Below are 72089 nucleotides of genomic sequence, written 5' to 3'. Positions count from 1 at the left end.
ACACTTCCACCAAGAGAAAAGTTGATTCCCCCACCAATCCCTTGCGGATCTTGTTACACTTGGGTGTTTGAGCATCCTAGACGGTTGAGGTCACCTCGAAGCCACATTCCATTGTGGTGAAGCTTCGTGGTCTTGTTGGGAGCCTCTAAGCTTTGTGTGGAGTTTGCCCCAACCTTGTTTGTAAAGGATCGGTCGCCGCCTTCAAGGGCACCTATAGTGGAATCACGGTACCTTGCATCGTGCGAGGGCGTGAGGAGAATACGGTGGCCTTAGTGGCTTATTGGGGAGCATTGTGCCTCCACACCGCTCCAACGGAGACGTACTTCCTGTCAAAGGGAAGGAACTTCGGTAACACATCCTCGTCTCCATCGGTTCCACTTCTGGTTATCTCTAACCTTTACTTTGTGTATGCTTATGTTGTCGTCTATCTCTTACTTGTCTTAGTAGCTCTCGTTATTAGCTTCATTAGGGTTCACCCCATTGTTGTAATATTTGTGAACCCATATGTTGTTTGCCTTAACTTGCTAAGATTAATTAAAAAGTGGTCGTTGCCTATTCACCCCCCCCCTCTAGTCAACCATACCGATCCTTTCAATTGGTATCAGAGCCACGTTTCTTTATTAAGGGTTTAACCTCCCGAAGAGTATGGAAGGCGAAGAGGGAATTAACCATGGGCAACCCGAGGCCATGGATTTGACTTCGGTCACAAGGGACGACTTGAATACGGCTATGGCCGCCCTCAAGACGTCCTTGACGAACGAAGTCAAGACCATGCTTAAAGAGTTAACTGAGGGATTTAAAAGTCCACCCGAACCGGCTATAGTGGTTAAACCCACCGTCATCGATTCGGAGGCCAACTCCTCTAAGGAAGCGGCTAAAGGTATGCGACCTTCCGCATCTCACGAAAAGGATGGGACTGGAACATATGCCTCAGTTCCACTCCCCATGGTCTATGGAGGATCCGTTCCCGCACCGCGTATTAATCATGTTGGTCCTCCTCCTAAGCTTGTAAAAGGTGACTTTACTAACTGGGTATTTTCTATTAAGTCTCATTCGAATCACAGCTCACCAAACTTGTGGAGAATCATCGAGCAAGGATATTATCTCCATGATCCAAGCAACCTCACTCCAAGAGAAGATGCAGACAATCAATACAATCACTCCGCTTTGTTTATTCTCCAGTCCGCAGTGCCACCTGAAGATCTTCCTCACTTGCGCCCCTTCACTTTGGCCAAGGATTGTTGGGAGCATATTATGGTGTTGTCCAAGGGAAGCTCAAGCATTCAACGATCCAACTGTGAAGTGATACTTGATAAGGCTGATGAGTTTGTGATGAAGGAAGACGAGGACCCTCGTGATCTCTATCGGAGGGTGACTGCTATTGCTGTGGCACTCAAGGATCATGGGAGCAAGTATGTGGATGATACATGGGTCAAGCACAAGTTTCTCAAAGCCATCATGCCTTTCAACAAAGCCATGTCATCTGTCATTCGTCAGCGGCCAGACTTCCACTCCTTGTCTTCCAATGAGGTGTTGGATGAATTCATTGCAATGTCAATCATGAACGAAACAGCCGACAATGCACTTGCTCCTGTTCGCTCAAAGACAACTTCACCCAACCTTGCGTTGAAAGCAAAAGCAATGCTTGAAGAAGAAGAAGAGGATGAGGAAGAGGAGAGTTTCCTGAAGACACAAAGTATGCCTATCATGAGCACATGGCTCTTGCATCAAGGCAATTCTGGGGCAACAAGAGGAACTCAAGACCCACCTTCACCAAGAACAACTCGAGTGGATTCAAACCCAAACAACGAGTAAGGACATGTTATAACTGTGGTAACGTGAGTCACTTCGTGGCCGAATGTCCCTATGAGAAAAGGGAAGACAACGGGGCAAGCTCATTCGCAAAGACAAACACAAATCATTTCCAATCAAGAACAACTTTGTGAAGAAACCCCACCCAAAAGGGATGGTGGCCCTTGAAGAGCACCCTTCCGATGATGATGATGATGATGATACAGTGGCAACGGCAACTGTTGCTATTGCCATTACCTCTCCCCAGAAGGTGTCTCTCCTCAACTCCCCCAACGAGAACCACATCATCAAGTGCCTCATGGCAAAAGGTATCAATCAGGTAACTCCCATCATTAAGACCAACATCGCTACTGCTCCTTCATTGTTAAATTGTGTTGATGATAGTGATGTTGGGGAACTTAATGAGCATGATCTTGACAAGTTTCTATGCACTATTAAGAGAGAACCCAAGAAGCACTTTGTTGCTCTCTTGGAACAACTGGGTGAGGCCACTGACCTCATTGAGTCTCATGAGGAGACCATCTCCGAGCTTCAGGGACACAGTCGTGACTATGCCAATGAAATTGCTGAATTATCTACTGCTCTAGAAAAGGAGCGCACTCTTCGTTTGGCTCTTGAGGAGTCATATAATGATGACTGCGCTAAAATGCAAAAGAAACTAGATCATGATGTTGTTCTTACTCGTATGCTTAAGTCTGAAAAGTATGCTCTTGGGGTTGGCCATGAAAGACTCAAAGAGGAGTTTGACACACTTGACAAGGCCCACAAGGTCTTGAAAGGTGTTCATTTCTCTCTGAAAGAGTCTCATGATCAACTCCAAGCAAAGCTTACCAAGGAGATCTCTACTTGTCCTCCCTTTGTGTTAATTGATAATACTTGTGCAACTAATCCCTGTTGTGAGCATGTACATCTTGTGGAGGAAAATGCCAAGTTAAAGGAGAAACTTGAGAAGGGCCTTGTGGCATGCATACAAGGTGAGAAGAGCCTGAACGACCTCTTGAGCACTCAAAAAGGTGTTGTAGGAAAGGAGGGACTTGGACTTACCTCCAAGTCAAAAGGTAATAGGAGGAACAGGAACAAACGATCTCCTACCCTCATGGACATCTTTGTCAAAGAGGGTGAGGGGACTCAGAAGGTGAACAGGAACAAGGTGGACTATGGAAACCTCAAGAAGGGCAAAACCATTCCTACTAACACAGCCGACAAACTCAATTCTTCTTATGTCTTATGTTGTGCTAGTCATGGGCATGTTTATGCCAGATTTGTTGGTTCCTACGATGAGTATATTGAATGGGCTATCTGGGTTCCTAAGACCCTTGTCTCTAACATGAAAGGACCCATTAAAAAATGGGTACCTAAAACCAAGCATTGATCTATTGCAGGAGTTTGCTTCCAGTGGGGTGTCATGGTTGCTCGATAGTGGAGCAACAAATCATATGACCGGAAGCAAGGACTTAGTGGTGGATGTGCATCCTTCTCCATCTATGCCCACCCATGTCCAATTCGCTGATGCATCCTCGTCAAAGGTATTGGGATTTGGTAAGGTGGTCGTCTCTCAAGAGTTATCTATTGAGAAGGTCATGCTTGTTGAGTCACTTGCCTACAATTTACTTTCGGTTCGTCAACTCGCAATTATGGGTTTTTCCACATTCTTTAATCTTGATACTGTGGTCCTCCTGAGGAGCAAGACTCTTAAAGTAGCCTATGTTGGATATGTCGAAAATGGTCTTTATGTGGTGAACTTCTCAAAGCGACCCACTAAGACTGCGACATGTTTAATGGCTAAAGTTGATGTGGGCTGGCTTTGGCATTGCCGTTTAGCTCATGTCAATATGAGATCTTTGCAAAGCCTTCTAACAGGGGACCATATTCGTGGACTAACAAATGTGAGTTTTGCTAAAGACCGTGTTTGCAGTGCCTGCATTGAAGGAAAGATTCATGAAACTACTCATCGTCCAACGACTCTTATCTACACTAAGAGGCCATTGGAGCTTCTCCATATGGATCTGTTTGGCCCTCCATCATTTGATAGTCTTGGAGGCAGAAAGTATTGCTTGGTGATTGTTGACGACTACTCAAGATATACCTGGGTATATTTCTTCAAAAAGAAGAGTGAAACTCAACAAACTGTCATCAACTTTGCTAATGAAGCCCAACGTCAACATGAAGCAAAGATCTTGATGATTAGAAGTGACAACGGCACCGAGTTCAAGAACTACACCTTGGATGAGTTTCTAGGTGATGAGGGAATAAAACACCAATATTCTGCACCATATACCCCTCAAAAAACGGCGTGGCAGAAAGGAAGAACCGAACCTTGATAGACGCTGCAAGGAAAATGATGGCAGAATTCAAATCTCCATATAACTTCTGGGCAGAGGCCATCAACACAGCATGTCATGCGTCCAATTGGCTCTATATTCGCAAAGGCTTGAACAAGACTCCGTATGAGATTCTAACTGGAAACAAACCCAATCTCAAGTACTTCCGGGTATTCGGTTGTAGGTGTTTCATTCTCAAGAAAGGTGCACGTTTAGCCAAATTTGATTCTAGAGCACATGAGGGCATGTTTGTTGGTTATGTTACAAAATCTCATGCTTACCGTGTCCTCAACAAGTCCACCGGACTCATTGAGGAGACGTGTAACGTGGAGTTTGATGAAAATAATGGCTCCCAAGTGGAGCAAAGTGGTCTTTGTGATGTAGGTGATGAAATTCCTCCCCAAGCCATAAGAAGAATGGGGATTGGTCAAATACTCCCCATTGAGGAACCCCTTGTGGACGAAGGAGAAGGACAATGCTCTACTCAAGTGGAGCCATCACCTCCAAAAGCCCCACACGCTTCCGATGAACAAAGAGAAGACTCTCAAATAATTGAACAAGCTCAAGGTCAATATAAATTGTGCAACAATGATGATGTGTCTCATGATATTCAAGCACTCTCCCAAGACTCCGAACCTACTCATGATCTAGATCAAGTGCAACCACGAGATCTAGACCAAGTAGAGGCACAAGATCAAGATCAAGAGCAACCACAAATACAAGATCAAACTAGTGAACCTCCTCAAGTCGAAGGACAAGATGATCAGGATACTGTCTCACAATTCCCTTCTGAAGCACCAACAGTCGGTGCCAAGGGAGGCTCAAGACGCAAGGGCAAGAAAATAAACAAGTCGATGCTCCCCCGTTATCCAATGAAGAACTCTTGGAGCGTCGAGCAGCCAAGATTGCGAACAAGCTGAGAGTCAAGTCACATCTTATGAAGAATGTATTTGGCAGTTTGAAAAGGGGAGTATCCACCCGTCAACAGATTTGGAATTATTGTGAGCATCACGCGTTTGTTTCGTATTGTGAACCTCAACAGGTACAGGAAGCGCTCGATGATGAGGATTGGCTTATGGCCATGCATGAAGAACTTAACAACTTCGAGCGCAACCAAGTCTGGGATTTACTGCCTAGGCCAACGGAGGAACATAATGTCATCGGGACCAAATGGATATTCAAGAACAAGCAAGATGCCAATGTGATTGTGATTCGAAACAAGGCAAGATTGGTGGCTCAAGGCTACTCCCAAGTCGAGGGTATCGACTACGGTGAAACCTTTGCCCCTGTTGCTCGTCTAGAATCTATTCGCATGTTGCTTGCATTTGCTTCTCATCATAACTTCAAATTACAACTAATGGATGTAAGAAGTGCCTTTCTTAATGATCCTTTAAATGAGTTGGTCTATGTCAAACAACCCCCAGGATTCGAACATCCCAAGCTCCCCAATCATGTGTACAAACTTAATAAGGCACTCTATGGCCTTAAACAAGCTCCACGTGCGTGGTATGAGTATCTTACTGAGTTGTTACAAGATCGTGGGTTTGAAATTGGGAAGATAGATCCCACTCTTTTTACTAAGAGGGTTAAAGGGGATTTGTTCATATGCCAACTATATGTTGATGATATTATCTTTGGCTCTCCTAACATTTCCTTCAATGAAGAATTTGCTGCACTAATGACTGAGAAATTTGAGATGTCCATGATGGGAGAGTTGAAGTTCTTCCTCGGGTTCGAGATTAAACAAGGCCTAGAAGGGACCTTCATCAAACAAGCCAAGTACACTCAAGACATGGTCAAACGGTTCGAGCTCGAAGATGTCAAACCGGTCAAGTTCCCCATGCCAACAAGATGCAAGCTTGACAGTGATCCCAATGGTAAAGCAGTGGATCAAAAGGTATATCGCTCCATGATTGGATCCCTCCTTTACCTTTGTGCATCTAGACCGGATATTATGTTGAGTGTAGGGATATGTGCACGGTTTCAATCCGCACCAAAAGAAAGTCATTATATGGCTGTTAAGCGAATCTTTGGATATTTGGCTCATACCCAAAACTTTGGTCTTTGGTATCCCAAAGGAGCAAACTTCAATCTAGTTGGCTATTCTGACTCAGATTGGGCAGGAGATTGTGTGGAGAGGAAGTCAACTTCTGGAGGATGCCAATTCCTTGGTCGCTCATTGGTAAGTTGGTCTTCAAAGAAGTAGAATTGCGTCTCTCTATCATCCACCGAAGCTGAGTATGTGGCAGCTCCAAGTTGTTGTGCATAATTGCTATGGATGAGGCAAACTTTAAAGGATTACGGTGTCACTTGTGACAAAGTGCCTCTTCTATGTGACAATCAAAGTGCTATCAAGATTTCCCTCAACCCAGTGCAACATAGCAAAACCAAGCATATTGATATTCGTCATCACTTCATTCGTGAACATATCAAGCTAGGTGATATTGAGGTTCACTTCATCCACACTAAAGAGCAACTTGCAGATATTTTCACTAAGCCTCTAAATGAAGCAAGGTTCCGGGAGTTAAGGCATGAGCTAAATATCATTGATTCAAGTAATGTGGATCGAAGCTAGGCATGTTACACCTCACTATGCATTCTATCTTGGTCTAGATGTAGGCATGGACATAGGGGGAGTGTTGTTCTCTCAATGAACTTTTCCTCCCCCCATTATGCATAAATCGATCTAGTCTTTCACTTTAGCCATTGTCAAATGACACTTGTGCTTCAAAGACGAGCATTGGTCATGAACCCAAGGATAATTCATTGCGGTGTCATACCTTTGTCTCAAACATAGGTGGCCTCGCCCCCCCCCCACCTTTCTCTCATATCGGAGAAAGGATATAAAATGACAAGTCAATATATATTTCTGGTGCTATCTTCTTTTTCCACTTACTTGTCATTTGCCCACATTCTTCTCTTCTCCTAGGTCCCGTTGTGACATTTGCAGCGGTACTACCGCCAGGGGTAGCGGTACTACCTCCAGGACCCCAGCGGTACAACCACCAGGGGTAGCGGTACTACCGCCAGGATCCCAATCTACCACGACCTAACTAGGAATTTTTTAGGGCTGTCTCAAGGGGAGCGGTACTAACGCTAGGGGGAGCGGTACTACCGCCAGGACCCCAGCGGTACTACCGCCAGGTAGCGGTACTACCGCTGGCCCGTACCCCCTGGGCTATATAAAGGAGGGGAGCCCGTTTTTCCCTGCCTCTTTCTTCTTCCTCGCGGCTCCTCCCTCCCCAACACCGAAATCCCCCTATTTTGATCTCTATTCGTGGAGCCCCTTCTCTCCGTTGAATTGGAGGGTTTGCTCCACTTCTCCTTCCTCCTCCAAGTGCCATGGACCCCGGTAAAGCTCCTCCCCTTCTTCTCTTGGTTGATGTTCTTGTTCTAGGGTTAGGAGCATTGGTGGTTTGGATCCATGTCTTTGATATTGTGCCTTGTTCTTGGATGGGATGAAGGAGATATTTGAGGGGAGTGTAGGTCCTATGAATTTTTGCTGTTTATTTTGCCATGCCCTAGGATTTACATGTTTTAGATCAAGCACTTGAACTATGTTTGGATTAGATCTAAAACTTTCTCTCTCTTGACTAGGCATGTGCTTATTTAGATGGTACTTGTGATCCTCATGTGATTAGGGCTGTGGTGGAGTTCTTAGTGTTCATACACAGCCCATGCCCCTCATAAAATTCGTGTAGCCATATCTATGGGGTCTATTTTTATTACAGATCTGAAAATCAAACCCCAGCGGTACTACCGCCAGGGGTAGCGGTACTACCGCCAGGACCCCAGCGGTACTACCGCCAGGGGTAGCGGTACTACCGCCAGGAGGATTTTCTGTGTATTCTTTTCATGTGCTTGGCAATGAGTGTTTACTTTTCTGCCTTTTCTTGTTCATTGCCTTGACTCTTTTTGTCGCTCTTTTTCGGTGTGTGTTTTGTGTCATAGGTGGTGCTCGCCGCTCAAACCCCCCACGGGACACACAGTCCAAGCATTTTCGCAATCCAGAGGCTCCAGAGGGTTCCGCCACTTCAGGTCCGCAACCCAAAAGGCAGGCCTTCAAGAAGACCGCTCACAAGGATAAGGGGATCAACGTCCGCACCATGCCCCGTAAGGACTTTCTGCGGTTCCGCACTCAAAACCACTATCTCCAAGAGCGGGCTGTGATCAAGAATGTCGAGCATGTTTGGGCAAGGGATCACTGCAGGATCTATCATGATATTGTCAACAATTTCAAGAAGAACTTTGTCCTCGTTCAGTGGATTGACCTGGCTCACCTTCAGCAGAACATGGACTATTTTGTTGATGCTCTTTCTCTGATTGACAAACTAGGCATCAAGGATATCATATCTTTCAAGACAGACTTTGACCCCAATGTTGTTGCCCAGTTCTATGTCACGGTTCACTTCTCGCCTGATGACGAGCGCTCCATGGTGTGGATGACTGGGACTCAGAAGATGTCCGGTACCTGGCGTGAATTAATGGCATTCCTCAAGGTTGATTTCCAGGGCGCTGACACTCCACTTGGGTCGCGTCCTCATGCCGCAGCTCCCACTGATAGGGCTTCCGTCAAGGACAGATTGCAGCAACTCTATGTGAAGAAAGGTGTGCTCCCCAGGCATCTGGACATTATGCATCGGATCTTCCGCAACACCCTCTTTCCTCGCATTGGCAACTTCGACGAGGTACATGGCTCTCTGGCTGAGATGCTACTGCTCTGTGAGGAGGCTATGACTAAGGAGTCTGCCCCTCTTGATATTTCTGATGTGATGTTCACTGAGCTCTGGAACTGCATCATGATGCGCAAGGTTCCCATCTATGGGCCCTATCTATTTGCTTATATCCGTCAGAAGTGGCAAGACACCTATCCGCAGGAGGAGTTATACATTCAGGCTGACTACATTGTGCACGATCCTGTCAAGCTTCGCATCAAGGATAAATGGGCCAACCCATCGACTTCCTCTCAGCACATGGACACTGACACATAGACTCCTGCTGACAAAGGAACCGCCTCTCAGTCCCGCTCTTCTGCCATGCCATCTTGGGCCATTAAACTGCAGGATAAGATGAAGACTCTCTTCTGTATGAAGGCTAAGGGCCAGTATCAGACACACATGGCTCAGAAGGACAACCGTCAGAGGCACAAGCGTGTCCTAAGGACTCTTGATGTTGCCATCTCCAGCGGATTAGAGGACGACATCACTCCAGAGGCCGCTTGGATGCGGGCTCAAGGTTACCAGTGGTCTGGCGCTGAGGAGGAAGAGGAGGAGCAGGACGATCCGGAGGGTACGGACGAGTCTGGCGATGCTGAGGATCAGGAGTAACCACCTGTGGCGTTAGGTGTGCCCCTTTTTGGTGTCTTGTGCCAAAGGGGGAGAGAGTCTAGGAGCTGGATTTGCTTTGAGAGTCGAACTTTGCTTTGCTTTGCTTATCTTTCGTGTTTTGCTTCGAACTTGGTTTGCTTCTATTTTGCTATCTTTTGTGAGACATGAACTTGTGTGAGATTTATTTCCATCATATGTTGTGAGTCATATGCTCCTTATTGTCATATATCTCTATCTTTTTGTTCTCATATTATTCTCTGTGCAAATCCGGTATTGTCATCAATCCACCAAAAAGGGGAAGATTGTTGGGGCATAGTTTATGCCTAAGTAATTTTGGTGATTGATGACAGTACCGCAAAGGACTAACCGTGTGTGTTAAGATTTCAGATAACACACGTCAACGGCACAAGACGTCTTGCCCCCTCGTTCGTGGAACAGAAGCACGGCGTTCTCTACGATTCTCTTTAATTGAGTCATAGGAAAGCCGTACTATTAAGAGGGGAACCGTAGTGGAAAGGTTTGGGTGAAATCAATCTTTGCACGCGCACACTTCACATATTTTCCCCTTGCTGGCAACTTTGGAGTGGCTCCCGCCTTTGTGTTTCCTTCGTCTTTGCAAATGGTCCCCCAGCGGAAGTACCGCTGGCCCCAGCGGTAGTACCGCTGGAGTGCTAGCGGTAGTACCGCTGCAGCCAGTGGTAGCACCGATAGCTAGCGGTAGTACCGCCCCTGGTCAGCGGTAGTACCGCTCCAGGAGCTTAGTACCGCCTGCCTAGCGGTTGTACGTGGACGGACCTTTTTGCGAAGACTTTCTTGGCGGTGGTAGTGCTTATGCACTACCAGGGGCCCAGCGGTAGTACCGCTGCAGCCAGCGGTAGTACCGCTGGAGTGCGAGCGGTAGTACCGCTCCATCCAGCGGTAGTACCGCTAGACTCGGGGTGTGAGTGGGAAAACGGTTGGATTTCCCCCCCCCCACTATATAAAGGGTTCTTCTAGTTGTGGAACCTTATCTCTTACCCTCCCAAGCTCCATTGTTGCTCCCTAAGCTCAAAAGTGCCCGATCTCTCTCCCTAGCCAATCAAACTTGTTGATTCTTTAGGGATTGGTTGAGAAGGCCTAGATCCACACTTCCACCAAGAGAAAAGTTGATTCCCCCACCAATCCCTTGCGGATCTTGTTACACTTGGGTGTTTGAGCATCCTAGACGGTTGAGGTCACCTCGAAGCCACATTCCATTGTGGTGAAGCTTCGTGGTCTTGTTGGGAGCCTCCAAGCTTTGTGTGGAGTTTGCCCCAACCTTGTTTGTAAAGGATCGGTCGCCGCCCTCAAGGGCACCTATAGTGGAATCACGGTACCTTGCATCGTGCGAGGGCGTGAGGAGAATACGGTGGACTTAGTGGCTTATTGGGGAGCATTGTGCCTCCACACCGCTCCAACGGAGACGTACTTCCTGTCAAAGGGAAGGAACTTCGGTAACACATCCTCGTCTCCATCGGTTCCACTTGTGGTTATCTCTAACCTTTACTTTGTGTATGCTTATGTTGTCGACTATCTCTTACTTGTCTTAGTAGCTCTCGTTATTAGCTTCATTAGGGTTCACCCTATTGTTGTAATATTTGTGAACCCATATGTTGTTTTCCTTAACTTGCTAAGATTAATTAAAAAGTGGTCGTTGCCTATTCACCCCCCCCCTCTAGTCAACCATATCGATCCTTTCAAGAGACAAGAAAGAACCGCCAAAATTCGTGCTAGACATGAATGGCTTAAACAAGCGTGTTCTCGTGATGAGAATCACGAAGATCTTAAAGTTCTTGGTGTGACTCCCATTGAATCTTTGTTTTCTTGTGTCAAACCTAATGATTATTGGGCTGGATACGAATCCACTTTGGTTGAAAAGTGCCCCAACGATTCGAAGTCCATCTATCTTGATGCTAAAAGCATTAAAAGTGGAGTAGAAGATGTTAAAACTTTGAGTAGTAATGAAATTACTACCGTGGATTTCAAGGAATTCAATTATGATAGTTGCTCCTTGATTGAATGCATTTCTTTGATGCAATCCATGTTAAACTCCACACACGCTTATAGCCAAAACAAGGCCTTTACCGATCATATCGTCGAAGTTATGATAAAATCTCTTGAAGAGAAACTTGAATTGGAAGTCTCTATCCCTAGAAAGCTTCATGATGAGTGGGAACCTACCATCAAAATCAAAATCAAGAACTATGAGTGCAATGCTTTGTGTGATTTGGGTGCTAGTGTTTTTGCGATTCCAAAGTCTTTATGTGATGTTCTGGGTTTTAATGAGATTGAAGAGTGTCCTCTTAATTTGCATCTTGCTGATTCTACTGTCAAGAAACCCATGGGAAGGATCAATGATGTTATTATTATTGCAAATAGGAACTATGTACCTGTGGATTTCATTGTGCTTGACATTGATTGCAATCCTACATGCCCTATTATTCTTGGTAGACCTTTCCTAAGGACTATCAGTGCTATCATCGATATGAAGGAAGGGAATATTATATTTCAATTTCCTTTAAGGAAGGGCATGGAACACTTTCCTAGAAAGAAAATAATATTAACTTATGAATCCATGATGAGGGCCACTTATGGTTTGAGTACCAAAGACGATGATACGTGATTCTATCGCTTTTATTCCTAGCTAAGGGCGTTAAACAATAGCGCTTGTTGGGAGGCAACCCAATGAATTTATCTTTTCTTTTTGCTTTGTTGCGTACACACCATCACAATTCTGTTGTGATTGTGTTTTTTGTGTTTCCTTTTGCGTTTGAGCCAAGCAAAACCTTTATGACTAGTCTTGATGATGGTTGTTTGATCGTGCTGGAAAAAGACAGAAACTTTTCGCTCACGAGATGATTTTTAGTTTTTATTCAGAAAGAGCTTTTGAGTTGATTCTTTTTTGCTTCTGGTTGATATGCTTTTTACCCAGGCCGTCGTAATGATTCAGATTTTTTGAGGTACCATAAGTATATGAAGTATACAGATTGCTACAGACTGGTCTGTTTTTGACAGATTCTATTTTTGTGGAGTTGGTTGCTTGTTTTGATGAAACTATGGTTAGTATCGGGGGGTACTAGCAATGGAAAAGTGAGAATACAGTAGCCCAACACCAATATAGATGGAATTCAAGTTTGCTACAGTAGCAAAAGAAGTGGTAGTTTGTTTTCTTGTGCTAATGTTATCATGAGTTTCTGTTTAAGTTTTGTGTTGTGAAGTTTTCAAGTTTTGGGTGATGTTCTCATGGACGATGAGATAAGGAGTGGAAAGAGCTCAAGCTTGGGGATTCTCAAGGCATCCCAAGCCAAATTCAAGGACACCAAAAAGCCTAAGCTTGGGGATGCCCCGGGAAGGCATCCCCTCTTTCGTCTTCAATCCATCGGTAACATTACTTGGAGCTATATTTTTATTCACCATATGATATGTGTTTTCCTTGGAGCGTCTTGTATCGTAGGAGTATTTTCTTTTTGTTGTGTCACAATAATCCTTGCTGCACACCTTTTTGAGAGGTAGAGACATGCACTCATCGTGATTTTGCTAGAATGCTCATAGTGCTTCACTTATATCTTTTGAGCTAGACACTTTTTCTCTATGTGCTTCACTTATATCTTTTAGAGCACGGCGGTGCGTGACTTCGTAGTTGGTTTATGCTACGAAAGTAGTACCAAACGTGATAGGTACCCAAAGAGGATGCAAAAACCTCCATCTTCATGTGCATTGAGTAGAAAGAGAAGTTTTGATTCCTCTCAATTAGTTTTGAGACGTGGATTTGGTAATATTAAGAGTTATGTTAGTAGGTTGTTGTGAATCTAGAAATACTTATGTTAAAGTTAGTGATTCCCGTAGCATGTACTAATGGTGAACCGCCATGTTAGGAAGTCGGAGCATAATTGATCTATTGATTGTCATCCTTTGTGTTGAGGTCGGGATCGCGCGATGGTTAACACCTACCAACCCTTCCCCTCGGAGTATGCGTTTAGCACTTTGTTTCGATTGCTGTGAGTTCTTATGACTAATGTGAGTCCATGGTATAGATGCACTTTCACCTTCCACCATTGCTAGCTTCTCTAGTGCCGCGCAATTCTCGCCGGTGCACAAACCCACCAAATTTCTTCCTCAAAACAGCCACCACACCTACCTACTATGGCATTTTCATAGCCATGCCAAGATATATTGCCTTGCAATTCCCACCGTTCCGTCTCATGACTTGTGATGTCACTCTCATATTGCCATTGCACGATCGTAAGATAGCTAGCGAGATGTTTCAACGTCATACGCCATGCTAGATCGTTGCACATCCCGGTACACTTCGGGAGGCATTTCCTATGGAGTCATCATCATTGTGATCTTTGAGCTGTGAGTAAATAAAAGTGTGATGATCATCATTAATAGAGAATTGTCTCATGTGAGGAAATAAAAAATAAAGAGGCCAAAGAGCCCAAAAAAAAAACAGGGGGGAAAAGAGGGCTTAGAGCCCAAATGAAAAAGGGAGAAATGAGAGAAAAAGAGAGAAGGGACAATACTACTATCTTTTTCCACACTTGTGCTTCATAATAGCACCATGTTCTTCATGATTGAGAGCTTCTTGCTTTGTCACTACCATATGCTAGTGGGAATCTTCATTATTTAACTTGGCTTGTATATTCCAATGATGGGCTTCCTCAAAATTGCCTTAGGTCTTCGTGAGCAAGCAAGTTGGATGCACACCCACTAGTTTTTCCTTTTGAGCTTTCACATAGTTATAGCTCTAGTGCATCCCTTGTATGGCAATCCCTACTCATTCACATTGATATCTATTAATGGGCATCTCCATAGCCTTTTGATACGCCGAGTCAATGTGACCATCTCCTTCTTTTTGTCTCACAACCACCACAACACTCTATTCCACTTATAGTGCTATATCCATGGCTCACGCTCATGTATTGCGTGATAGTTATAAAAAGTTTGAGAAAGTAAGAGTGTGAAAACAATTACTTGGCCAATACCAGGGTTGTGCATGATTAACATTAGTTGTGTGAAGATGATGGAGCATAGCCAGAATATATGATTTTGTAGGGATAACTTTCCTTGGCCTTGTTATTTTGAAAGTTCATGATTACCATACTAGTTTGCTTGAAGTATTATTGTTTTCATGTCAATAGCAAGCTATTGTTTTGAATCTTACGGATCTGAACATTCATGTCACGTGAAATAAGTTGCAAAGGACAACTATGCTAGGTAGCATTCCACATCAAAAGTTCATTCTTTATCACTTCCCTACTCGAGGACGAGAAGGAGTTAAGCTTGGGGATGCTTGATACGTCTCCAACGTATCTATAATTTTTGATGGTTTCATCCTATTATCTTGTCAAACTTTGGATGTTTTCATGCCTTTTATATATTTTTTGGGACTAACTTATTAACTCAGTCCAAGTGCCAGTTCCTGTTTTTTCCATTTTTTTACCCCTTTCAGAGGAGATTTTGAAACAGAGTCCAAACGGAAGAAAATCCCCGAAAAGATTTTTTCCGTAATGGAAGAAGATCGGAAAGCTTGAGATCCAAGGCAGGGGAGCCTCAGGGGCCCCACAAGCCCCCACCCCGCGGCCAGGGGGGAGGCCGCGGCCCACACGCTTGTGGGCCCCCTGGGCGCCCTCTGACCTAGGGGTTGGGCCTATATATTCCCTAAAAATCCCAAAAAAATGAGGAGATCATCGAAATCACTTTTCCGTCGCCGCAAGCTTCTATCTCCACAAGATCCCATCTGGGGCACGTTCTGGTGCCCTGCCGGAGGGGGGATTCGGACACGGAGGGCTTCTTCATCAACACCATGACATCTCCGATGATGCGTAAGTAGTTCACCATAGACCTACGGGTCCATAGCTAGTAACTAGATGGCTTCTTCTCTCTCTTGGATCTTCAATACAAAGTTCTCCATGATCTTCATGGAGATCTATCCGATGTAATCTTCTTTTGCGGTGTGTTTGTCGAGATCCGATGAATTGTGGATGTATGATCAGATTATCTATGAATCTTATTTGAGTTTCTTCTAGTCTCTCTTATGCATGATTTCATATCCTTGTAATTCTCTTCGAATTGTGGGTTTTGTCTGGCCAACTAGATCTATGATTCTTGCAATGGGAGAAGTGCTTGGTTTTGGGTTCATACCGTGCGGTGACCTCACCCAGGGACAGAAGGGGTAGCGAGGCACGCATCGTGTTGTTGCCATCAAGGGTAAAAAGATGGGGTTTTCATCATTGGTTTGAGATTATCCCTCTACATCATGTCATCTTGCTTAAGGCGTTACTCTGTTCTTCATGAACTCAATACACTAGATGCATGCTGGATAGCGGTCGATGTGTGGAGTAATAGTAGTAGATGCAGAAAGAATCGGTCTACTTGTCTCGGACATGATGCCTATATGTATGATGATTTCCTTAGATATCGTCATGACTTTGTGCGGTTTTATCAATTGCTCGACAGTAATATGTTCACCCATGAGATATTTGCTATTTTGAGAGAAGCCTCTAGTTAACACTATGGCCCTCGGGTCTACTCCACACCATATTTTTAGCCTTATACTTTTTACTTCGTTGCACTTTCCATCTTCAGATCTCACTTTTGCAAACAATCTTGAAGGGATTGACAACCCCTTTGAAGCATTGGGTGCAAGTTTGTTTGTGTTTGCGCAGGTACTCTGGACTTGACGAGACCCTCCTTCTGGATAGATACCTTGGTTCTCAAACTCAAGGAAATACTTACTACTCCTGTGCTGCATCACCCTTTCCTATTCAAGGGAAAAACCAACGCAAGCCCAATCTCCGTCAACGTGTCAATTTCTGGCGCTGTTGTTTGAGAAGTAGCATTCTCCATTCATCAAGTGAGCTAATATCAAATAACCTCTTCTCACCAGCAAGTTTGAAATCAAAGTTGAGCTCTTTGATTGCCCAATAAGCCTTATGCTCTAGCTCAAGAGGTAAATGACATGCTTTACCGTAAACCATTTTATACGGAGACATGCCAATGGGATTCTTATAAGCAGTTCTATAAGCCCACAGTGAGTCATCAAGTTTCTTAGACCAATTCTTTCTAGACCTATTAACAGTCTTTTGCAAAATTAATTTAATTTCTCTATTACTTAACTCTACTTGAACACTAGACTCAGGATGATAAGGAGATGCAATTCTATGGTTGACATCATACTTAGCAAGCATTTTACGAAAAGCATCATGACTAAAATGTGAACCACCATCAGTCATTAAATATCTAGAGACTCCAAATCTAGGAAAAATAACTTCTTTAAGCATCTTAATAGAGGTGTTATGATCAGCACTACTAGTTGGAATAGCTTCTACCCACTTACTAACCTAATCAACAACAACTAGAATATGAGTATACCCGTTGAACTTTGGAAAAGGTCCCATATTATCAAAACCCCAAACATCAAATGGTTCAATAACAAGTGAATAATTCATAGGCATTTCCTGACGTTTACTGATATTACCTATTTTTTGACATTCATCACAAGACAAGACAAACTTATGAGCATCCTTGAAGAGAGTAGGCCAATAAAAACCGAATTGCAATACCTTGTGTGCAGTTCTATCTCCCGCATGGTGTCCTCCATAAGCCTCGGAGTGAAACTTCTGTAGGATCTGTCCCTGTTCATGCTCAGGTACACAACGTCTAATAACACCATCTACTCCTCCTTTATAAATGTGAGGATCATCCCAAAAGTAATGTCTCAAATCATAAAAGAACTTTTTCTTTTGTTGGTATGTGAAACTAGGTGGTATATATTTAGCAACAATATAATTAGCATAATCAACAGACCATGGTGTATTGTGTGAAGCATCGATGACATTCAGTTGTTCATCAAGAAAGCTATCATCAATAGGTTGTGGGTCATCAAGAACATTCTCTAACCTAGACAAGTTATCTGCTACGGGGTTCTCAGCAACCTTCCTATCAACAATATGCAAATCAAATTCTTGTAGGAAGAGAACCCATCTAATAAGTCTGGGTTTAGCATCTTTCTTTTCCATGAGATATTTAATAGCAGCATGATGAGTGTGAATAGTAACTTTGGAATCAACAATATAAGATCTGAACTTATCACATGCAAACACAACTGCTAAAAATTCTTTTTCAGTAGTAGCATAGTTTCTTTGGTCACTGTCTAGAGTTTTACTAGCATAATGAATAACATTTAATTTCTTATCACTCTTTGTCCTAGAACAGCACTAACAACATAATCACTAGCAGCACACATAATTTCAAAAAGGTAGGTTCCAATCAGGTGGTTGAACAATAGGTGCAGTTATCAAGGCTTTGTTAAGTATTTCAAATGCTTCTTCACAATCATCATAAAAAACAAATGGAATATCTTTTTTGCAAGAGATTGGTGAGAGGCCTAGAAATCTTAGAGAAGTCTTTAATAAACCTTCTATAGAAACCAGCATGACCAAGGAAACATCTTATACCTTTAATGTTTGTAGGGCATGGCATTTTCTCGATCGCATCAACTTGAGCCTTATCGACTTCAATACCTCTTTCAGAAATTTTATGTCCCAAGACAATGCCTTCATTAACCATAAAGTGGAACTTCTCCCAATTCAAGACAAGGTTAGTATCTTTACATCTCTGCAAAACTCGATCAAGGTTGCTCAAGCAATCATCAAAAGAAGATCCGTAAACGGAGAAATCATCCATGAAAACCTCAACAATCTTTTCACAAAAGTCAGAGAATATAGCCATCATACATATTTGAAAGGTAGCAGGTGCATTACATAAACCAAAATGCATACTTCTATAAGCAAAGGTACCGAAAGGGCAAGTAAAAGTGGTTTTCTCCTAATCAGATTGTGCAACGGGTATTTGGGAGAAACCAGAGTAACCATCTAGAAAGCAAAAGTGTGTATGTTTAGGCAATCTTTCTAGCATTTGATCAATAAAAGGAAAAGGGTAATGATCTTTCTTAGTAGTTTTATTTAATTTCCTAAAATAAATTACCATCCTATAGCCAGTAACAATTCTTTGTGGGATCAATTCATCTTTATCATTAGGGACAACAGTAATACCTCCCTTCTTAGGGACACAATGCACCGGACTTACCCAATCACTATGAGCAACAGGATAAATAATACCTGCTTCCAGGAGCTTTAGTATTTATTTTCTTACCACCTCTTTCATCTTAGGATTTAATCTTCGTTGGTGATCGGCAACTGGTTTGGAATCAGGATCAATTTTAATTTTATGATGGCATAGAGTGGGACTAATGCCCTAAGATCATCAAGAGTATATCCAATAGCAGCACGGTGCTTCCTTAGAGTTTTCAATAATTTATTTTCTTCATGCTCTGAAAGGTTATTTTCTTCATGCTCTGAAAGGTTAGCACTAATAATAAGAGGATATATCTATTTTTCATCAAGATAAGCATACTTAAGAGTATTAGGTAATTGTTTAAGCTCAAACACGGGATCACCCTTTGGTGGAGGTGGATCTCCAAGTAATTCAACACGCAAATTATTCTTAAGGATAGGACGTTGTTCAAAGATAACTCTATCTATCTCATTCCTTTCATCCATATGCATATCATTTTCATGTTTGAGCAAGTATTGCTTTAAAGGATCAGTAGGAGGCACAACAATAGAAGCAAGAGCAATAATTTCATCCTTACTAGACAATTCTTTTTCATGAGGTTGTCTACCAAACTTAGAAAAAATAAATTCATGTGACACACCTCCAAAGCCAACAGTAACATTTTGTTTCTCGAAATCAATTTGAGCATTAACAGTGTTGAGGACAGGTCTACCAAATATGATGGGACAAAAGCTATCTTGTGTGGTAGCAAGCACAAGAAAATCAGTAGGATACTTAGTTTTACCACACAAGACTTCAACATCTCTAACAATTCCCACAAGGCAGATAATATCTCTATTAGCAAGTTTAATAGTAACATCAGTAAATTCCATCTCGACAGGTGCAATGTCATCTTTAATTTCATTATATAAAGATTGAGGTATTGCACTAACACTAGCACCCATGTCACATAAACCATGATAACAATGATCTCCTATCTTAACACAAACAACAGGCATGCCAACAACAGGTTTATGTTTGTCTCTAGCATAAGGTTTAGCAATTCTAGCAGCAGCTTAACAGAATTGAATAACATGCCCATCAACATTATCGGCCAAGAGATCTTTAATAATAGAAATACTAGGTTCAACTTTAATTTTCTCAGGGCGTGTAGGTGTTCTAATGTAGCCCTTACATATCACAGTTGAAGCTTTAGCATGATCCTTTATTCTAACAAGGAAAGGTGGTTTCTCAATGTAAGCACTAGGAACAATAGAATCATTATAAGCAATAACTTTCTCTTCAACTGGATTGGGGTTTACTACATTAAATTCTATGGGAGGATGATATCTAAACCACTTCTCCTTAGGGAGATTAATATGAGCAGCAAATGATTCACATAAAGAAGCTACTATCTCAAAGTCAAGTCCATGTTTAGCGCTAAAATCACGAAAAGTATTTGTTTCAACGAAGGATTTAACGCAATTGAACTTAAGATTCATACCTGACTCCTTACCTTCATCAAACTCCCAATCTTCAGAGTTGCGTTTAATTCTTTCCAATAAATCCCATTTGAAATCAATATCTCTCTTCATAAAAGAACCGGTACAAGAAGTGTCAAGCATGGTGCGATTGTCATGAGAAAGCCGAGCATAAAAGTTCATAATAATAATTTATCTAGGGAGCTCATGGTTGGGGCATGAATATAACATTGACTTAAGCCTCCCCCAAGCTTGAGCGATACTTTCTCTATCACGAGGCCAAAGATTATAGATATAATCCCGATCACGATGTACCAAATGCATAGGATAAAACTTTTGATGAAATTCCAATTTCAATCGGTTGTAGTTCCATGATCAAGTATCATCACATAGCCTATACCATGTCAATGCTTTATCCCTCAAATATAAGGGAAAGACCTTCTTCTTGACCTCATCCTCGGGCAAACCTGCAAGCTTAAATAAACCACAAACTTCATCTACATAGATTAGATGCAAGTCGGGATGTGATGTTCCATCTCCTGTAAAAGGATTAGCCAACAGTTTCTCTAGCATACCTGAAGGAATTTCATAATAAATATTTTCAGTAGGTGCAGTAGGATGAGGAGCAACTCTTTCTGCTTCCGGTCGAGGTGAAGATACCCCGAACAAGCCCATCAAAGGATTAGTTTCCATAGTGACAAGTGACAATAAATTTCAGCACACTATATAAATGTTTCCATACCAAATTCCACTCACCAAAGGCGCTTCACTCCCCGACAACGGCGCTAGAAAAGAGTCTTGATGGCCCACAAGTATAGGGGATCTGTCATAGTCCTTTAGATAAGTAAGAGTGTCGAACCCAACGAGGAGCAGAAGGAAATGACAAGTGGTTTTCACCAAGGTATTCTCTGCAAGCACTGAAATTATCGATAACAGATAGTTGTGGGATAAGATAATTCGTAACGGGTAACAAGTAACAATAGTAACAAAGGTGCAGTAAGATGGCCCAATCCCTTTTGTAGCAAGGTACAAGCCTGGACGAACTCTTATATAAGGTAAAGCGCTCCCGAGGACACATGGGAATTTTTGTCAAGCTAGTTTTCATCATGTTCATATTATTCGTGTTCGCTACTTTGATAGTTTGATATGTGGGTGGACCGGTGCTTGGGTGCTGTCCTTACTTGGAAAAACATACCACTTATGATTAACACCTCTCGCAAGCATCCACAACTACGAAAGAAGAATTAAGACAAAGTCTAACCATAGCATTAAACTGGTGGATCCAAATCAGCCCCTTGCGTAGCAACGTATAAACTAGGGTTTAAGCTTCTGTCACTCTAGCAACCCATCAGCTACTTATTACTTCCCAATGCCTTCCTCTAGGCCCAAATAATGGTGAAGTGCCATGTACTCGACGTTCGCATAACACCACTAGAGGAAAGACAACATACAACGCATCAAAATATCGAACGAATACCAAATTCACATGACTGCATATAGCAAGACTTATCCCATGTCCTCAGGAACAAACGTAACTACTCACAAAGCATAATTATGTTCATGACCAGAGAGGTATTGAATAGCATTAAGGATCTGAACATATGATCTTCCACCAAGTAATCCAACTAGCATCAACTACAAGGAGTAATTAACACTACTAGCAACCTTACAAGTACCAATCGGAGTCGCGAGACGTAGATTGGGTACAAGAGATGAACTAGGGTTTGGAGATGAGATGGTGCTGATGAAGATGTCGATGGAGATGAGTCCCCTCCGATGAGAGGAGTGTTGGTGAAGACGATGGCAACGATTTCCCCCTCTGGGAGGGAAGTTTCCCCGGCAGGACGGCCCTGCCGGAGCTCTAGATTAGTTGTGCTCAAGTTCCGCCTCGTGGCGGCGGCGTTTCTTCTTGAAAGATCTCCCTTGATTTTTCTGGGACGAAACCCTTCTTATAGCAGAAGATGGGAGCCGGAGGGGTAACAGGGGGCCCACGAGCCCCCCAGGCGCGCCCAGGGGGGTGGGGCGCGCCTGGCAGGCGCATAACCTCCTGGTGGCTCCCCTCCAATATTTCTTCCGTCCAGTATTTTTTATATATTCCAAAATAATTCCACGCTGATTTTCATGGCTTTTGGAGTTGTTCGAAATAGGTATCTCAAACTGGCTTCTTTTCCAGCCCAGAATTCGAGCTGTCGGCATTCTCCCTCTTCATGTAAACCTAATAAAATAAGAGAGAAAAGGCATAAGTATTGTACCATAATGTGTAATAACAACCCATAATGCAATGAATATCAATATAAAAGCATGATGCAAAATGGACGTATCAGGTCCTCGTCCATGTAGGGAGGTTGACTCATCTAGGGTTTAGCTCATACGATCTAGAGGTAGATCAACTTTGTAATCATCATCCACATCAATATAATCAAGCAGGACATAGGGTTTTACCTCCTCAAGAGCTCCCGAACCTAGGTAAATATTGTCTCCCCCTTTCTCCTGCAACCCATCGATCCAAGATCCACACTTCGGGACCCCTGCTACTTCTTGAATTTGCGTTAGTTTTACCTTGAAGAGGAAAGGATGATGCAACAAAGTAGATAAGTATTTCCCTCAGTTTGTTGAGAACCAAGGTATCAATCCAGTAGGAGGAACAAGCAAGGCCCCAATCGTCGCACCTACACAAACAATCAAACACTTGCACCCAACGCTAAAAAAGGGGTTGTCAATCCCTTCACGGTTATCTGCAAGGATGTGATCTAATAGAGATAGATATAAAAGATTTCTAGAACAGAAAGTAAAACAAAAGTAAATAAATGGCAGCAATATATTTTTGGTATTTTTGGTTTATAGATCTGAAAGTATAATATGGAAAATAGACTCGGAGGCCATAGGTTTCACTAGAGGCTTCTCTCATGAAGGAAAATAATACGATGGGTAAACAAATTACTGTCGAGCAATTGATAGAAAAGGAAATAATTATGAAGATATCCAAGGCAATGATTATGCATATAGGCATCATGTCCCTTTCAAGTAGACCAAAACGATTCTGCATCTACTACTATTACTCCACACATCGACCAACTCCTGCGTGCATCTAGAGTATTAAGTTCATGAAGAACAGAGTAACGCATTAGGTAAGATGACATGATGTAGAGGGGAAAACTCAAGAAATATGATGAAAACCCCATCTTTTTATCCTTGATGGCAACAATGCAATACGTGCCTCGCTACCCCTACTTTGTCACTGGGTTCGGACACCGCAAGATTGAACCCAAAACTAAGCACTTCTGCCATTGCAAGAATTACCAATGCAGTTGGCCAAACCAAACTAATAACTCGAAGAGACTTGCTAAGATATGAAATCATGCATATAATAATTCAGAGAAGATTCAAATAATATTCATAGATAATCTGAACATAAACCCACACTTCATCGGATCTCGACAAACACACCGCAAAAGAGTATTACATCGGATAGATCTTCATGAAGGTCATGAAGAACATGGTATTGAAGAACAAAGATAGAGAAGAAGCCATCTAGCTACTAGCTATGGACCCGTAGGTCTGTGGTGAACTACTCACGCACCATCGGATGGGCAATGGAGTTGATGTAGATGCCCTTTGTGATCAATTCCCCCTCCGGCAGATTACCAAAAAAGGCTCCCAGATTGGATCTCAGGGGAACAGAAGCTCCTGTTGGAGGAAAATTATTTTTTGTTTCTCCCTTGTTATTGGGGGATATTTGGGAATTTATAGGATGATGATTAGGGTTAGGAGGCCTGCACGGGGTCCATAAGCCAGGGGCGCGCCCTGTAGGCTTGTCATCTCCCGGGAGGTCTCGTGCCCCCCTCTCCAAGTCTGGTAGGTTTCTTCTGGTCCAAGAAAAATCATTCCGGAGATTTTATTCCGATTGGACTCCGTTTAATATTCCTTATCTGCAATACTCAAAAACAAGGAAAAAATAGAAATTGGCACTAGGCTCTAGATTAATAGGTTAGTTCCAAAAATAATATAAAATAGCATATTAATGCATATAAAACATCCAAAACAGATAATATAATAGCATGGAAGAATCAAAAGTTATAAATACGTTGGAGACGTATCAAGCGTCCCCAAGCTTAATTCCTGCTCCTCCTCGAGTAGGTAAATGATAAAAACAGAATTTTTGATGTGGAATGCTACCTAACATATTTATCCATGTAATATTCTTTATTGTGGCATGAATATTTAGATCCATAAAATTCAAAACAGAAGTCCAATGTTGACATAAAAACGATAATACTTCAAGCATACTAACAAGTCAATTGCGTCCTTTGGAAATAACATGGCCTTAGAAAGTTATGCCTACAAAATCATATGGTCTGGTTATGCTCCATCTTCCCCACACAAAGTATGCAAATCATACACAACCCCGATGAAAGTCAAGCAATTGTTTGAGACTTTTTATGTTCTCAAACCTTTTCAACTCTCACGCAATACATGGGCGTGAGCCATGGATATATCACTATAGGTGGAATAGAATATGGTGGAGGTTGCAAGGAAACAAAATAAAAGATAGTCTCACATCAACTAGGCATATCAACGGGCTATGGAGATGCCCATCAGTATATATCAATGTGAGTGAGTAGGGATTGCCATGCAACAAATGCACTAGAGTTACAAGTGTATGGAAGCTCAAAAAGAAAACTAAGTGGTTGTGCACAAGATGAAAAATTCCACTAGTTATATGAAAGTGACAAAATAGGAGACTCTCTATGAAGTACATGGTGCTACTTTGAAGCACAAGTGTGGAAAAATATATTAGCATTGTCCCTTCACTCTTTATCTCATTTTGTTTGGTGGGCATCTTTGGCCTCTTTTATTTTTTATGGGCTTCGCTGGCCTGTTTTATTTTTGTAAAGTCCGGAGACTCATCCCTACTTGTGAGGGAATCATAGATTCCATCATCCTTTTCTCACATGGCACAATGCTCTAATAATGCAAACCATCACACTTTCATTTACTGACAACTCAAAGATTACAACTCGATATCTAGAACAAAATATGACTATAAGCAATATGGAAGTGATAGTGCATGTCATAAAAAAATAGAACGGTGGTGTTGCATGGCAATATATCTCGGAGTGGCTATGAAAATGTCATAATAGGTAGATATGGTGGCTGTTTTGAGGAAAGTATATGGTGGCTTTTTTGAGGAAGGTGGCTTTAATTTACCGGGGAAAGTTGTGCGGTACTAGAGAGGCTAGCAAAGATGGAAGGGTGAGAGTGTGTATAATCCATGAACTCAACATTAGTCATAAAGAACTCACATACTTATTGCAAATCCTATTAGTTATCGAAGCAACGTATTAGACGCATGCTCCTAGGGAAGGGTTGGTAGGAGTTAACCATCGCGCAACCCCGACCTCCACACAAAGGTTGACAATCATAAAACAAATCATGCTCCGACTTCATCACATACGGTTCACCATACATGTATGCTATGGGAATCACAAACTCTAACACAAGTATTTCTTCCAATTCACAATTACTTACTAGCATGACTCTCATATTACCATCTTCATATCTCAAAACTATATGCAAGGAATCAAACTTCTCCTCATATTCAATGCACTTAATATGATTTTTTTTATTATATCCCTCTTGGATGCCCATTATATTATGACTAAATTCATAACCTAAACCAATTACCATGTTGTTTAAAGACTCTCAAAATAATATAAGAGAGGTACGAGAGTTTAATAATTTCTTTAAAATAAAACACCACCGTGCTCTAAAAGATATCAGTGAAGCACTAGAGCAACATTGCCTAGCTCAAAAGATATAAGTGAAGCACATAGAGTATTCTAATAAATTCGTGATTCAGTGTGTCTCTCTTAAAATATCTGTGCAGCAAGAATGATTGTGGCAAACTAAAAATTAAAGACTCATATCATACAATACGCTCCAAGCAAAACACATATCATGTGGTGAATAAAAATATAGCCTCAAGTAAATTTACCGATGGATTGAAGACAAAAGAGGGGATGCCTTCTGGGGCATACCCAAGCTTAGGCTCTTTGGTATCCTTGAATGTGACTTGGGTGCCTTGGGCATCCCAAATCTTAGGCTCTTGCCACTCCTTATTCCATAGTCCATCAAATCTTTACTCCAAACTTGAAAACTTCACAACACACAACTCAACAGTAAACTCATGAGATCCGTTAGTATAAGAAAAATAAATCACCACTTTAGGTACTTTTTTGAACTCATTCTTTATTTATATATGTTCAATATTTACTGTATTACAACTTCTCCATGGTTCATACCCCCCGATACAACCCATGGATTCATCAAAATAAGCAAACAATAAAAAGAAACAGAATCTGTCAAAAACAGAACAGCGTGCATTAATCTATAAACTTCGAATACTTATGTAACTCTAAAAATTCTGAAAATTAAGGAAAATCCGTAAAATTTGTATATAAATATTTTGTAAAAATTTCAGATGAAAATCACGTTCTAGTGAATTTACAAAATTCCTAGACTGAGAGCGAAAGTTTCTATTTTTCAGCAAAACCAACTTGCAAACACCGTAGACCATCCCAAAGGTCTTACTTGGCTCAAAAACTAATTAAACCAAGAAAAAAAAATTATTACGGAGGTAATAATGTATGCAGCACTCAAAAATAGAAGCAAAAAGAAAGCATAAAAATAAAATTGGGTTGCCTCCCAACAAGCGATATTGTTTAACGCCCCTAGCTAGGTATAATGCAGTAGATCTAGGTATTGTCATATATGGTATGCAATCCATAAGTAGCTCTCATAACAGATTCATAAGGTTATTTTATTTTATTTCTAGGAAAGTGCTCCATGCCTTTCCTTAATGGAAATTGGAACCTAATATTTCCTTCCCTCATATCAATAATTGCACGAATCGTTCTAAGGAAAGGTCTACCAAGAATAATAGGACATGTAGAATTGCAATAGATATCAAGAACAATGAAATCTATGAGCACATAATTCCTATTTGCAACAAAAATAACATCAATAATCCTTCCCATATGTTTCTTAATGGTGGAATCCACTAGAGAAAATTTAAAGAGAAATCATCAAATTCACTCAAACCTAGAACATCACATAAAGTTTTCTGAATCGTGGAAACCCTAGCACCCAAATCACAGAAAGCATGGCACTCATAATCTTTAATTTTAATCTTAATAGTAGGTTCCCACTCATCATAAAGCTTCCTAGGTATAGATACTTCCAACTCATGTTTTTCTTCAAAAGAATTCATCATAGCATCCACAATATGTTTAGTAAACGCTTTATTTTGATTATAAGCATGTAGAGAATTAAACATGGATTGCAACAAGGAAAAGCAATCAATCAAATAACAACTATCATAATTAAAGTCCTTGAAATCCAAAAGAGTGGGTTCATTGCTATTTAAAGTTTTGACATCTTCAACTCCACTTTTAAGAATTTTAGCATTAAGATCTATAAACTCCGAATCATTGGGACGCCTTCTAACTAAAGTTGACTTATCTCCAGTCCATTCTTTTTCAAGATTCATATTAGAAAACAAAGATTCGATAGGAGTCACATCAATCACTTTAAGATCTTCATCATTATTATCACGAGAACACACCTTTTCAAGCCATTCACTCTTAGCACATATTCTAGCAGTTCTTTCCTTACACTCATCAATAGAAATTATCATAGCTTCTAAAGACTCATTAATATCATGCTTGGGTGGACTAGATCCAATTTTCAAAGAATCAAATTCAAGAGAAATTCTATCAACGTTCCTAGCCAAATCATCAATCTTGAGCACCTTTTCTTCAATCATAGCATTGAAACCTTTTTTGCGAGATAATAAATTCTTTAATATTATTCTCACGATCAGAGGGAATTTTATTATAATTTCCATAATTATTAGAGGAATTACTAGGAAACGGCCTAGAATTGAAATTACCACTATACGCGTTATTGTCAAAATTATTCTTACCAATAAAATTCACATCCATAGATTCATTATTATTTCCAATCAAAGAAGGCAAAGGCATATCATTGGGATCAATAGGAGCAATCTTACTAGCAAACAATTTCATCAATTCATCCATCTTTTCACTCCAAGTATTTATTTCTTCAACAGCATGCACTTTTTAATAATAGGAGATCTTTCGGTATGCCATTGAGAGTAATTTGCCATAATATTATCTAGGAGTTTAGTAGCTTCTCTTAATGTGATCTCCATAAAAGTACCACCCGCGGCGGAATCTAAAAGATTTCTAGAAGGAAAATTCATTCCCGCATAAAAGAATTGTATAATCATCCATAAACTCAAACCATGCGCGGGGCAATTCCTAATCATTAGTCTCATCCTCTCCCAAGATTGTGCAACATGCTCATGATCAAGTTGCTTAAAATTGATTATATCGTTTCCAAGGGAGATAATCTTAGAGGACGGAAAGTACTTGGAAATAAAAGCATCTTTACACTTATTCCATGAATCAATACTATTTTTAGGCAAAGATGAAAACCAAGTTTTAGCACGATCTCATAGTGAGAAAGGAAATAGCTTCATTTAACAATTTCATTATCCACATATTTCTTCTTTTTCATATCACACAATTCAACAAAAGTATTTGGATGGGATGCAGCATCTTCACTAGGAAGGCTAGAAAATTGTTCTTTCATAACAAGATTAAGCAAAGCGGCATTAATTTCATAAGATTCCGCACTAGTGTCGGGAACGATCAAAGTACTAATAAAATCATTATTAGTAGTAGCGGAAAATTCACATAACTTGGTATTGTCTTGAGTCATCGAGACAAAGTAAGCAATCTAGCACACAAGCAAGCAAACGAAAAGACGAATGGAAGAAGGGCGAATAAAAAGCCTAATATTTTTGGTATTTTCTGAAATCGTTTTAGAATTGGGGGAGAGGAAAACGGGAGACAAATGGCAAATAAAGTAAATGCAAGAGATGAGTTTGTGATGGGTACTTGCTAGGCTCGATCTTGATATGTATCCTCCCCGGCAACGGCGCCAGAAATCCTTCTTGCTACTTCTTGAGCTTGCGTTGGTTCTCCCTTGAAGAGGAAAGGGTGATGGAGCAAAGTAGATAAGTATTTCCCTTAGTTTGTTGAGAACCAAACAATCAAACACTTGCACCTAACGTTAAAAAGGGGTTGTCAATCCATTCATGGTTATTTGCAAGGATGAGATCTGATAGAAAGATATAAAAGATTGCTAGAACGAAAAGTAAAACAAATGTAAATAAATGGCAGCAATATATTTTTGGTATTTTTGTTATATAGATCTGATAGTATTATATGGAAAATAGACCCGGGGGGCATAGGTTTCACTAGAGGATTCTCTCATGAAGGAAAATAATACGGCGGGTAAAAAAATTACTATCGAGCAATTGATAGAAAAGCGAATAATTATGAACATATCCAAGGCAATGATTATGTGTAGCGACCCGACTCAAAACGAGTCAAGCCTCTATGTATCTGTGCCATCCCTGGATCAGTATGCTGGCACACACAGTACATCAATGTATATATCAAAGTGCGATCACATGTAAATAACGTAAAACTAATATATACCTCAAAATATCAGTCAAAGGGAGTGGAGCCCCAATAAACACCAACGATAGGTTAAGTGCAGACCGTAACCCTGAATCGTACTGAAGAAAGTATCTGCAACATAAGACGTTGCGGCCGTGTAGGTCAGCACATTGAATATGCCGGCAAGTCACAAAAGATAGGGTGAAAATATCATCTATACTATATGCATATATGGCAGGTGGGGTTGTAATTTAAGTTTTGCGTAAAGCAAATTTTTCCTACAACAAGAGAGAGGTAAAAGCAAAATTTACTACATTGCTGGTTGTTAATGAGAAAGGTTCCACCAACCATTTCTCATACCCAAGTTATCAATATTACCGACATCAAATAGATTTAATGGTGTTGATAATTCCTGATAGTTTCAGTTCCTTTGGCTCAAGGACCATGACCATGGACACGGCTAATCGATTAGATTTGATTACTCTGGGGAGTTTTGCACACCTTCCCCACAAGATTTGATCGCCTCCGTTGGAGTCCTCGCACTTCATGGTGTTTGAGAACCGGATGATCAAAACATGGTCTTCCAAAGGGTTCCTCTGAGCCACTGTCGGTGCCCATCCAATCGTACCGTTCTTCTACATCTCATAGCACCGCTCGTCCAGAGTCACCAAAATGCCCAACCAAGCCAGAGCCCATAATGACTTGTGGATGTGCAGGTAAGCCTCGGGTCTTGAAGTATCCATCCATCTCTTCGTGCCTGGGTGAAGCATTTGGCAAGATGTCATGGCACTTCCCCATGCATCCCGGGCCGTCCACTGGTTTCCCCAGGGAGCCCATGAAAATTGTCCTTCACCCAGATGTGTTTTGCATGACGAGGCCTTGAAAAAAAATCTTGAAATATTCCAGTGTTGATTATTAAATTCTCACAACACTCGTGATAAACACTCATCCAAAACCATGTCTACTAAAAGCATAACAAAATAAAATTATCGTCCCGGGCCAAGTAACAAGGGTGATGGGTGCCTACCACATGATACTACATCAAGATCCAAATTTCCAACTACCTACTTTGCATGCAATGTGTGGAGAAGGTTGAACTAATGCAATAAAACCATAGGTAAAACATGATCAACGTGACTTGCCTGGTAAGGTTGTTGAAGATAGATATCGCTCAGAGGAAAAACTGGATAGAACTATTCGTCACTCTTCGATGAAATCTATATAATCAAACATAGTATTTACATAAGCAATCATCCTAGCAATCAATATCACAACATCAAATAGAATTTATCCAATAAATCAAACGAGAATCCAAAAGAAACTTCAAAGAAAACTCTGGAGCCTTCTGCTATAACAATCACTAAATAGTTTTTGTTCTAATTAAACTTAACACAAAATAAAACACTAAAATAGTAAAATAACAGAAAATAAAATTATAAAATAACTAAGATAACAGAAAGTATTTTTCATAAAAAATTTATTAGCAAAAAGAAGTAATTGAAAAGTTTTTGCTAACCTCTAGTTATGATCAAAACAATGTTAACCTTGAATTAAATCAAAACAATTTCTACTTCAATACAAGTTTTTGCTGATCTAATCAAAAGTTAAAAAAGAATGAAACTCATAAAACAAAATAAATAAAGTATTTTCAAATAAGAATTTAAATTTGGCAATGAAATCAATTTGCAAGTTATTACTGAACTAGAATTGTTTCCATGCAAACAAATAAAACTAAATAAACTAAAATTTTGTTGTTGTTGAAAACCTACTGTTTACTAAAAGAAAACTAGATTTAACTACCCATACTCCTAAAAAGTATAAAATACCCCTACTTTGTCACTGGGTGACAACAATGCAATACGTGCCTCGCTACCCCTACTTTGTCACTGGGTGAGGACACCGCAAGATTGAACCCAAAACTAAGCACTTCTCCCATTGCAAGAATTACCAATCTAGTTGGCCAAACCAAACTAATAACTCCAAGAGACTTGCTAAGATATGAAATCATGCATATAAGAATTCAGAGAAGATTCAAATAATACGCATAGATAATCTGAACATAAAGCCACAATTCATCGGATCTCGACAAACACACCGCAAAAGAGTATTACATCGGATAGATCTTCATGAAGTTCATGAAGAACATGTTATTGAAGAACAAAGATAGAGAGGAAGCCATCTAGATAATAGCTATGCACGCGTTGGTGTGTGGTGAACTACTCACGCAGCACCGAAGGGGCAATGGAGTTGATGTAGATGCCCTACGTGATCGATTCCCTCTCCGGCAGATTACCGGAAAAGGATCCCAGATTGGATCTCACGGGAACATAGGCTCCCGGCGGTGGAAAAGTATTTTTTTTCTTTCTCCCTTGGTATTGGGGGAATATTTGGGAATTTATAGGAGGAGGATTAGGGTTAGGAGGCCTCCAGGGGGGCCACAAGCCAGGGGGCGCGCCCTACAGGCTTGTCGTCTCTCGGCAGGTCTCCTGCCCCGTCTCCAAGTCTCGCGGGTTTCTTTTGGTCCAAGAAAATTCATTTCGGAGATTTTATACTGTTTGGACTATGTTTAATATTCCTTATGTGCAATACTCGAAAAGAAGGAAAAAACAGAAACTGGCACTAGGCTCTAGATTAATTGGTTAGTCCCAAAAATAATATAAATAACATATTAATGCATATAAAACATCCAAAACAGATAATATAATAGGATGGAACAATAAAAAATTATAGATACGTTGGAGACGTATAAACCCCCTACCCGAGATCTGCCGGTTTTGACACGGACAAACGAGACATCGGATGCCATGGTCACCGAGCACCCTTGAAAGTAATGCTTGAGTTTTAGTGATGCCATGAATACGGTGCTCACAAACGTAATAAACAGTCCTCTAGACCTGAAACTTGTGATCCTCCATGTCACGTTCAACCACGAGCAGTGCGCTAGCCACCTGATTTGTGTCTGAGATGTATAATATAATCGTATCACATACACCTATGGCCGCCAGGATATGGTTAGTGGTGAGGAGAGTTTTGATGTCTTCCAGCTCCGTTGTGACCTCGTTAGTCCATACTGTTGTCTTTGTTTGCTTTAACAACATGTATAGAGGCAAGGTCTATTCCTCGAATCTTCATATGGGTCTACTTAAAGCCACCACACATCCTACTAGTTTTTGTACATGTTTGAGATCTATTGGTACCTCTAAACAGTTCAAAGCTCGTATCCTTGCTGGACTGGCCTCGATTCTCGGCTGGATACGATAAAGCTGAGGAGCTTTCCTTCTCGGACTCCGAAGACACATTTCTCCAGATTGAGTTTAATATGATACTCCCGTAGGCTGGTCAATGTATCGCGGAGGTTGTTTACCAACTGTGCGACCACTACACCACAATACTGATGTAAGGACAAAAAACTGCTGGGGTAAGGCTTTTTAAAGGGCAAATAAACTAGCGGGATAGTGGTTATCCCAGAAGATAGAACCGCCACGAGAATGGCTGTCGGGGATTACTTGTCCCGGCAGATAAACTTCACCCGACAGTTTTTCTGCCCTGGCCCATGTATTTGCCGGCAGTCTATTTTATCTCGGCACATTGGTAGGCAAAAGTGAAACTACAATTATCGACAGTTAATATGCGAGCACAATCATGTTTACCTGGCAGATATTATGCGAGCAAGTTGGTATCGCTAGCAAAAATTTATATGCATCCATATTGTGTAATATCCATCCCTTTTGTATTTCTAGACAATCATGACATATCACACATACACAATACATGCCATTCAATCAAAGTAACACGTTCAAGAATATCAAAACGACAATATATAAGGAGGTCGTGCCACAAGAATGTTGGAAATATGTCCTAGAGGCAATAATTAAATTGGTTATTATTATATTTCCATGTTCATGATAATCGTTTATTATCCATGCTAGAATTGTATTGATTGGAAACAGAAATACATGTGTGGATACATAGACAACACACTGTCCCTAGTGAGCCTCTCAAGGATTAGCTCGTTGATCAAAGATGGTCAAGGTTTCCTCACCATAGACATGAGATGTTGTTTGATAACGGGATCACATCATTAGGAGATTCATGTGATGGACAAGACGCAAACTATGAACTTAGCATATGATCGCGTCAGTTTATTGCTATTGTTTTCTACATGTCAAAGTATATGTTCCTATGACCATGAGATCATGCAACTCCCGGACACCGGAGGAATACCTTGTGTGTATCAAACGTTGCAACGTAACTGGGTGACTATAAAGATGATCGAGAGGTATCTCCGAAGGTGTCTGTTAGGTTGGCATGAATCAAGACTGGGATTTTTCACTTCGTATGACGGGAAGTTATCTCAAGGCCCACTCGGTAATACAACATCATAACAAGCCTTCCAAGCAATGTGACTAAGAAGTTAGTTGCGGAATCTTGTATTATGTAATAAGTAAAGAGACTTGTCGGTAACAAGATTGAACTAGGTATAGAGATACTGACCATCGAATCTCGGGAAAGTAACATACCGATGGACAAAGGAATAGCATACGGGATTAACTGAATCCTTGACAAAGAGGTTTGAACAATAATGATATTCGTAAAATATGTATGAGACAATATGGACATCCACGTCCCGCTATTCGTTATTGACCGGAGAGTGTCTCAAGTCATGTCTACATAGTTCTCGAACCCACAGGGTCTGCACACTTAAGGTTCGCTGACGTATCGGTATAATTGAGTTATGTACGTTGGTGACCGAAGGTTTTTCAGAGTCCTGGATGAGATCACGGATGTCACGAGGAGCTTCGGAATGGTCAGGAGGTAAATATTGATATATAGCAAAGTGGTTTTTGAACTCCGGAAAAGTTTCGGGCATTTTCGGCACTGTACCGGGAGTGACGAATGGGTTCTGGTGGTCCATCAAGTGGGCCCACACACCCCAAAGGGTCTCATGGGCTATGGGAGGACCTGGACTAGCCCCTAGTGGGCTGGCCGAACCCCCCACTAAAGCCCAATGCGGCTAGGAGGTGGGAAGGAAGAAACCTAAGTGGGGAAGGGAGATCAAGTGGAATCCTACTAGGAGTAGGATTGGAGGTGGACTCTTCAACCTCCTTCCACTTGGGCTGAACCCTTGAAGGTTTGAGGCTGCCTCCTCCCCTCCCTCCCTCCTATATATACTAGAGGATTTGAGGGCATCCCCAACCCTAATAAGCCACTTCTTGCCCTCTCTCTTTCTCTAGGTCGTTTTCCCCTCTAGATAAAGTTCAGTAGAGCTTGGCGAAGCCGTGCTGGATTAGTTCACCACAACCACCACACCGTCGTGTTGGAGAACTCATCTACCACTCCGCCCCTCTTGCTGGATCAAGAAGGTGGAGATCTTCATCGAGCTGTACGTGTGCTGAACACGGAGGTTCCGTCCGTTCGGCACTAGATCGGGATGAATCGTGATGGGATCGCGGGACGGATCATGATGGGATCGCAGGATGGATCGTGATGAGATCGTGATGTAATTGGGTCATGAAGACGTACAACTACATCAATTGTGTTATATAGGCTTCCGCTTAGCGATCTACAAGGGTATGTAGATGCACTCCCCCCTCTCGTAGATGGTCATCACCATGGATAGACATTGTGTGCACGTAGGAAATTTTTTGTTTACCATGCGACGTTCCCCAACAGTGGAATCATGAGCTAGGTCTATGCGTAGATGACAATTCGAGTAGAATACAAAGGACTTTGTGGGCGTTGATATTCATATTGCTACCCTCCTGAGTATTTTCTTGATTCGGCGGTATTGTTGGATGAAGTGGCCCGGACCAACATTTCTCGTACGCTTACGAGAGACCGGTTTCCTCGACTAACATGCAATTATTTGCATAAAGATGACTGACGGGTGTGTGTTTCTCCTACTTTAGTTGAATTGGATTTGGTGGAGGCGGTCCTTGGAGAAGGTTAAATAGCAACTTGTATATCACCGTTGTAGTTTTGCTTAAGTAAGATGCGATCATGCTAGATACCCATAGCAGCCACGTAACACATCCAACAAAACATTAGAGGACGTCTAACTTGTTTTTGGAGGGTATATTGTGATATGATATGGCCAAAGACATGATATGATATATTTTATATATCGGATGATCATGTTGTAATAGTTAAATATCCGCTTGCACGTCGATGCTACGGCAGCAGGAGCTATAGGGTTGTCTTTAATTATTTTGCGCGGTGATGATTTGCTTTATCGCTAGTTCAGTAGCTTTAGTAGTAACAGCATAGTTCGCACGACAACCTCGATGGCAGCACAATGATGGAGATCACGATGATGGATATCATGGTTTGGCGTCGGTGACGATGGAGATCATGCCGGTGCTTTGGTGATGGAGATCAAAAGCACAAGATGATGGACATATCATGTCACTTATGATTTGCATGTGATGTTAATCCTTGTAGGCACCTTGTTTTTCTTAGTACGATGATAGCATTATAAGGTGATCCCTCACTAAAATTTCAAGATAAAATTGTGTTCTCCCTTAGTGTGCACCGTTGCGACAGTTTGTCGTTTCGAGACACCACGTGATGATCGGCTATGATAGACTCTACGTTCACATACAACGGGTGCAAGACAGTTTTGCACACGCGGAACACTCGGGTTATACTTGACGAGCCTAGCATGTACAGACATGGCCTTGGAACACAAGAGACCGAAAGGTCGAACATGAGTCATATAGTAGATATGATCAACATAGAGATGTTCACCATTGAAGCCAACTCAACTCACGTGATGATCGGACTTGAGTTGGTGAATTTGGATCATGTGTAACTCGAATGACTAGAGGGGTGTCAATTTGAGTGGGAGTTCTTAAGTAATATGATTAATTGAACTTATTATCATGAACATAGTCAAAATTTCTTTGCAAATTATGTTGTAGCTTGCACTGTAGCTCCACTGTTTTTTATATATTCCTAAAGAAAACTTAGTTGAAAGATGATAGTAGCAATTATGCGGACTCGGTCCGTAAAGTGAGGATCGTCCTCATTGCTGCACAGAAGGCTTATGTCCTTAATGCACCGCTCGATGTTCTTACCCCAAGTGTTGTCTTTGGATGTTGGGAACATCTGACATACACATTTTTATGACTATATGATAGTTCAGTGCATCATGCTTCACGGCTTAAAATTGAGGCTCCAAAATGTTTTTGAAACGTCAAGGAACATATGAGATGTTCCAAGAGCTGAAACGGGGATTTCACGATCCTGCCCACATTGAGAGGTATGAAACCTCTGACAAGATTCTTGGCGTGCGAAGTAAGGGAGAAAAGCTCAATCATTGAGCATGTGCTTAGATTCTCTGGGTACTACAATCTCTTGAATAAAGTGGGAGTTAATCTTCGAGATAAGATAGTGATTGACATTGTTCTCCAAAGTCACTGCCACTAAGCTACTCAGCTTCGTGATGAACTACAACAAGTCAGGGATAGAGATGATGATCCCTGAGTTATTCACCATGTTTGACACCGCGAGAGTAGAAATCAAGTAGGAACATCAATTTTTGATGGTTACTGAAACCACTAGTTTCGAGAAGGGCAAGGGTGTGACGCCCTCGGCTTAATCGTACGCTAATCATACACGCAAATGCGTACGATCAAACCCAAGGACTCACGGGGAGATATCACAACACAACTCTAGACACAAATAAAATAACATCTGCTTCATATTACAAGCCAGGGGCCTCGAGGGCTAGAATACGAAAGCTCGATAAACACACGAGTCAGCGGAAGCAGCAAATATCTGAGTACAGACATAAAACATGGGGTGCCTTAGAGAAGGCTAGCACAAAAGATACAACGATCGAACGAGGCGAGGCCTCCTGCCTGGGAACCTCCTAACTACTCCTGATCATCAGCGGCCTCCACGTAGTAGTAGGCACCGTCGGGGTAGCAGTCGTCGGCGGCGGGGACCTCCATCTCCTGGGCTCCATCATTTGGTCGCAGCAAACGGATCAAGGGAACAAGGGGGGAGCAAAGCAGCGGTGAGTACTCATCCAAAGTACTCGCAAGTCTTACATCAGGACTATTCTAAATATGCATCAGTATCAAAGAAGGGGGGTTATATGTGGACTGACTGCAGCAATGCGAGAATAGAGAGAGAAGGCCTAGTCCTATCGAAGACTAGCATCCTCAGGGTCTTGCAGCAATAGACGAGAGTAGAACAGGGGTAAAACATAAATAGTCATATTGTTGCAGCAATATTAAAGTGAGGTCACGCCTAAAGATCCTCCCTCGACTCCCTGCGAGGAAGCAATCCCGAGGCAAACTAATTCCAGTTAAGTAACAATTGTAGTTGTGAAAGATCGGGGCACAACTCCAAGTCATCCTGTAACCGTGGACACGGCTATCCGAATAGTTAATTTTCATCCCTGCAGGGGTGCACCACATGTCCCGTCACGCTCGATAACACTCTCGCCGGACATACTTTTCTGGGTCCTACCCGGCCTTGGAATATCGACACGTCGCAGCCCCACCTAAGACTAATCAGAGAGGCCAGCCCGCCGGTCTAAATCCTAAGCACAAAGGGTTCATGGGCCCAGTTCCCCTTCACGCTCCTGCACGTGGCATGGGCGGCCGACGTCAGTCCTAGCATCCCTTAATCACAAGCGCGATGCATCTCGGGACCACTCGGGCGCGCGCCGCTACATTGCTGGCATCTGAAAAGCTTCGGCTGATACCGCGACGCCGAGTACCCATAATTCTTCCCGCGTAGCCGGTTAGTGCGAAAAGGTCTCCGACCAACCCAGATCAAATACCCAAATCCATTAGCATTTTAATTAGGCCAACAACACAGTCTCACGGGAATCCACCCGTCTTACAACTAATCACCAATGATCCCAGTAACATGGTTGAGTAACTGTGTGGTCGTAACATCGGGGGAATCCGAGGTATCACCCTCGTTAGATTCCGAACGATGTACCCGTCAAGGTGGGCTTAGAGGAATCACCCTTGGGGGTCCCACACTTGAGGGGTTGCACGACAGGGGCGTCATCGGGAATGGTGAAAGAGGAATCACCCTCGATAACCACGACCGACTAGCTATACTACAGAGATATCATCAGGAGTACTTAGTGAGGTGTCACCCTCGGTACCCGATAGTATCTCTGTAGCGTCGTACAATGAAGGGGGGTGAATGTGCTGTGTCGGGTCTGGCTCGTCGATCAGAGATCGAGATTTGAAAACAAGCGGGGCAACTGATCTACGGGGTCAGAGGGGATGACTGCTCCACCTATACTAAGCATATTTAAAGTACAGGACTGAAAGTAGCAGTTCATCAAAAACAGGCTATGCATCAGATATAGGAGCTAACTACAACAGTAGCAAAAATACTAATGCAAGCAGTGGGAAGAAAGACATAGGCGATATAGGAATGATCAAGGGGAATTTGCTTGCCTTGCTGCTCTGCGGCAAAGGACTGATCGGCAGGGTCGTAGATGTACCCGGCAGCAGCGTCAGTCTTGGGGTCTACCGGTAAGAAGAGGGGGAAGAAACAATAAATAAATAGCACTGATGCAACAGAAAGCATGACATGGAAAGATGCAGGCTAGACATGAGCTAACGCAGCAACATCCGTCATAGACGGGTCGGAAGAATATCTGACGATATTTTCCGGGTCTCGGGCTACTACCGGTTATACTCGAAACGATGGAAAAGTTCCATGTTTGCTATGCTAGGGACGCGTGACAGACGAACGGACCGTGTATCCGGGTTCGTCTCGTTTTGCTGATCAACTTTCATGTTGAAAATAATTTGATCTAACTTACGGATTATTTTATATTAATTTTCAAAGTTTTATTAATTATTTAAGAATTAAAAACAGATTTAATTATTTTAATAAAATCCTATTATGACATCATCGCGATGTCATGCTGACATTAACATTTGACTGGTCAACTGACCAGTGGGTCCCGAACGTCATAGGCACAAGTTTTAATATCGATTAAATATTGATTTATCAGATTAATTTAGTGGGGGACCCACGTGTCATACTCTCATCATGTTAATTAATTATTCTAATTAACAGATTAACTTATATATTTATTTCACTAATTCATTAACTCATTAATTAATTATTTTATCTATTTATTTATTTATTTAATAAAAACATTATTTTTATTTTTATTTTAACTATCGCGTGGGGCCTCCCTGTCATAGACAGCGGGTGCATTGGCCCCACCGGTAAGTGACCCAAGGCCATTTACCCATTTTACTAATCACAAATACATAACCATACAAATGTCGTATCCCTCTAAATATTCATATACGCAAATACATACATCGCATCTCATACATACATACATACATACGCGTCTAATACATCATTTATCTTTTATTCATTTTCTCTCAAAACTCTCAACACTCATCTCCCTCTCTGCTAACAGAGAGACACAGAACTCTGTGTGCTCCAACTCAACCTAGAAGAACATAAACATCAAATCCTCCTACCGGAGTCTACCATCGACTGATCGTGGCCTCGTTTGCCGGAACGGAACCGGGGCGGCGAGGAGAACGACATGGTGGGAGGAGCCCGAGGAGGGGCTCACCGACGGTGACGAGACGGCCCGATGAAGCAGGAGTTTGCACGAAGGTGAAGGTGACGACGGTGACACGGTTCCGGTGAAGACGGGCGTGCCGGCGAGGAGGAGCCGGCCGGGGGTTCGCCGAGAGGGGCCCCGGTGAGGAGGGGCCCCCGGGATGGAGCCGGCCGGAGGGGGGTGAGGCCGGCAAGAGGGACCTCGAGGAGGTCGGGACCCCCTGCCGGCGGGGTGGAGGCCGAGGGGGGGCGGCTCGCCGGCCGGGAGAGGGGAGGGGCCGCCGGGGGAGGAGGATTGTGGGGGGAGAGGGGCGTGCCAGGGAGAGAGGCGGCAGGGGGCTGCCGGCGGGAGGCAGGGGGCCGACGGGAGGGGAGCCGAGGTGGGAGGAAGGAGATCTGGCGTGGGGGGGAGAGTCACGGGAGGTGGGAGGGAGTTACGGGAGAGGGAGGGCTCGTGGGGGGAGGGAGTCACGGCAGGTGGGGGCTCTCGTGGGGGACTGGGGAGGGGGAGATGTGTCGGTGGGTGGGGCCCCCCACGAGGGGGAGGCTGGCGGCGCCCAGGGGGGGAGGGAGTAGCGAGGGGGGAGGGAGAGGTGGCGGCTCCCTCGCCGGGGGGGGGGGGTGGCTAGGGTTTGCGGGATGGGGGGTGGCCGGCTGGGCCTTTTGGCCCAGTTGGGCCGGTTGGTTTCTTTTTTTTCTATCTTTTATTATTTAATATACTATTTAACTTTCTTTTTAAATACTTTTCTTATACTTTCTTTTACAATTTATTATACATACCTCTAATTCTCTCTTTCACATACATATTCTTTTAATATTTAACATGAATTTATAAAATACTTTTTCTTTTGTTTTCAAATTTTTGGATCCGAACAGACTCGAATCAACGCGGGTCTGAGATGGGAATTCGATGACGTGGCATCATTAGCGATTGATCACTGTAGCTTAATTACAATAATTACTGTAGCAAAAGTCGGGGATGTCACAATTCTCCCCTACTAACAAGAATTCTCGTCCCGAGAATTAAGAGGTAGAGGGAAAGAGCCCGGGGTATTCATCACGAAGATGATCCTCGCGTTCCCAAGTGGCTTCATCTTCAGAGTGATTTGACCACTGCACCTTAAGGAACTTGGTGACCTCGCGACGAGTCTTACGTTCATCTTGGTCGAGAATGCGGACCGGATGCTCTTTATAAGAGAGGTCTTGTTGTAGTTCAAGCATATCGTGATCCACTGCTCGAATAGGGTCCTTGAAGCAGCGACGGAGGTGAGAAACATGGAAGACATCGTGAACCTGAGAAAGGTTCGCCGGCAGTTCCAATTGATAAGCCACTCTTCCATGCCTTTCGAGAACAGTGAAAGGACCAATATAACGAGGAGCTAACTTGCCCTTGATTCCGAAACGGTGTGCACCTCTCATTGGTGTGACACGAAGATAAGCCTTTTCGCCAGGTTGATAGACCATATCTTGATGATGACGGTCATACTGACTCTTCTGACGAGACTCAGCAGCCTTCAGATTCTCATGAATAATGCGGACTTGATCTTCGGCATGTTGAATAATATCCGGACCGAAGAGTGATCGTTCCCCAGTTCCTGACCAATTCAGAGGAGTTCGACACCTTCGCCCATACAATACTTCGAAAGGGGCCATCTTCAGACTAGCTTGATAGCTATTGTTGTAAGAGAACTCGGCATACGGGAGAGATTTCTCCCATTTCTTACCGAAAGAAATGACACAAGCTCGAAGCATGTCCTCGAGAATTTGGTTGACTCGTTCAACTTGTCCCTGGGATTGAGGATGAAATGCAGTGCTGAAGGACAGATGAGTCCCCATAGCCTTCTGAAAACTTTCCCAGAATTTTGAAGTGAACAAGCTGCCACGGTCCGAACTGATTACCAACGGAATACCGTGAAGTGAAACAACTCTTGACATATAAAGATCTGCCAGCTGACTAGCATTAATCGTTTCTTTGACGGCCAGGAAATGTGCAACTTTGGACAGTCGATCAATGACGACAAGAATAGCATCATTACTTTTCTGAGATCTGGGAAAACCAGTGACGAAGTCCATTTCAACGTGGTCCCATTTCCACTCGGGAATAGAGATAGGTTGCAGAGTTCCAGCAGGCTTTTGGTGTTCTGCTTTGATACGCCGGCATATATCACATTCTGCCACATAGCGTGCAATGTCTTGTTTCATATTGGGCCACCAGAATCTTTGCCGGATGTCTTGGTACATCTTGGTACTACCCGGGTGAATAGACAATGGTGTGTCATGAGCTTCTTCCATCACCTTCCGAGTCATCCTGAGATTTTCCTTCTTATTTGGGACGAATAGGCGACCCTTGAAATACAAGGCGCCACCTTCATCAACAATGAAAAAGGAGGGTTTACCCTTCGCAATATAGCTCTTAATCCTGTCGACATCATCGTCAAAGTCTTGTATATTCTTTATGGAGCTCACAAGATCTGGTTCAACCACTAGGTTACTGAGGGCACCCTGATTAACAACACGAAGGTTCATCTTTTGAAACTCTTCAGGAAGGGGAACAAGGTAACCTTGAGGAACAATGTGGAGGTTCAGCTTACGGAATTCCTCTTGCAGACGATCGTGAACCTGATGAACCTGGAGGTGGTTCCAGTATGACTTGCGACTTAAGGCATCAGCCATTACATTAGCCTTGCCAGGGGTATATGATATACTACAGTCAAAATCTGCTATACGCTCCATCCATCTTTGTTGACGCAGGTTCAGCTCCGGTTGAGTGAACAAGTACTTCAGACTTTGATGGTCGGTGTAGATTTCACAGGGATTACCGACAAGGTATTATCGCCATTCCTTCAATGCATGAATGACTGCGGCAAGCTCGAGATCATGAACTGGGTAGTTCTCTTCATGAGCACGCAGTTGACGCGAAGCATAAGCGATCACCTTGCGATCCTGCATTAGGACACAACCTATTCCTTGACGAGAAGCATCACAGTAAATGACGAAATCCCTTTTCGTATCTGGAGGAGCAAGTACTGGAGCGGACTTCAGTTTGTCCTTGAGCGCCTGGAAACTTTCCTGACATTTATCAGTCCATTCATACTTAACACCTTTGTGAAGCAGGTTGGTTAAGGGCTTCGCAATCTTGGAGAAGTTCTCGACGAATCGACGGCAATAGCTGGCGAGTCCGAGAAAACTTCTGACTTGCTTGACATTCTTCGGGGGAGTCCAGTCAAGAATAGCTTGAATTCGTTCGGGGTTGACCGCAATACCATCCTTGGGAATCACATGACCAAGGTAAGTCACTTCGTCTAGCCACAACTCACATTTGGAATACTTCGTATAGAGTTTATGCTCCCGAAGCTTATCCAGTACAAGACGAAGATGCTCAGCATGCTCTTCTTTGTTCTTCGAAAACACCAGAATATCATCCAGATATACCACGACAAATTTGTCGAGGTAGTCCATGAATATATAATTCATCAATCGAGAGAAGGTTGCCGGTGCATTGCTTAGGCCGAAGGACATGACGGTGTACTCGTATGATCCATATCGAGTAACAAAGGCGGTCTTTGGAATATCCTCCTTGCGAACACGGATCTGGTGGTATCCCAATCTCAAGTCGAGCTTAGAGAAAACGGTGGAACCAGCAAGTTGATCATACAAATCATTTATCCGAGGGAGAGGATATTTGTTTTGAATAGTGGCCTGGTTGATAGGACGATAGTCTTGGACCAATCGATTTGTCCCATCCTTCTTCTTAACAAAGAGAGAAGGTGCTCCCCAAGCAGAGGAACTCGGACGGATGAAACCCAGACGGAGCGAGTTGTCAATTTCTTGCTTAAGTTCAAGGAGTTCATGTGGCGGCATTTTATAAGGACGCTTGGCAATAGGAGTGGTACCGGGTACCAAGTCAATGACAAACTCGACAGCTCGATCAGGGGGAATCCCCGGAAGTTCTTCTGGAAAGACATCTTGAAATTCTCGGACCACTGGAATGTTTTCAATCCCTTCCAGAGGCGACGCATTTAGTGCATTCAAAGCATACAGTCGTGCCTCAGCATTACGGACGAGATGTGCATGGTAGCTTATTACTTCATCTGAAGGGTGTAGGAGGTGGACGGTCTTGGTGGCACAAACGATCGATGCCGTATGAGCTTTCAACCAATCCATCCCCAATATGAGATCAATGTTGGATGACTTTAGTAGGATGGGGTTGGCAAGGAATTCTAATCCTTCAATTTCAACTGGAACATGGGGGCAAACCACAGAGGTTCGGCATTCGCCCCCAGGGGTGTTTACCACTATCGGGATGTTCATCTCTTCGCTCCTAATGTCATGCATGTATGCAAAATTTTCCGACATAAAGGAATGCGATGCTCCTGTATCAAACAATACAGAAGCAGGTACTGAGTTAACGAGAAGTGTACCCATCACGGTAGCAGGCTGGTCTTGAGCTTGACCCATATCAATGTTGTTGGCCTGACCACGAACATAAGCAGGCTTAGCGTTGAAGTTGCGGTTCCGGTTGTTGCCACTGCCAGTTGCGGGAAGTGCCAGCTGATTCAGATTCTGCCTGCAGTCTCTAGCATGGTGACCTGGACGGCCACACTTGAAGCACAGCCCGTCCTCAGGACGGGAAGGAGGAACTCTAGGTGGTGGAGCTGGAAGCCTCGGCTGCCTAGGTGGTGGAGGAGGCAGGCGAGGTGCAGCATAGGATGGCCTCGGAGTAGGAGCAGGTGCATGGTACATGTTGTTGGGAATCCAGATCTTCCGCTTCTGTGCAGATGAGCCCATGTCACGGTTGCGCTTGCTGCTATCTTTGTATTCCTGCAGACCAGTCTCAACCTGAATAGCCTTGTTCACGAGGGTGGCGAAATCAGCATAGTCCTGAACGAGGAGTGTCAGCTTGATATCAGGGTGGAGGCCTTCACGGAACTTCTCCTACCTGCGTGCATCAGTCGCAATGTCTTCTTCAGCATAGCGAGATAATTCTAGAAATTCCCGCTGATAAGCATCCACAGTCTTGTTGCCCTGGACCAAGTTGCGGAACTCACGCTTCTTCCGGTCCATGATTCCCTGGGGAATGTACCGAGCACGGAAAGCAGACTTGAACTCTGCCCAAGTGATGATAGTTCCATCGGGCTGAGAGCGCCTGTGGCTGTCCCACCATTGAGCAGCGGGACCCTTCAAAAAGTAGGCGGCAAAGTTGACATAGCTCGCCAGGGGCACATTGGCAGACTCTAGCTCATAAGAAATGTCACGGAGCCAGTCATCAGCATCTAGAGGCTGAGTTGAGCTGCGGTAGATCGCAGGGTTGAGACGGCAGAAGTCTTGCAGTGTCACGCCTTGCGGTTGGTTCATGTTCGGCCTTTGGAACTGATCCATGAGCCCTTGCATAAACTGGCGGTTCAGCTCAAACTGTTGGATCATCCCCGCCATATACTCAGGAGGCGGGGGTGGTGCATTGTTGGCAGGGCCACGCGGGCGGCCAGCTGGTCTAACCATCCTGTTAAATATTTAGCAGGGGTAGTTTAGCTTAAAGTAATTGAAAGGCATCGCACGCATTCATGAAGTGGTTAAGCATAATGAAAGGGAAATGCGATAGATACTCCATAGTAGTTGAGTTCGACATACAGACCCATACATAAGTTCGATTACAGACTAACGATTACAAATTCGAAATTTGGCGATAGCCCGGACGCATTAGACGATACCCTGGACTCACTAGGCGGCGCGCAGGCACGCGGTGCAAGAGTACCATAACGAGATGTAGCGATAAGGCTACATCAACGTCGGAGAGGACGATCGAATCCTGGTAGCTGGCGGTGATAGAAGGTAGGGACAGGACCCTGTGTCCCGTTGTGACTCTGATGAGGGTACCGCATCCAGTCGAGCAGCTGAGGTCCACGTGCAGGGGTTCTACCCCCAACATCAGTCCACTCGAGAGCTGATGGTAGCTCTGTCCTGCTCGGCTCGCGGATGCGCATAGGTGGAACCCTCGGACAGTGTGATGGTTGCAGCTCTGTCAACGCGTCATAAAGACGAGCGCGCGTAGCATACAACTCCACAGTCAGAGCTTGGAAAGCACGATCCATTGCCTCAGTGTACTGCACCAGAATCCGCGCGTCGTAGCGACGCGTCACGTAGGGGGCGCAGACAGCGACGTAGGAACGGTCGCTGCGCTCCCGAACGTCAGAAGCGTAGGCAGTGAGATCAGATCCAGTCTCATCCCCAGCAGGAGCATGCGGGATGTATCTGAAAGGGGTCTCCTCCAGGTGAGGGTACGCTCCACGGAGACGGGTGATGGCGATGTAGGCCGCATCATGGACAGACATCTCGACCGACACTCCAATACCACAGAACACGTGGCGCTCGAGGGTCTCGCCGCCCCTCTGGTCGAAGATGCGAACCTCAGCCTGGTACTGGTACTGGTTATACTCGCGGAAATCCTCGAACACAGTGTACTCGGGGTACCAGCGATATCCCATCCTGGTCAGGAGATCGACCAAAATTGCCGGGAACCCAGTCGTCTCACTGGCCTGTGTCAGGCGCACGTGCTGTCTTGCGGGACTCATCTGAAAATAAGATTGACGGATGTCAATGACAGTGTGTGAAATACATATTCAGGAGAAAAAGAGTAGATAGTCCAGCGCTCCAGATCGATGTGATTCGAGAACCTAATGTTAGAGTTAGTAAAATCTTTGACCCAAAAGAGAAGAGAAAGTAGAGCCCAGAGTATAGGAAAGGAGTAAAAGATATTAATACCACCCAATTGAGATGTGGGCCCGTAAGCCACAACATCAGTGTTAGTAAAGTTTTTCAAAAACTAGACTCAACTTCGGCCAAGGAGTTGGAAAGGGGGCTACCTACACGCAGTTGGCTTTGATACCAACTTGTGACGCCCTCGGCTTAATCGTACGCTAATCATACACGCAAATGCGTACGATCAAACCCAAGGACTCATGGGGAGATATCACAACACAACTCTAGACACAAATAAAATAACATCAACTTCATATTACAAGCCAGGGGCCTCGAGGGCTAGAATACGAAAGCTCGATAAACACACGAGTCAGCGGAAGCAGCAAATATCTGAGTACGGACATAAAACATGGGGTGCCTTAGAGAAGGCTAGCACAAAAGATACAACGATCGAACGAGGCGAGGCCTCCTGCCTGGGAACCTCCTAACTACTCCTAATCATCAGCGGCCTCCACGTAGTAGTAGGCACCGTCGGGGTAGCAGTCGTCGGTGGCGGGGACCTCCATCTCCTGGGCTCCATCATCTGGTCGCAGCAAACGGATCAAGGGAACAAGGGGGGAGCAAAGCAGCGGTGAGTACTCATCCAAAGTACTCGCAAGTCTTACATCAGGACTATTCTAAATATGCATCAGTATCAAAGAAGGGGGGTTATATGTGGACTGACTGCAGCAATGCGAGAATAGAGAGAGAAGGCCTAGTCCTATCGAAGACTAGCATCCTCAGGGTCTTGCAGCAATAGACGAGAGTAGAACAGGGGTAAAACATAAATAGTCATATTGTTGCAGCAATATTAAAGTGAGGTCACGCCTAAAGATCCTCCCTCGACATGCTGCGAGGAAGCAATCCCGAGGCAAACTAATTCCAGTTAAGTAACAACTGTAGTTGTAAAAGATCGGGGCACAACTCCAAGTCGTCCTGTAACCGTGGACACGGCTATCCGAATAGTTAATTTTCATCCCTGCAGGGGTGCACCACATGTCCCGTCACGCTCGATAACACTCTGGCCGGACATACTTTTCTGGGTCCTGCCCGGCCTCGGAATATCGACACGTCGCAGCCCCACCTAAGACTAATCAGAGAGGCCAGCCCGCCGGTCTAAATCCTAAGCACAAAGGGTTCATGGGCCCAGTTCCCCTTCACGCTCCTGCACGTGGCGTGGGCGGCCGACGTCAGTCCTAGCATCCCTTAATCACAAGCGCAATGCATCTCGGGACCACTCGGGCGCGCGCCGCTACATTGCTGGCATCTGAAAAGCTTCGGCTGATACCGCGACGCCGAGTACCCATAATTCTTCCCGCGTAGCCGGTTAGTGCGAAAAGGTCTCCGACCAACCCAGATCAAATACCCAAATCCATTAGCATTTTAATTAGGCCAACAACATAGTCTCACGGGAATCCACCCGTCTTACAACTAATCACCAATGATCCCAGTAACATGGTCGAGTAACTGTGTGGTCGTAACATCGGGGGGAATCCGAGGTATCACCCTCGTTGGATTCCGAAAGATGTACCCGTCAAGGTGGGCTTAGAGGAATCACCCTCGGGGGTCCCACACTTGAGGGGTTGCGCGACAGGGGCGTCATCGGGAATGGTGAAAGAGGAATCACCCTCGATAACCACGACCGACTAGCTATACTACAGAGATATCATCAGGAGTACTTAGTGAGGTGTCACCCTCGGTACCCGATAGTATCTCTATAGCGTCGTACAAAGAAGGGGGGTGAATGTGCTGTGTCGGGTCTGGCTCGTCGATCAGAGATCGAGATTTGAAAACAAGCAGGGCAACTGATCTACGGGGTCAGAGAGGATGACTGCTCCACCTATACTAAGCATATTTAAAGTACAGGACTGAAAGTAGCAGTTCATCAAAAACAGGATATGCATCAGATATAGGAGCTAACTACAACAGTAGCAAAAATACTAATGCAAGTAGTAGGAAGAAAGACATAGGCGATATAGGAATGATCAAGGGGAATTTGCTTGCCTTGCTGCTCTGCGGCAAAGGACTGATCGGCAGGGTCGTAGATGTACTCGGCAGCAGCGTCAGTCTCGGGGTCTACCGGTAAGAAGAGGGGGAAGAAACAATAAATAAATAGCACCGATGCAACACAAAGCATGACATGGAAAGATGCAGGCTAGACATGAGCTAACGCAGCAACATCCGTCATAGACGGGTCGGAAGAATATCTGACGATATTTTCCGGGTCTCGGGCTACTACCGGTTATACTCGAAACGATGGAAAAGTTCCATGTTTGCTATGCTAGGGACGCGTGACAGACGAACGGACCGTGTATCCGGGTTCGTCTCGTTTTGCTGATCAACTTTCATGTTGAAAATAATTTGATCTGACTTACGGATTATTTTATATTAATTTTCAAAGTTTTATTAATTATTTAAGAATTAAAAACAGATTTAATTATTTAAATAAAATCCTATTATGACATCATCGCGATGTCATGCTGACATTAACATTTGACTGGTCAACTGACCAGTGGGTCCCGAACGTCATAGGCACAAGTTTTAATATCGATTAAATATTGATTTATCAGATTAATTTAGTGGGGGACCCACGTGTCATACTCTCATCATGTTAATTAATTATTCTAATTAACAGATTAACTTATATATTTATTTCACTAATTCATTAACTCATTAATTAATTATTTTATCTATTTATTTATTTATTTAATAAAAACATTATTTTTATTTTTATTTTAACTATCGCGTGGGGCCTCCCTGTCATAGACAGCGGGTGCATTGGCCCCACTGGTAAGTGACCCAAGGCCATTTACCCATTTTACTAATCACAAATACATAACCATACAAATGTCGTATCCCTCTAAATATTCATATACGCAAATACATACATCGCATCTCATACATACATACATACATACGCGTCTAATACATCATTTATCTTTTATTCATTTTCTCTCAAAACTCTCAACACTCATCTCCCTCTCTGCTAACAGAGAGACACGGAACTATGTGTGCTCCAACTCAACCTAGAAGAACATAAACATCAAATCCTCCTACCGGAGTCTACCGTCGACTGATCGTGGCCTCGTTTGCCGGAACGGAACCGGGGCGGCGAGGAGAACGACATGGTGGGAGGAGCCCGAGGAGGGGCTCACCGACGGTGACGAGACGGCCCGATGAAGCAGGAGTTTGCACGAAGGTGAAGGTGACGACGGTGACACGGTTCCGGTGAAGACGGGCGTGCCGGCGAGGAGGAGCCGGCCGGGGGTTCGCCGAGAGGGGCCCCGGTGAGGAGGGGCCCCCGGGATGGAGCCGGCCGGAGGGGGGTGAGGCCGGCAAGAGGGACCTCGAGGAGGTCGGGGCCCCCTGCCGGCGGGGTGGAGGCCGAGGGGGGGCGGCTCGCCGGCCGGGAGAGGGGAGGGGCCGCCGGGGGAGGAGGATTGTGGGGGGAGAGGGGCGAGCCAGGGAGAGAGGCGGCAGGGGGCCGCCGGCGGGAGGCAGGGGGCCGACGGGAGGGGAGCCGAGGTGGGAGGAAGGAGATCTGGCGTGGGGGGAGAGAGTCACGGGAGGTGGGAGGGAGTTACGGGAGAGGGAGGGCTCGTGGGGGGAGGGAGTCACGGCAGGTGGGGGCTCTCGTGGGGGACTGGGGAGGGGGAGATGTGTCGGTGGGTGGGGCCCCCCACGAGGGGGAGGCTGGTGGCGCCCAGGGGGGAGGGAGTAGCGAGGGGGGAGGGAGAGGTGGCGGCTCCCTCGCCAGGGGGGGTGGCTAGGGTTTGCGGGATGGGGGGTGGCCGGCTGGGCCTTTTGGCCCAGTTGGGCCGGTTGGTTTCTTTTTTTTCTATCTTTTATTATTTAATATACTATTTAACTTTCTTTTTAAATACTTTTCTTATACTTTCTTTTACAATTTATTATACATACCTCTAATTCTCTCTTTCACATACATATTCTTTTAATATTTAACATGAATTTATAAAATACTTTTTCTTTTGTTTTCAAATTTTTGGATCCGAACAGACTCGAATCAACGCGGGTCTGAGATGGGAATTCGATGACGTGGCATCATTAGCGATTGATCACTGTAGCTTAATTACAATAATTACTGTAGCAAAAGTCGGGGATGTCACAAAGGGAAAGAAGGGATACTTCATGAATGGCAAACCAGTTGCCGCTATAGTGAAGAAACCCAAGGTTGATCCCAAACCCGAGACTAAGTGCTTCTAATATGAGGGGAACGGTCACTCAAGCAGCACTACCCTTGATACTTGGTAGATGAGAAGGCTGGCAAAGTCGCCGAAAGTATATTGGATATACATGATATAGATGTGTACCTGATACGTCCATTTTGCATCATGCTTTGATGTTGATATTTATCGCTTTATCGGCTGTTATTACACTTCACGGTACAATACTTATGCATTTTCTCTCTTATTTTGCAAGGATTACATGAAGAGGGAGAATGCCGGCAGCTGGAATTCTGGTATGAAAAAGGAGCAAGTTTGAGATACCTATTCTGCGCAACTCCAAAAGCCATGAAAATCAACGAGGATTTATTTTGGAATTTATAAAAAATATTGGGCCGAAGAAGTACCAGAGGGGAGCCAGCAGGAGGCGACAAGCCTGCTAGGCGCGGCCTACCCCCCTGGCCGCGCCTAGGGGGCTTGTGGGCTCCCTACTGGCCCTCTGGTAACCATCACCATCTTCATCAGCACCATGTAATCTCCAAACCCTAGTTCATCTCTTGTAACCAATCTCCGTCTCGCGACTCTGATTGGTACTTGTAAGGTTGCTAGTAGTGTTAATTACTCTTTATAGTTGATGCTAGTTGGATTACTTGGCGAAAGATTATATGTTCAGACCCTTGATGCTATTCAACACCTCTCTGGTCATGAGTATTATTATGCTTTGTGAGTAGTTACTTTTGTTCCGGAGGACATTGGATAAGTCATGCTATTAGTAGTCATGTAAATTTGGTATTCGTTCGATATTTTGATGTGTTGTATGTTGTTTCTCCTCTCGTGGTGTTATGTGAATGTCGACTACATAACACTTCACCATTATTTGGGCCTAGAGGAAGGCATTGGGAAGTAGTAAGTAGATTATGGGTTGCTAGAGTGACAGAAGCTTAAACCCTAGTTTATGTGTTGCTTCGTAAGGGGCTGATTTGGATCCACTAGTTTAATGCTATGGTTAGACTTTGTCTTAATTCTTATTTCATAGTTGCGGATGATTGCGAGAGGGGTTAATCATAAGTGGGAGGTTTGTCCAAGTAAGGGCAGGACCCAAGCACCGGTCCACCCACATATCAAACTATCAAAGTAGCGAACGCGAATCATATGAACATGATGAAAACTAGCTTGACAGAAATTCCCATGTGTCCTCGGGAGCGCTTTACCTCCTATAAGAGTTTGTCCAGGCTTGTCCCTTGCTACAAAAGGGATTGGGCCACTTTGCTGCACCTTTGTGACCGTTGTTACTTGCTACTTGCTACGAATCATCTTACCACACAACTTTCTGTTACCGATAATTTCAGTGCTTGCAGAGTTTACCTTTCTGAAAACCACTTGTCAGATCCTTCTACTCCTCATTGGGTTCGACACTCTTACTTATCGAAAGGATTACTATAGATCCCATACACTTGTGGGTCATCAAGACTCTTTTCTGGCGCCGTTGCCGGGGAGTGAAGCGCCTTTGGTAAGTGGAATTTGGTAAGGAAACATTTATATAGTGTGCTGAAATTTATTGTCACTTGTTACTATGGAAACTAATCCTTTAAGGAGCTTGTTCGGGGTATCTTCACCTCAAACAGAAGCACAAGGAGTTTCTCCTCAACCTGCTGCACCTACTGAAAATATTTGCTATGAATTTCCTTCGGGTATGCTTGAGAAACTGCTGGCTAATCCTTTTACAGGAGATGGAACATCACATCCAAACTTGCATCTAATCTATGTAGATGAAGTTTGTGGTTTATTTAAGCTTGCAGGTTTGCCCGAGGATGAGGTCAAGAAGAAGGTCTTTCCCTTATCTTTGCGGGATAAAGCATTGACATGGTATAGGCTATGTGATGATACTGGATCATGGAACTACAACGGTTGAAATTGGAATTTCATCAAAAGTTTTATCCTATGCATCTAGTACATTGTGATCGGAATTATATTTAGAATTTTTGGCCTCGTGACAGAGAAATCATCGCTCAAGTTTGGGTGTGGCTTAAATCAATGTTACATTCATGCCCCAACCATGACCTCTCGAGAGAAATTATCATTCAGAACTTCTATGCTCGGCTTTCTCATGATGATCGCACCATGCTTGACACTTCTTGTACTGGTTCTTTTATGAAGAGAGATATTGACTTCAAATGGAATTCATTGGAAAGAATTAAACGCAACTCTGAAGATTGGGAGTTTGATGAAGGTAAGGAGTAAGGTATGAATTTCAAGTATGATTGCGTTAAATCCTTTGTTGAAACAAATACCTTTTGTGATTTTAGCGCTAAGTATGGACTTGACTCTGAGATAGTAGCTTCATTGTGTGAATCATTTGCTGCTCATATTGACCTCCCTAAAGAGAAGTGGTTTAAATATCATCCTCCCTTAGAAGTCAATGTAGTTAAACCCAATCCAGTTGAAGCGAAAGTCATAGCCTATAATGATCCTATTGTTACCAGTGCTTACATTGAGAAACCACCTTTCCCTGTTAGGATAAAGGATCATTCTAAAGCTTCAAATGTGATACGTAGGGGATACATTAGAACACCTACGCCCCCTGAGCAAATTAGAGTTGAACCTAGCATTGCTATTATCAAATATCTCATGTCTGACAATGTTGATGGCCACTTCTGTGAAGATGCTGCTAGAATTGCTAAACCACATCCTAGAGACAAACATAGGCTTGTTGTTGGCACGCCTGTTGTTTCTGTTAAGATAGGAGATCATTGTTATCATGGTTTATGTGACGTGGGTGCTAGTGTTAGTGCAATACCTCAATCCTTATATGATGAAATCAAAGATGAGATTGCACCTGTCGAGATAGAACCCATTGATGTCACTATTCAGCTTGTCAATAGAGATACTATCTCTCTTTGGGAATTGTTAGAGATGTTGAAGTCTTGTGTGGTAAAACAAAGTATCCTCCTGATTTCCTCGTTCTTGCTACCACACAAGATAGCTTTTGTCCCATCATATTTGGCAGACCTTTTCTCAATACTGTCAATACCCATATTGATTATGAGAAGCAAATTGTCACTGTTGGCTTTGAAGGTGTGTCACATGAGTTCAATTTCTCCAAGTTTGGTAGACAACCTCATGAAAAATAGTTGCCTAGTAAGGATGAAATTATTGCCCTTGCTTCCATGTTGTGCCTCCTACTGATCCTTTAGAGCAATACTTGCTTGAGCATGAAAATGATATGCATATGGATGAAAGGGATGAGATAGATAGAGTTATCTTTGAACAATATCCTACCCTTAAGAATAATTTGCATGTTGAACTGCTTGGAGATCCACCCCCACCAAAGGGTGATCCTGTGTTCGAGCTTAGACAGTTGCATGATACTCTTAAGTATGCTTATCTCGATGAAAAAGAGATATATCCTGTTATTATTAGTGCTAGCCTCTCAGAGCATGAAGAAAAGAAGTTACTAAAAACTCTGAGGAAGCACTGTGCTGCTATTGGATATACTCTTGATGATCTTAAGGGCATTAGTCCCACTCTATGCCGGCACAAGATTAAAACCGATCCTAATTCCAAACCAGTTACTCATCATCAACGGAGATTAAATCCTAAGATGAAAGAGGTAGTAGGAAAAGAAATACTAAAGCCCCTGGAAGCGGGTGTTATCTATCCTGTTGCTCATAGTGATTGGGTGAGTCCGGTGCATTGCGTCCCTAAGAAGGGAAGGTATTACCGTTGTCCCTAATGATAAGGATGAATTGATCCCACAGAGGATTATTACTGGCTATAGGATGGTGATCGATTTTAGGAAATTGAATAAAGCCACTAGGAAAGATCATTACCCTTAGCCTTTTATCGACCAAATGCTAGAAAATCTGTCTAAACATACACACTTCTGCTTTCTTGATGGTTATTCTGGTTTCTCCCAAATACCAGTTGCACAATCTGATCAGGAGAAAACCACTTTCACCTGCCCATTCGGTACCTTTGCTTACAGACGTATGCCTTTTGGCTTATGTAATGCACCCGCTACCTTTCAAAGATGTATGATGGCTATATTCTTTGACTTTTGTGAAAATATTGTTGAGATTTTCATGGATGACTTCTCTGTTTACGGGTCTTCTGTTGATGATTGCCTCAGCAACCTTGATCGAGTCTTGCAGAGATGTAAAGACACCAACCTTGTCTTGAATTGGGAGAAGAGTCACTTTATGGTTAATGAAGGCATCGTCTTAGGACATAAAATTTCTGAAAGACGTATTGAAGTCGATAAGGCTAAGGTTGATGCGATCGAGAAAATGCCATGCCCCACAGATATCAAAGGTATAAGAAGTTTCCTTGGTCATGCTGGTTTCTATAGAAGGTTCATTAAATACTTCTCTAAGATTTCTAGGCCTCTTACCAATCTCTTAAAAAAGGATATTCCTTTTGTTTTCGACGATGATTGTGAGGAAGCCTTCGAAATACTTAAGAAGGCTTTGATAACTACGCCTATTGTTCAACCACCTGATTGGAACTTACCTTTTGAAATCATGTGTGATGCCAGTGATTATGTTGTTGGTGATGTTCTAGGACAAAGAGTTGATGAGAAGTTGAATGTTATTCACTATGCTAGTAAAACTCTAGACAGTTCCCAAAGAAACTATGCTACTACGGAAAAGGAATTTTTAGCAGTCGTGTTTGCATGTGAAAATTTCAGGTCTTACATTGTTGATTCCAAAGTCACTATTCACACTGATCATGCTGCTATTAAGTACCTCATGGAAAAGAAAGACGCTAAACCTAGACTTATCATATGGGTTCTCTTGCTACAAGAATTTGATTTGCATGTTGTCGACAACAAGGGTGCTGAGAACCGAGTAGCAGATAACTTGTCTAGGTTGGACAATGTTCTTCATGACCCATAACATATTGATGATAGATTTCCTCATGAGCAATTGAATGTCATCAATGCTTCACATAGCACACCGTGGTATGCTGATTATGCAAACTATATCGTTGCAAAATATATACCACCTAGTTTCACATACCGGCAAAAGAATAAATTCTTCTTTGATTTGAGACATTACTTTTGGGATGATCCTCACCTTTATAAGGAAGGAGTAGATGGTGTTATTAGACATTGTGTACCTGAACATGAACATGGACAGATCCTACAGAAGTGCCACTCCGAGGCTTATGGAGGACACCATGCGGGAGATAGAACTACACATAAGGTATTGCAATCAGGTTTCTATTGGCCCACTCTCTTCAAGGATGCCCGTAAGTTTGTCTTGTCTTGTGACGAATGTCAAAGAATAGGTAATATCAGTAAACGTCGGGAAATGCCTATGAACTATTCACTTGTCATTGAACCATTTGATGTTTGGGGCTTTTATTATATGGGACCTTTTCCAAAATCCAACGGGTATACTCATATCCTAGTTGTTGTTGATTACGTTACTAACTCGGTAGAAGCTATCCCAACTAGTAGTGCTGATCACAACACCTCTATCAGGATGCTTAAAGAAGTTATTTTCCCTAGATTTGCAGTCCCTAGATATCTAATGACTGATGGTGGTTCACATTTCATTCATGGTGCTTTTCGTAAAACGCTTGCTAAGTATGATGTCAACCATAGAATTGCATCTCCCTATCATCCTCGGTCCAGTGGTCAAGCAGAGCTAAGCAATAGAGAGATTCAACTAATTCTGCAAAAGAATGTCAATAGGTCTAAAAAGAATTGGTCTAAGAAGCTTGACGATGCACTGTGGGCTTATAGAACTGCCTATAAGAATCCCATGGGCATGTCTCCATACAAAATGGTCTACGGCAAAGCATGTCATTTACCTCTTGAGCTAGAGCACAAGGCTTATTGGGCAATCAAAGAGCTCAACTTTGATTTCAAACTTGCTGGTGAGAAGAGGTTATTTGATATTAGCTCGCTTGATGAATGGAGAGCTCAGGCATATGAAAATGCCAAATTGTTTAAAGAAAAGGTTAAGAGGTGGCATGATAAAAGGATACAAAAGCGTGAGTTCAATGTAGGTGATTATGTCTTGCTATATAATTCTCGTTTAAGATTTTTTGCAAGCAAGCTTCTCTCCAAGTGGGAAGGTCCTTACATTGTTGAGGAAGTATATCGTGCCGGTGCCATCAAGATCAACAACACGGAAGGTAATTTTTCGAGAGTGGTAAATGGGCAAAGAATCAAGCATTATATCTCAGGTACTCCGATAAATGTCGAAAGCAATATTATCAATACCATAACTCTGGAGGAGTACATAAGGGATATTTACCAGCCTGTTTCAGAATCTGAAAACGAAAAGGTATGTGATTCGGTAAGTAAACCGACTCCAAAACTTTTCCAGTAGGAATTTTTCTCCGTTTTGGAATTTTTAGAAAAATAGAAAATTTTAAAGTAGTCCGGAAAGCGCACAAGGAGGCGACAAGCCTGCCAGACGTGGGCCACCCCCTGGCCGCGCCTCGGAGCTTGTGACCACCTCATGTGCCTCCCGGATTCCGTTTTCTTGCGGAGTACTCCTTCTGGTCGGAAAAAAAGTATTATATATTCTCCCGAAAGGTCTGACCCTCGTATCACACAATTTTCCTCTGTTTTCATTTCGAGCCTGTTTCTGCTGCACATCTAGATTGCTATGGCATCCCCAAAAGCTCCGAAGGACAAGATCTTCGAGAAGGTCATCAATCCCTACCTCGCGGGAGTGCTGCAACACCCTCAATCTATCGAGATCGTGAGGGGATGCTGCACATCCGTGATGTTGAGGGGCCCAAGAAGACCGGAAACGTGGAGGCGAGGCTCGAAGCAATGGAGCAACAAGTCTTCAAGTGCCAAGGGATGGTGGAGCGTGGACTCAACGCCAACCACATGATGATCACGGAGTTCACCAACAAGCACAAGATCGATGCCAATGACATCGGGAAGCACCTCTCCGGGCTCTATGACAGAATTGATCACCTCCAAGCCCAGATCTATGACCTGCTGAACCAAAACTGTGAGTATGAGTATAGATTTAAATCAATACGGTTGGCTGCAGATTTCAGGATTCCGGAGACTCGGTCATCTTTCCATGATGGAGCACCTATGCCTTGGAAGACGGAGGATGAAACCCATGTTGCAACAACTCCACCACCATCACCATCGAAGGAAGACAACTAAGCATGGGTATGGGAGATGATGCGTCTCAAACGTATCTATAATTTTTTATCGTTTCATGTTGTTATCTTGTCAACTTTGGATATTTTATATACCTTTTATATATTTTTTGGGACTAACTTATTAATTCAGTGCCAAGTGTCAGTTCCTGTTTTTTCTGTGTTTTTGACTCTTTTTAGATCTGATTTTGGAACGGAGTCCAAACGGGATAAAATCCCCGAAATGAATTTTTCCAGAACAAAAGGAGATCGGGGGACTTGAGGGCCAAGTAAGGAGGCCCATAGGGAGCCCATAAGCCCTGACGCCGCGGCCAGGGGGGCCCGCGGCCACCAGGCTTGTGGCCTCCATGGCGCTCCCCTGCCCCTAGCTCTTTGGCCTATATATTCCCTAAAATCCCAGAAAAAATCAGGGCGTCCACGAAACCACTTTTCCTCCGCCGCAAGCTTCCGTTTCCGCGATATCTCATCTGGAGACCCTTCCCGGTGCCCTGCCGGAGGGGACTTTGGAGCTGGAGGGCTTCTACATCAACATTATCGCCTCCCCAATGACTCGTGAGTAGTCTACTTCAGACCTACGGGTCCGTAGTTAGTTACTAGATGGATTCTTCTCTCTCTTGGATCTTCAATACAAAGTTCTCCATGATCTTCATGGAGATCTATCCGATGTAATCCTCTTTGGCGGTGTGTTTGTCGAGATCCGATGAATTGTGGATTTGTGATCAGATTATCTATGAATTATATTTGAGTCTTTGGTAATTTCTTATATGCATGATTTGATATCCTTGCAAGTCTCTCTGAGTCTTGGGTTTTGTTTGGCCAACTAGATCTACGATTCTTGCAATGGGAGAAGTGCTTGGTTTTGGGTTCATATTGTGCGGTGACCTTTCCCAGTGACATAAGGGGCAGCAAGGCACGCATCGTGGTGTTGCCATCAAGGGTAACAAGATGGGCTTTCATCAAAGATTTGAGATTGTCCATCTACATCATGTCATCTTGATTAAGGCATTACTCTTTTCTTATGAACTCAATACACTATATGCATGCTGGATAGCGGTCGACGTGTGGAGTAATAGTAGTAGATGCAGAAAGTATCGGTCTACTTGTTTTGGACATGATGCCTATATGATGATCATTGCCATAGATAACGTCATGACTTTGCGCGGTTCTATCAATTGCTCGACAGTAATTCGTTCACCCTCCGTCTACTTGCTTTCATGAGAGAAGCCACAAGTGAACACTACGTCCCCCGGGTCTATTCACAACTATCATCTATGCTTTTACTTTTACTTTGATTTGTTTACTTTTTGCTTTCAGTTCTCACTTTGCAAACAATCTATAAGGGATTGACAACCCCTTCATAGCGTTGGGTGCAAGCTCTTTGTGTTTGTGCACGTACTTGTGACTTGACGCCATCCTCCTACTGGATCGATACCATGGTTCTCAAACTGAGGGAAATACTTATTGCCACAGTGCTACATCACCCTTTCCTCTTCAAGGGAACACCAACGCAAGGCTCCAAGGCTGCGGGGAAATCCTTTGCATATTTGCCAAGGAAATCCCTATAGGTGTAGCCAGCAGCAGAAGGATTCCTGGGGCCGATGTCGGGGAAGGTCTTTTGTTGCCATAGCAGAAGGATTTCTGGCGCCGTTGCCAGGGACGAGAGATCAAGTCAAGATCTATCCAAGTGTCACAAACTCATCTCTTGCATTTACCTTTTTTTCCAGTTGCCACTCGTTTTCCTCTCCCCCACTTCACATTTGTCGTTTTCATTTGCCTTTCTCCTTTGCCGTTTTCATTTGCCTTTTGCCGTTTTCCTTTGCCAGTCTTCTTGCTTGCTTGTGTTATTGTTTGTTTGTTGAAGTCATAATGGATGAAAACACCAAACTTTGCGACTTCTCGAATACTAATAATAATGATTTTATTAGTACTCCGATTGCTCCCGCCACTAGTGCGGAATCATATGAAATCAATGCTGCCTTGCTGAATCTTTTTATGGAAGAGCAATTTTCTGGCCTTCCTAGTGAAGATGTTGCATCCCATCTCAATAATTTCATTGAACTTTGCGATATGCAAAAGAAGAAAGATGTGGATAATGATGTTGTTAAACTGAAGCTTTTTCCGTTCTCTTTGCGAGATCGTGCGAAAACTTGGTTTTCTTCTTTGCCTCAAAATAGTATCGATTCTTGGAATAAGTGCAAAGATGCTTACATATCCAAGTATTTTCCACCGGCTAAGATTATCTCTCTCCGTAACGATATCATGAATTTCAAGCAACTTGATCATGAACACGTTGCACAATCTTGGGAGAGGGTGAAGTTAATGATTAGAAATTGTCCTGCTCATGGCTTGAGTTTGTGGATGATTATACAAATCTTTTACGCTGGTTCGAATTTTGCTTCTCGCAATATCTTGGACTCCGCCTTAGGTGGAACGTTCATGGAAATCACGTTAGGAGAAGCTACAAAACTCCTAGACTATATCATGACCAACTACTCTCGGTGGCACACTGAAAGGTCACCTGCTAGCAAAAAGGTACACGCTATAGAAGAAATTAACTCGCTTAGTGCTAAGATGGACGAGTTCATGAATTTGGTTGCTAGTAGAAATGCTCCTTAATTTATACCCTAATGACATGCCACTATCTTCCTTGATTGAGAGTAGCAACGCTAGTTTGGACATTAATTTTGTTGGTAGGAACAATTTTGGCAACAACAATGCGTTTAGAGGAAACTATGTTCCTATGCCTTTTCCTAGTAACTCCTCTAACAATTATGGCAATTCCTACAACAACACTTATGGAAATCACAACAAATTACCCTCTGATTTAGAGAGTAATATCAAAGAGTTCATCAACTCTCAAAAGATTTTCAATGCGTCCATAGAGGAAAAACTACTCAAAATAGACGATTTGGCTAAGAGCGTTGATAGGATGTCTTGTGATATTGATGCTTTGAAAGTTAGATGTGCTCCTCCCAAGGTTAACTTGGATGAAACTTTAAAAGCTATGCATGTCTCCATGAATGAGAGCAAAGAAAGAACCGCCCAAATTCGCGCTAAGCATGAATGGTTTAAAAGGGTGCGTTCTAGTGATGCAAATCACGAAGATCTTAAAGTGCTTGGTGTGACTCCTCTTGAATCTTTGTTTTCGCATGTCAAACCTATTGATGAAGGGGCTGGATATGAATCCACTTTGGTTGAAAAACGCCACAATGATTCGGAGTCCACCTATCTTGATGATAAAGGTGTGGAGAGTGGAGTAGAAGAAATCAAAATATTGGGTAGTAATGAAACTCCCCCTTTGGATTTCAAGGAATTCAATTATGATAGTTGCTCCTTGTTTGAATGCATTTCCTTGGTGCAATCCATTGCAAACTCTCCACATGCTTATAGCCAAAGAAAAGCCTTTACCGCACATATCGTAGATGCTATGATGAAATCTCTTGAAGAGAAGCTCGAATTAGAAGTCTCTATACCTAGAAAACTTCATGATGAGTGGGAACCTACTATCAAAATCAAAATCAAAAACTATGAATGCAATGATTTGTGTGATTTGGGTGCTAGTGTTTCCGCGATTCCAAAGTATTTATGTGATATTCTTGGTTTTCATGAGATTGAAGAGTGTTCTCTTAATTTGAATCTTGCGGATTCTACTATCAAGAAACCCATGGGAAGGATCAATGATGTTCTTATTGTTGCAAATAAGAACTATGTACCCGTGGATTTCATTGTACTTGACATAGATTGCAATCCTTCATGTCCCATTATTCTTGGTAGACCTTTCCTAAGGACTATTGGTGCTATCATCGATATGAAGGAAGGGAATATTAGATTTCAATTTCCTCTAAATAAGGGCATGGAACATTTTCCTAGAAAGAAAATAAGATTGCCTTATGAATCTATGATGAGGGCTACTTATGGTTTGAGCACCAAAGATGACTATACGTGATTCCATCACCTTATGCCTAGCTAAGGGCGTTAAACAATAGCGCTTGTTGGGAGGCAACCCAACGAATCTATCCTTTTTCTTTCTGTTTTGTGTTTTCCACACTTCTATAATTCTGTTATGATTGTGTTTTTGTGTTTCTTTTGTGTTTGTGCCAAGTGAAACCGTTATGATTAGTCTTGGGGATGATCGTTTGATCATGGTGGAAAAGACAGAAACTTTCTGCTCACAAAAAGAATTTCCATTTTTTCAGTGAGAGCTTTTGAGTTGATTCTTTTTGCTGCTGATTTCTACGTAAATTCTTCGGACTCTGTAATTTTTCAGAATTTTTGAAGTACCATAAGTATACGAAGTATACAGATTGCTACAGACTGGTCTGCTGTTAACAGATTCTGTTTTTGTTGAGTTGGTTGCTTATTTTGATGAAACTATGGATAGTATCGGGGGGTATTAGCCATGGAAGATTGAAAATACAGTAACCCAACATCAACATAAGTAGAATTTAAGGTTTCTACAGTACCTAAGGAAGTGGTGGTTTGCTTTCTTATACTAATGATATCACGAGTTTTTGTTTAAGTTTCGTGTTGTGAAGTTTGCAAGTTTTGGGTGAAGCTCTTATGGACAAAGAGATAAAGAGTGGCAAGAGCTCAAGCTTGGGGATTCCCAAGGCACCCAAGTTGATTCAAGGATGCCGAAAAAGCCTAAGCTTGGGGATGCCCCGGGAAGGCATCCCCTCTTTCGTCTTTAATCCATCGGTAACGTTACTTCGGGCTATATTTTTATTCACCACATGTTATGTGTTTTGCTTGGAGCGTCTTGTATCGTAGGACTCTTTTATTTTCGTTGTGTCACAATATTCCGTGCTGCACACCTAGATAGAGAGACATGCACTCACCGTGATTTTGTCGAGCTTCACTTATATCCTTTGATTAGGCAATTCAGCTCACATGTGTTTCACTTATATATTTTGAGCTAGTTGATTTTGCTCTATGTGTTTCACTTCTATCTTTTAGAGCACGGAAGCGCGTAGCGTGGTAGTTGATCTATGCTATGAAAGTAGTCTCAAAAGGGGTAGTTATCCAAAGGGATATGAAAACTTCCACCTTCATGTGCATTGTGTAGTTAGAGAAGTTTGATTCATCTTAATTAGTTTTGAGTTGTGGTTGTGGTAATATTGAAGTTATATTAGTAAGGTGTTGTGGATCTAGAAATACTTGTGTTGAAGTTAGTGATTCTCGTAGCATGCACGTATGGTGAACCGCTATGTGATGAAGTCTGAGCATGATTAGTTTATTGATTGTCTTCCTTTGTGTGGCGGTCGGGATCGCGCGATGGTTTATACCTACCAACCCTTCCCCTAGGAGTATGCGTTGAATGCTTTGTTTCGATTACTACTAAAACTTTTGCAACAAGTATATGAGTTCTTCATGACTAATGTTGAGTCCATGGTTTAGATGCACTTTCACCTTCCACCATCACTATCTTCTTTAGTGTCGTGCAACTTTCGCCAGTGCATAAAACCGAGCATTAGCCTCCCTCAAAACAGCCACCATACCTACCTTCTATGGCTTTTTCAAAGACATTCCAAGATATATTGCCATGCAACTACCACCATGACATGTGCCACCACTTCTACATTGCCATTGCATGATCATAAGATAGCTAGCATCATGTTTCCATTGATGTCTATGCCATGCTAGATCATTGTCATGGTACACTACTGAAGGCATTCCATATAAAGTCATCATTGCTCTAAGTTTTGAGTTGTAAGTGTGATGATCATCATTGATGGAGCATTGTCCCATGTGAGGAAATAAAAGAGGCCAGCGAAGCCCATTTACAAAAAGAGGCCAAAGATGCCCACAAAAATAAATAAATATATATATATATAAGAAGCCAAAGAGCCCACCAAAAAAATGAGAGAAAAACAGAGAAGGGACACTGCTACTATCTTTCCACACTTGTGCTTATTAAGCACCATGATCTTCATGATTGAGAGTCTCTCGTTTTGTCACCACCATATAGCTAGTGGGAAATTTTCATTATATAACTTGGCTTGTATATTCCAATGATAGCCTTCCTCAAAATTGACTTAGGTCTTCATGAGCAAGCAAGTTGGATGCACACCCACTAGTTTTCTTTAAGAGCTTTCACATACTCTTAGCTCTAGTGCATCATTTGTATGGCAATCCCTACTCATTCACATTGATATCTATTGATGAGCATCTCCATAGCTCGTTGATATGCCTAGTCAATGTGACCATATTCTCCTTGTTTGCCTTGCAACCTCCATCCCACTCCATTCCACTTATAGTGCTAAAACCATGGCTCACGCTCATGTATTGCGTGGGAGTTGAAAAAGTTTGAGAAAGTAAAGGTGTGAAAACAATTACTTGGCCAATATCGAGGTTGTGCATGATTTAAATTCGTTGTGCAAGGATGATAGAGCATAGCCAGACTATATGATTTTGTAGGGATAACTTTCTTTTGGCCTAGTTATTTTGAAAGTTCATCATTACCTTGCAAGTTTGCTTGAAGTATTATTGTCTCCACGTCAATAGCAAACTATTGTTTTAATCTAATGGATCTGAACATTCATGCCACATAAGAGGAGTTACAAAGGACATCTATGCTAGGTAGCATGAAAGCATCAAAAATTCATTCTTTATCACTTCCCTACTCGAGGACGGGCAGGAGTTAAGCTTGGGGATGCTTGATATGTCTCAAACGTATCTACAATTTTTGATGGTTTCATGCTCTTATCTTGTCAACTTTGGATGTTTTATATACCTTTTATATCATTTTTTGGGACTAACTTATTAATTCAGTGCCAAGTACCAGTTCCTGTTTTTTCTTTGTTTTTGACTCTTTTCAGATCTGGTTTTGGAACGGAGTCCAAACGGAATAAAATCCCCGAAATGAATTTTTCCAGAACAGAAGAAGATCGGGGGACTTGAGGGCCAAGGCAGGAGGCCCACTGGGAGCCTGCAAGCCCTGACGCCGCGGCCAGGGGCGCCTGCGGCCACCAGGCTTGTGGCCTCCATGGCGCTCCCCTGCCCTAGCACTTTGGCCTATATATTCCCTAAAATCCCAGAAAAAATCAGGGCGTCTACGAAACCACTTTTCCTCCGCCGCAAGCTTCCGTTTCCGCGATATCTCATCTGGAGACCCTTCCCGGTGCCCTGCCGGAGGGGACTTTGGAGCTGGAGGGCTTCTACATCAACATCACCGCCTCTCCAATGACTCGTGAGTAGTCTACTTCAGACCTACGGGTCCGTAGTTAGTATCTAGATGGCTTCTTCTCTCTCTTGGATCTTCAATACAAAGTTCTCCATGATCTTCATGGAGATCTATCCGATGTAATCCTCTTTGGCGGTGTGTTTGTCGAGATCCGATGAATTGTGGATTTGTGATCAGATTATCTATGAATTATATTTGAGTCTTTGCTAATTTCTTATATGCATGATTTGATATCCTTGTAAGTCTCTCCGAGTCTTGGGTTTTGTTTGGCCAACTAGATCTATGATTATTGCAATGGGAGAAGTGCTTGGTTTTAGGTTCATACCATGCGGTGACCTTTCCCAGTGACAGAAGGGGCAGCAAGGCACGAATCGTGTTGTTGCCATCAAGGGTAACAAGATGGGCTTTCATCATAGATTTGAGATTGTCCATCTACATCATGTCATCTTGCTTAAGGAATTACTCTGTTCTTATGAATTCAATACACTATATGCATGCTGGATAGCGGTCGACGTGTGGAAGAATAGTAGTAGATGCAGAAAGTATCGGTCTACTTGTTTTGGACGTCATGCCTATATGATGATCATTGCCATAGATAACGTCATGACTTTGCGCGGTTCTATCAATTGCTCGACAGTAATTCGTTCACCCTCCGTCTACTTGCTTTCATGAGAGAAGCCACTAGTGAACACTACGGCCCTTGGGTCTATTCACAACTATCATCTACGCTTTTACTTTTACTTTGCTTTGTTTACTTTTTGCTTTCAGTTCTCACTTTGCAAAAAATCTATAAGGGATTGACAACCCCTTCATAGTGTTGGGTGCAAGCTCTTTGTGTTTGTGCACGTACTTGTGACTTGACGCGTTCCTCCTACTGGATCAATACCTTGGTTCTCAAACTGAGGGAAATACTTACTGCCAAAGTGCTACATCACCCTTTCCTCTTCAAGGGAACACCAAAGCAAGGCTCCAAGGCCGCGGGGAAATCCTTTGCATATTTTCCAAGGAAATCCCTATAGGCGTAGCCAGCAGCAGAAGGATTCCTGGCGCCGTTGCCGAGGAAGGTCTTTTGTTGCCGTAGCAGAGATCCCCTTGGCTTGTGCCAAGCTTGGGGGAGTTTCCCCGGTATCGTATCACCATCACATCTTTTGCCTTTACCTTTTCTTAGTTCGATCCTTTTTGGTTTTATCTTCCTCTAGTAGAATAAAGTTCTTAGTGTTTTAGGCTTAAGTTTTGCTTTGTGTCACCCCCCGATGTATTCGAGTTCGTGAGTCATAATATAAAGAGAGTTTTAGTTAAGGGCCTTGCCTCATGCCATGATCAAGAGAATGATAAAAGAACAAAAGCATGAAAGATCATGTAATGGTCTTATGGGAAGTGATGGCTTCACATAGAAAAATAATGTTGATTGAAACTTGTTGTGGGTGGACAAACGTAGACCTTGGTCATTGTTGCAATTAATAGGAAGTAATAAAGAAGGAGAGGTTCAAATATAAATATATCATCTTTGACACCATCTATGATGTGAACACTCACTAAACTATTACTTTCTTAGAAGTAGATGTTGGACAAGGAAGATAACATAATGAATGATGTTTGCTTGGTTCCAATCAATGTTATATGACTAGAGATCCCTTAGCATCTGACGATTGCTTCCACCCCATATCAGCCAAAACTCCCGCACCAAGTAGTGATGCTACTTGTGCATCCATAAACCTTCAACCCAGTTTTGCCATGAGAGTCCACCATACCTACCTATGGATTGAACAAGATCCCTCAAGTAAGTTGTCATCGGTGTAAGCAATAAAAATTGCTCCCTAAATATGTATGATCTATTAGTGTGTGGAAAATAAGCTTTGCACGAACCTGTGATGAAGAAGACATAAAAGCGACAGACTGCATAATAAAGTTCTTTATCACAGGAGGCAATATAAAGTGATGTTCCTTCACACTAAGAGGTCACACATCCAAACCTCAAAAGCGCATGACAACCTCTGCTTCCCTCTGCGAAGGGCCTATCTTCTACCTTTACTTTTTTCCCTTGAAAGAGTCATGGTGATCTTCACCAATCCCTTCTTCGCCTTTATCTTGGCTAACGTCATATGCTACGGAAAGATCCATATTCATATGTCAACTTGGAAGTAAGTATTCATGAATTATTATTGTTGACATTACCCTTGAGGTAAACACTTGGGAGGCGAAACTATAAGCCCCTATCTTTCTTTGTGTCCGACTGAAACTTTGATCTCATGAGTACCACGTGAGTTGTAGCTCTTATTTGACTCTTTCCGATGTTATGATAAATTGCAATTGCTTCAATGACTAAAGGTTATCGGTTGTTAATTCTCAGTAAGGTTCTTGATCCATACTTTACTTTGTGAAGGAATTATCACTTTAGCATAAGAGATTATATGATGATATTGTTGCTCTGATTATGATTATGATGCCTGCATGTCCGTATCTTGTTTTGTCGACACCTCTCTCTCTAAACTTGTGGGCATATTTATTGATCTTGGCTTTCACTTGAGGACAAGCGAGGTCTAAGCTTGGGGGAGTTGATACGTCCATTTTTCATCATGCTTTCATGTTGATATTTATCTCTTTATGGACTGTTATTACACTTCACTGTACAATACTTATGCCTTTTCTCTCTTATTTTGCAAGGATTACATGAAGAGGGAGAATGCCAGCAACTGGAATTCTGGCTTGAAAAAGGAGCAAGTTTGAGATACCTATTCTGCGCAACTCCAAAAGCCGTGAAAATCAACGAGGATTTATTTTGGAATTTATAAAAAATACTAGGTCCTAGAAGTACCAGAGGGGAGCCAGCAGGAGGCCACAAGCCTGCTAGGCGCGGCCTACCCCCCTGGTCGTGCCTAGGGGGCTTGTGGGCTCCCTGCTGGCCCTCTGGCCCCCCTCTTTTGCTATAAGGAGGGTTTCTTTCCAGAAAAAAATCAAGAGGAGGCTTTCGGGAGGAATCGTTGCCGCCACGAGGCGGAACTTGAGCACAACCAATCTAGAGCTCCGGCAGGGTCATCCTGCCGGGGAAACTTCCTTCCCGGAGGGGGAAATCGTCGCCATCATCATCACCAACACTCCTCTCATCGTAGGGGACTCATCACCATCAACATCTTCATCAGCACCATCTCATCTCCAAACACTAGTTCATCTCTTGTAACCAATCTCCGTCTCGTGACTCCGATTGGTACTTGTAAGGTTGCTAGTAGTGTTAATTACTCTTTGAAGTTGATGCTAGTTGGATTACTTGTTGGAAGATTACATGTTCATACCCTTGATGCTATTCAATACCTCTCTGGTCATGAGTATTATTATGCTTTGTGAGTAGTTATTTTTGTTCCTGAGGACATGGGATAAGTCATGCTATTAGTAGTCATGTAAATTTGGTATTCGTTCGATATTTTGATGTGTTGTATGTTGTTTCTCCTCTAGTGGTGTTATGTGAACGTCGACTACATAACACTTCACCATTATTTGGGCCTAGAGGAAGGCATTGGGAAGTAGTAAGTAGATGATGGGTTGCTAGAGTAACAGAAGCTTAAATCCTAGTTTATGTGTTGCTTCGTAAGGGGCTGATTTGGATCCACTAGTTTAATGCTATGGTTAGACTTTGTCTTAACTCTTCTTTCATAGTTGCGTATGCTTGCGAGAGGGGTTAATCATAAGTGGAAGGTTTGTCCAAGTAAGGGCAGCACCCAAGCACCGGTCCACCCACATATCAAACTATCAAATTAGCGAAAGCGGATCATATGAACATGATGAAAACTAGCTTGACAGAAATTCCCAGGTGTCCTCGGGAGCGCTTTACCTCGTATAAGAGTTTGTCCAGGCTTGTCCCTTGCTACAAAAGGGATTGGGCCACTTTGTTGCACCTTTGTTACCGTTGTTACTTGCTACTTGCTACGAATCATCTTACCACACAACTTTCTGTTACCGAAAATTTCACTGTTTGCAGAGATTACCTTGCTGAAAACCACTTGTCAGATCCTTCTGCTCCTCGTTGGGTTTGACACTCTTAGTTATCGAAAGAACTATGATAGATCCCCTACACTTGTGGATCATCAATACCTTACTAGTACTCCTAGTAGCACCGAGGTATTAGATACCGGTTCGGTTGCTAAGTGTTAGTAACTCGAAATAAAAGCTACGGAATAATCGGATACTAGCTAAAGGCAAGGTGACGATGTGTGTTGGAAGTGTTTCCAAAGTTGATGTGATCACCATCGCACGCTCCCTCTACTTTCGAGATTAGTGTTGAACCTAAATGTTGTTTGGTGTTTGCGTTGAGCATGAACATGATTGGGTTGTGTTTATTGCAATACGGTTATTCATTTAAAGAGAATAATGGTTATTCTATTTACTTGAATAATATCTTCAATGTTCATGCACCTAATATGAATGGTTTATTGAATCTTGCTCGTAGTATTACACATGTTCATAGTATTTGATGCCAAAAGATAAAAAATAGTAATGATAGTACCACTTACTTGTGGCACTGTCGCTTGAGTCATATTGGTATAAAACGCACAAAGAAGCTCCATACCGATGGATCTATGGACTCACTCCTTTTTTTCAAACGTTTGAGACATGCGAACCATGTCTATTGGTGTAAACGCATAAAGAAACTCCATGTAGATGGATCGTTTGGACTCACTTGAGACATTCAAATCATGCCACATGGGCAAGATGACTGAAGGCCTCGTTTTCTAGTGAGATGGAACAAGAAAGTAACTTGTTGGAAGTAATACATTTTGATGTATGCAGTCCAATGAGTACTGAGGCACCCAATGGATGTCGTTATGTTCTTACTTCACAGATGATTTGAGTAGATACTGGTATATTTACTTGATGAAACACGAGTATGAATTATTGAAAGGTTCAAGTAATTTCAGAGTGAAGTTGAAGATCGTCGTGACAAGAGGATAAAATGGCTACGACATGATCGTAGAGATGAACAACTGAGTTACGAGTTTGGTACACATTTAAGACAATGTCGAAATTGCTTCACAACTAATGCCACCTAGAACACCATGGTGGATATGGTGCATACTATGATGTCTCTTAGCGAATTAACACTATCGTTTTGGGTTAGGCATTAGAGACAACCACATTCACTTTAAATAGGGCACCACATAATTCCGTTGAGATTACACCGTATGAACTATGGTTTGGAGAAACCTAAGATTTCGTTTCTTAAAAGTTTGGGGTTGTGACGCTTATGTGGAAAAGTTTCAGCCTGATAAGCTCGAACCAAAAGCGGATAAATGCATCTCCATAGGATACCCAAAACAGTTGGGAATACCTCCTATCTCAGATCCGAAAGCAAAGTGTTTGTTTCCAGAAATGGGTCCTTTCTCGAGAAAAACTTTCTCTCAAAATAATTGAGTGGAAGGATGGTGGAAACTTGATGAGGTTATTGAACCGTCACTTCAACCCATTAGTATCACGGTGCAGGAAATTGTTCGTGTGGCTCCTATATGAGTTCGAGTGGAAGCTGATGATGTTGATCATAAAGCTTCGGATCAAGTACCTACCAAACCTCGTAGGTTGCCAAGGACACATACTACTCCAAAGTGGTATGGTAATCCTGTCTTGGAGGTCATGTTGCTGGACAATAATGTACCTACGAGCTATGAAGAAGTGATGGTGGGCCCGGATTCCGACAAATGTTTGGAGGCCATGGAATCCGAGAGAGGATACATGTATGAAAACAAAGTGTGGACTTTGGAAGAACTACTTGATGGTCGTAAGACTGTTAAGTACAGATGGATCTTTGATGGTGAAAAGTCACCATTAAGAAAGCTCGACTTGTCGCAAAGATGTTTCTGACAAGTTCAAAGATTTGACTATGATGACACTTTCTCATTCGTAGTGATGCTAAAAGTATGTTGGAATTATGTTAGCAATTGCTGCATTATTTATGAAATCTTGCACACAGGATGTCAAAACATTGTTGCCTCGAAGGTTTCCTTGAGGAAAGGTTATATGTGATACAACTAGAAGGTTCTGTCGACCCTAAGGTTGCTAACAAGTATGCAAGTTCCAGCGATCCTTCTATGGACTCGAGCAAGCATCTCGAAGTTGGAATATACGCTTGATGAGATGATCAAAGTTTTTGGGTTTATACAAGGTTTATGAGAAACTTGTATTTCCAAGAAAGTGAGTGGGAGCACTATAGAATTTCTCATAAGTATATGTGGTTGACATATTGTTGATCGGAAATAATGTAGAATTTCTGGCAAGCATAAAGGGTTGTTCGAAAGGAGTTTTTCAAAGGAAAACTTGGATTGAGCTAATTGAACATTGAGCATCAAGATCTATATAGATAGATCAAGACGCTTGATATAACTTTCAATGAATACATACCTTGAAAAGATTTTGAAGGAGTTCGAAATGGATGAGTCAAAGAAGGAGTTCTTCACTGTATTGTAAGGTGTGAATTTGAGTAAGATTCAAAACCCGACCACGACAGAAGAAAGAGAAAGGACGAAGGTCGTCCCCTATGCCTTAGCCGTAGGCTCTATCTCACAAGCAAGACATGATCAAACCCCAGAACTGTATGTGTGTTAGATTCGTTACAATCACATAGTGATGTGAGCTAGATTATTGACTCTAGTGCAAGTGGGAGACTGTTGGAAATATGCCCTAGAGGCAATAATAAATTGGTTATTTTTATATTTCCTTGTTCAT

This window comes from Hordeum vulgare, chromosome 6H (genome assembly GCF_904849725.1).
Source record: "Hordeum vulgare subsp. vulgare chromosome 6H, MorexV3_pseudomolecules_assembly, whole genome shotgun sequence".
In the NCBI taxonomy this organism is placed as follows: Eukaryota; Viridiplantae; Streptophyta; class Magnoliopsida; order Poales; family Poaceae; genus Hordeum; species Hordeum vulgare.
Note: the sequence above shows the minus strand (reverse complement) of the source record.